The following is a 55,489-nucleotide window of genomic DNA, read 5'->3' on the forward strand; positions in this document are numbered from 1 at the left end:
CCATTTGTGCATCAAGGAAGCGAAGCGCCCAACACCCGTGCGGAGGCGATTCAGCGTACCGGGGCAGGTCGTCTGAGCTCCTTTCCTGGTGGCATGGGTCCAGCGTCGGGAACAAAGGTGTGGAGTCTGGAGGTGTTGTCTGTCTACTCCTCTTGCCAGGTATTGGCGATCCAGGATGAGGCACTGGTGTTGTGCTCCAGCAAGGATTGTACTTGAGCGACAAAGGGGCTTCTCGATTTGAGGCGTTTCTTTATTACCGATCTGGTGATGTAGCTGTGGAGCGCGTGGTGTGGCTTCAGTGACCGGCGAGCCAGGGAGAGTGTGGCAGCTTTGCGGCGAAGCTCAGCAGGGGCGATGCCTGAAAGACCTGGTAAAAATTCAGTAGGTGTAGGTTTCAGGCATCCCGATACAATACGCAAGGCGTCGTTGATGGGTTTGTCGAGCAAGTGAGTATGAGCACTACGACACCATACAGGGGCGCAGTACTCCGCGGTGGAATGGACAAGAGCCAGGGTAGTGGTGTGCAGAGTTGTTGCTGTCACACCCCAGCTCGTACCTGCCAGTCGACGAATAAGGGCAACGCGTGATGTTACTTTCTTGCGAAGTGATTTCAAGTGGTGTCGGTTCGTGAGAGTCCTGTCCAAACTAACACCAAGATAGGCTGGTGTGGGGTTAAAGGGCAGAATGTTTCCATCGATGTTGATGGTCAGCTCACGCTTTGCTTCCTTATTGTTTAGATGGAAAGCGGTCGACACCGTTTTAGATTTACTGAGCTTGAGTCTTCACTTGTGGAGATAGTCGGACATCTTAGCCATATCTTGAGTTAGGGTCCTTTTCAGTGGAGACCATTCCGAAGCGTTATGCACCATAGCCAGGTCGTCGGCATAGGCATACAGCTTAGATGTTGTTGGTGGAAGGTCATGGATGTAAACATTAAAAAGGAGTGGAGCCAGGACAGATCCCTGGGGAACACCGTTCTTGAGGCGTCTTGGCCTACTTCTTCGTCCGCGTCCGGTGGTGAGGGTAAAACTGCGGTTGTAGACAAGCTCCATAACCATTCTGACCATGTGCCGGTCGGGGAGAAGGTGAAGAAGTTTGCAGGCGAGGCCGCGGTGCCACACTGTGTCATATGCTGCAGTGAGATCAATGAATACGGCACCAGCCTTTTTCTTTTCTTCAAAACAGTCCTCTGTGTCTTGGCTCATGCGAGTGACCTGTTCTACAGTTGATCGGCCACGGCGAAAACCTGCTTGCTCTGGTGGTAAGAGTGGGTCGATGATTGGATCGACTCGGGTGTGGATGAGCTTTCGAGGATTTTATAGGGTATGCATAGGAGTGAGATAGGACGGTAGCTCCTAGCGTCATCCAGGGGCTTGATGGGCTTTGGAATGGCCATGACGTCAGCTCGTCTCCAAGTTTTGGTGTTTTTAGGTGGTGCAGGCAGGAGGAGAGGAAATCGCGCAGCCAAGATTTTAGTACCTGATAAGCCATGATCAGTTTTAGGTCAGTTAGTCCTAATTCCCCTCAGCTCCGTAGTTAAGCGCCCGATTTAAGATTGAGTGGCGCTGGTTTGGCTCTCGGGGTGTGCGCTTGAGCAACGCATTTTAGAACTGATCTCTTTTCAGCAGCATCTAGTAAATGAAATAATTTTCCGGCAGGCGGCAACAACACCTGATCAATTAGAAACTTCATTTTGCCAATCTCGGTAACTAGCCTTCAGTGGTTTAAAGCCTCTACAAGTATTCGAAATTGCCAGGAATAACCTATCCAAGACTTTGTCCGTCCGAGGATAAAGATTTGATAGGCTACTAACCAACCAATTTAAACTAGCCTACTCGGCAATAAAGTAATAGTTGTAGTAGATCATGCTCCCTACAATTAAATTAAACATTTCTACCAATAGCCTATATGAAAACCGTCAAACATGTTGTCCTAGCTCAGGGGTCACCAAACTTTTTTCTCTGAGGGCCGGATTGCTGCGAGATTAACAGCTGCGGGCCGGATGCAAATTGCGAAAAGATATACAACTATTTAGAATCTCCATTGACTTGAATTAAGCACAATAAATAGCAAAGTCAGAGGTGGAATAGCAAAGTTGTGATGAAAATCGAAAGGTTGCTGGAAAAGTTATCCCCTGCTGTGATACACTACAGGGCATCGTGCTCTTGAAAAAACATTACATCTTTACAAATTTGGCCTAGGCTGTCCCCATTTGTGGTGGCCTAATGATAAAAACAGAACACCAACATGTAGGCTGCCTGGTGGAAAAATGTGCAAATTCAACATACAACAACGAACTATAAGAACGAACAATTTTAACAAATAAGTCTCTATTAGGCCTACACAAAAAGGCAAAGCCAAAGACGGTTGCTAATGCCAAGGGAAGTAGGCTACATTTATTTTTCATAACTTTTTTTCTTAACAGTTGCAGTGCAGCTGCTTTTTCCCCAGCACGTGGCGGGCCGGATAAAATCAGTTCGCGGGCCGGTTTCGGCCCGCGGGCAGTAGTTTGGTGACCCCTGTCCTAGCTTAGTGACAAATTTTTATCTTTTTCTCGACTTTTTATTTTTAACAAATTCCATTCATTGCTCAGCACAACTTTTTTCAAATAAATCACACTTTCTAATTGCTGGTAGTAAAATTACGGTTTGCTGGAGTCTGAAATTAAAAATTAAATCTATTTTCATTGGCTTATTAAAATCACTCTTAGAAGTTAGAAACCATCATTTCAAAACTTCAAGACAACTTTCCACTTTCACTTTACTACGCTGAAGAGATCGGAAGATCGAAACACTGGCCACTGTCCGTAGTTACTTTTAATAGAGAGAGAGAGAAACCTTTTATTTTGTCTGCTGCAAAAAATAGTATACGGTACAAATATAAACCGGTACAAATATATTCAACAACAGATAATGTCTTTTTAGACATTCTTTTTGGACAATAATGTCTTTTTAGACATTACTTTTAAAGAAATAAAAAAAGAGTCAAAAGTCATGTAAATTTCATTTTGTGTGGAGCTACATGTAGAGGTTAGGATAGGCTACTGCCAGGCGCGGATTTATGGGGGGGCCCAGGGTGCCCGGGCCCCCCCGAAATTTTTGTGAAAAATTGTATGTTTCCGTATCAAATGGTTTGATATGCTTCTAAACAGCTGATATTAGTCCCTCGGCATCACAATTGATGAAAACGGTTGTTTTAATGTCTATTTTCTAGTATATCGTATATGTCGTAGTATCATTGTTCATATCTGTTTAGCTTTTTCTTTCTTTTTAATTGATTTTCAAATTTTCTGCTCCCCCCCCCGAAAAAAACTCTTAGATTCGCGCCTGACTTGTAAAAGAGATTTCTATGAACCCACTAAAGCGTAACGAAGAATGAACACTTTAGTTGCGCGTAGCAACTACTTCAGAGGAAAACTATAGAAAGCAAATTGAAAACATAATAGCGTAACATCCTGTAACCATATATACCGGTATTTTCTTACTAGGTTGGCAAAATTAGTGTTTTTTTTGGATGACTATTAATTGTGGTTTCACTAAATTTTCATAAAAATTTAGCAGTTGCAAGCTGTGTGATAGCTTTTTATGAGATAGTTTTGTGAAAGTGTAGCAGTTGCTAAGAATATTTCTGAACCTACATTGTTCAGTTTCTACATAAACCATAACTGGTTATTTTTTATCCACCAATACACTCTCTTCAAATAACCAAATACATCTATAGAAACTATAAAACAAAGATATCTAACTAGTTGATTTTGTACAGGTTGGGTCAACACATTTAAATGTGTGGTAAAATTATCTTGCAAGAATCTTTTTCAGTCAGTTTATAACAGAAGGTGTAGTTAGTTGCAAGATTTTCTGTGGAATGTTTATCACCTGTTAATCTCTATACAACTAGCGGTTATGTAATGATAATCCAATACACATGAAATGCAGTAAACAAAGCATTTGCTCAAATGTTATAGCATTTATGAAGTTGTGAAAATTAACTCTTGTGAAACACCATAACACTGATTGAATCTTTATCCTCAGACTGAGAAAGCTTCTTTGACAGCTTAATTCTGGCAGTTTTGCATACTTGTAGAGGCTTTGAGTCACTGACACATAGCCTACCTCGTACCCGGTCACTGAGTTTAACAAAGTAAAGTTTCCGCTTGTTAAAGTGTTGTTGTCTTGTATTATCCATTCACCAGATATGGTACTGTTGAACAGAGAGCACTCCTTGAAATGCGCTTCTCAAGCACACACTGTGATAATTGAACCAGTGCTGCTTGACTTGATACATTGTTATGAAAATACAAATAATGAATAATTTTTTCTTTTGTTGGAAGAGGAGAATCGTCATCAAACTGTATTGTTGCCTCCCTGATGAGGTCTGACTGCCATCATAAATCAAACTACCTTTTTTATTCCATTAACACAATGCATGCTGTTACCTAATCTTAATGGCTGTGGGTGCAACCTAATTCGTACCCTCATTTCGTACCCTGAAAAGATCGCGAGAAAAAATAGCACAAAGCCGAAGTCGCTGAACGCAACAAAGCCGAAGTTGCTAATCAGAGTGTCTGCAAAAAATTTAAAGTTAAGGTTAGGGCTAGGGTTAAGCGGAAATTCTGATTCGTGTGCTATTTTAGCTTTTTTAAATTTTTTTCTTAATTTTTTCAGGGAACGAAATGAGGGTACAAATTGTTCAGGGTACGAATTAGGTTGCATCCAATGGCTGCCATGACACAACAGAGGTATCAAAATTCCTTGATCGGTAATGTTTCAATTTTTTACTGGTTACCATAGTTGTTTGAACAAAATGAACTCTTCATATCATCTCAAATCTATGATTTTTGTTTTGCATATTTTATTTATTTCCTATAGATTGCATGGTCTGAAAAAAACTATTTATTATTAAATATCAATCCTGATAAAAAAAATAAACAAACATTGTTTAACCTAGGCCTACTTGTATTTGAAGTTCAAGTGTTACATGTTTGCAGGGTTTTAAGATTTATTGTTGTTGATGTGATTAGCCCTGAATACCAGCAGAACCAATGCACAGCATTGCAAAAATATACTTCAATGAAATGGGTTAGAAGTGATGAGTTACAAACGCATTTATTGCATTGACTCATGAATTTAAATGATTAGATTACAAGTGAATTTTAGAACTGATTTCCAAAGGACTTTGCAAGTTTTAAAATAAAGTTTTTTTTTTGAAAGAGTTCAAAATAAACGAAAACTTGTTTGTCTGAAAGTGTTTAAAATATTATTGTCAAGTCAGAAAAAATGTCATTAAAAACAAGAGGTTTGCAAGTTTACTTAATCCAACTTTAGAAAGCTTGTTGACTGAAGACTAACCCTTCTTAGAAGAAAATTGAAAGACTAAGTTTTGTCAATTGTCTTTTTTACACTTTAATTTTGTAAAATTAGATCAACTACCAGTTAACAGGGGATTCAAATGCTGAAAAAATAATAATGATGAAAATGCACATGTGTCATCTGGTGTTTAAAAAGCATTATGCAATTTGAAAAATCAAACATTTGTTTCCTAGAATCTTTGTGGAAATAATTACTAGATTCTCACAATTAATGGAAGCTCATCATAGGTTGCTGCAATGCTGCATGTCTTATAAGTTTACATGTACCTAGTGTTTTATTATTTTACCCCAGAGAATTTTCTTCAATTGTAAGTCGCAAAAACAAATAAGATTTGAGACGTATTATAACAAACAGAAGAGCTTGAAGAATCGTAAAAACATGAATATTTTAATTGGTTTGATTTAGATTGCTTTTTTTAGACATCTGTATTGTATACCTATAGATATAGCTTTTTTTTAAACATAGGTATTGTATACCTATAGGTATAGCTTTTTTTAAACATAGGTATTGTATACCTATAGATATAGCTTTTTTTAAACATAGGTAGGCTATTGTACCTATAGGTATAGCTTAAACATAGGTATTGTATACCTATCCTATAGGTATAGCTTTTTTTAAACATAGGTATTGTATGATATACCTTTTTTTAAACATAGGTATCACGACAATTCAAAGACGAAGGGTTAATGTTAGTGTTAGGGTTATTGTCTTTATCATAAATCAATTATTGTCGACTTTGAATTGACGCATAACCATTGTATTATGTCTAATCTACTGATTTATTTTGTAAAACAGTGTAAATTATTCTTTTTTGGTCCAAATGATTACAAAAGTAGCCTTGCTAATATTGAACAAATTTTGATTGTGTTGAAAAAAACATTTTCTGTTCCAGTGAACTATTATAGCCTCCCAGTACCCACTGCCCAGTGATGCACAATGAACTTTCTGAAAATAATCTTTTTTCTTACTTTACTGTTTTTTGCTATTTAACTTATTAAACAGACAATAATTTTTGTAACTTTGCTGTTTCAACAAAAATGTACCATGCTATGTTTGGTCAAAGTTTATAAACCTTGTTTAAAAATAAACATTTGACTAAAGTTAATTGTGATGACTTTACTCAAAACCAAATTTTTAACAGGGTCAGTTGAGTTTGTGCCCCCGTATTAGCAATCTAAACCCACCAGTTTTTAAAACTACTTGGAATTGAATTTTGCTTTCAAAGCGGCTATCTCAATCTATTGAATATGCCTTCAATAAAAAAAGTTACATCAATTTTATAATATAGAAAAAATAAATTATTTGTTAGATTTCATGGTAGTAGTGTGATACAAAATTAATTTCTTAACAGAAATCAACTGTATTTTGAATACAGAAATAAGTGTTTGTTTATTAACATAATTATAATATTAGGTATACCCATATAGGATAGGAAAGATTATAAATAAGATCACAAAATGTCTGCTGCCGCATGCCAAAATCAAAGCCTACAGGCTAAAGGATTTACATTAAAAGCTTATATGAAAAATTCTAAGGTAAGCATGTTTATACAAAAGTGATATCGATTACAATATAAGTAGTGAAATATATGTATAAGCTTTAGTTTCTAACAATGTGCATTGAGACAGTGGTATAATTATATTCAATGGTAGGCTACATCAATGCTACTGTTTATGATATAAAAATTGTTAGGTTCTATAAAGGAACAAAAAATGTTAATTGCATTTGTCATGCGGGTGGTTTTTAAAATAACGTACCCAACAGCACATTTGGTGACAAATATTGGTCTGCTACAAAAGGTAGTTTACAAAACTGCAATAGAAAAATCTCACAACAGAGAAACTTGACATTTCATTGCCTCTAACCATGGCTTACTTAATACAGGCCTTGCCATCGTGCGAGCTGGAGGCGAACAAAAACTCATGTCTATAACTTGCTAAACACACTTTTCAAGACTTGTTTGCCCATTTTGTTAAATCCTGCTCGATTGATACCATATCAGTAAATAATAATCAAATTTTTTTTTTAATTTAATTGATAAGTTATATGCATTCTATGTTCGATTTACAATGAATGACACATTTAAATAAAGCACATAGTGAAAGAAAAGGTGTTAAATGAAACAGTACAAGTGCACACAAGAAAACAATATTTCTTGTCCAGCATAATCTGCTATTATTAACGTTGATTTAACGTCAGTAACGCAAATACAAGCACAACACAAAAGGGCAAACAAGCCTTGAAAAGTGTGTTTAGCAAGTTATAGACATGAGTTTTTGTTCGCCTCCAGCTCGCACGATGGCAAGGCCTGTATTAAGTAAGCCATGCCTCTAACCCTCGATGAAAGGAGTTACCTTACTGTAATGATCAGATGATGATGACGAAAGGCTTTGTGCTGTGCTTTGCCTATATGCTTTGTGCATGATAACATTTCAAAAATTTTGTCAACAATGCAGTTTTTTGATTAGGACCATAGCTCACATTCGTAAGTAGCTGCTTTACAGATTGAAGTAATGTCACTTTGTCGGTTCAATCACATTTAACTGAAATTTATGTACAAGATCGTCATACTGTGGTAAACAACACTTTTTGTGTTACTTTTGTGCAGGTGGTTGGCCCTCCTTCTGCTGGTGCATTTCAAGAACGCCCCGCTAAGCCTACAGCTTTCCGAAAGTTTTATGAACGTGGTGACTTTCCTATTGCCCTTGAGCATGACACAAAAGGAAACAGAATAGCGTGGAAGGTGATTGAAAACGTTGTATGATATACAAAATTTGTCATTTGTAAAGTAAATTTCAAAGTGTTTGGATTATTGTAGTCGTATCAAATTTAAAAACTTTTACGATGCATTTTAGGCTACAGTTCTATTTTTACTTAAGACAGAGAACAACTTTTTGGATTGAATAAAGTTGTTCCAAAAATACTACAATCAACTAACACAATGACATCATAAAAAATTCGACTGTTTTTGATAAAAGTCTTTGCCTTGGTCAGAAAATAGCTTAATACATCTGAACAAAAATCAAATGACTGTGAATAATAGTTACTTTACAGTGATGTGTTTATAGTTATTTGTTCAGATGTGGCAGAACCATATCCTGGAAGAAGGGAATAGAAGAAAAGGACCTAAGAGTGAACATGGGAAAGACCAAAGTAATAATTTTGGTCCCGACGTGAACTCTCTGAGAATATCAGGAAAGCATCCTTGCTTGGTATGCCTTAGTGGAACCGGAAGAAACTCGATCTTCTGCACCAATTGCTCTTACTGGGTCCACAAGAATCGTACAGAAATAAAAGGCCCACTCAGACCGGACCAACATTACTTATGCCAATGCTGTCAGGCCACAGCAAGACCCATTGACGGGAGGCCAGTAAGCGAGGTTGAGGTTCAAGACGGCACACTTGAAGTTGTGGTTCAAGACGGGTTGAGGTTCAAGACGGGTTGAAGACGGCACACTTGACTTGGTAGCTAACTTTCGTTGCCTTGGAGATATCATGTCTTTTGGAGGGGTGTGAGCTTGCAGCCAACGCGGTGCAAGTCAGCCTGGAAAAAGTTCAGAGAACTCTTCCCTATCCTAACAAGCAAGCAACTTGCTGCTGCAATCAGAAGTTAAGTTTTCTCCAGCTATGTGAGTTATATTTTGTGGCTCTGAAACGCGGGCAACATTAGCAAGCACTATCAAGCGCCTACTAAGTAATGACAGAGCGATGGTAAGATGGACCTGCCTGGCCAAGCCTGAAGACAACATCCAATTTGAGACCCTTTTATCCAGTTTTCAAATAAAAGACATTGGTGAAGTCCTTTAATTGGACAGAATGAGATGGCTTGGTCACGTTGAGCGCAGCAATAGCTGGATCTCTCAGGTCAGATACGTCGACGTTGCAGCACAGCAGGATCAATGTAGACTAAAACTTTCTTAGACAGAACTTGTTAAGCGTGACCTATTAGCCTTAAACATGGATTCTGTCAACCCAACAGACCGCAAGGTGTGGAGAGGAAGACTTTCCTATCGACGGACAGACAGGCCAGACGGAAGACCCTCAACATGAGGATTAATTATGGCCTGTGTATTCAAAATTGGTTGATGATGATGATGTATTAGGTTGTTTTCGGACGAGGGCAGAGAGTTTTGCCGATAACGTTTGGATTTCTGATGTTATGTTATTGTGTTAGTTTATTGCAGTATTTTTTAATCAATGTTACCCAGTTGAACTAAGTGTTTGTCATCTGTCTATCAGGGGTCACCAAACTTTTTTCTCTGAGGGCCGGATTGCTGCAATATTAACAGCTGCGGGCCGGATGCAAATTGCGAAAAGATATACAACTATTTAGAATCTCCATTGACTTGAGTTGAGCACAGTAAATAACAAAGTCAGCGGTGGAAAAGCAAAGTTGTGATGAAAATCGAAAGGTTGCTGGAAAAGTTATCCCCTGCTGTGATACACAACAGGGCATCGTGATCTTGAAAAAACATTACATCTTTCCAAATTTGGCCTAGGCTGTCCCCATTTGTGGTGGCCTAATGATAAACAGCAACGCCAGTCCTTTACAAAAAGTTTGATAACTTTTTTCCTTAACCGTTGTAGTGCAGCTGTTATTTCCGCAGCACGTGGTGGGCCGGATAAAATCAGTTTGCGGGCCGTAGTTTGGTGACCCTTGATCTATGGTATTGCAGAATTACTTCTCTTCCAAAGCTATTTTGTTTTTGGTTATATTTTTTCCATACTTGAACAAAATCAATTATTCATTGGGTATATGGGTAATTTCCCAAACTGCTTGTATTGATAATTAATTAATGTTGGCAATAAATAGTAGCCTAACACTTACCACATCTTGCATTATTTATTTCTTCAGCAATGCTCAATCAATAATATGAAGAGTCGTTGGAAGTGTCCAGGCAAAGGGTTCCTACTTTTACTACCCCAAGCTTGCGATGATTGACTGGCGTTTTGTGTTCCTATTAAAACTCTCAATCTGCATTACTTGCAGTTATAAACAAATACACAACGCTTCTATTTTTGCTTGCACTTTTATGTTATTGAATGAGCATTGACAGAAAGGCCAATATACAACTATAGTATTTAGCATGCATTATTAACGTAATCCATTCTTCAGGTTGAAATCGAAAAGCTAGATTATCATCACTATCTTCCACTATTTTTTGACGGTTTGTGTGAGGTCATTCATCCTTGCGAGTTCTTTGCAAGGCAAGGTGTTCATGATATGCTGGAGCATGGAGGCTCAAAGATTTTACCTGTGATTCCACAACTCATTATTCCTATTAAAAGTAAGTTTTTTTTAGTCATTTTGTTAAAATACGAAAAAAAATACTGCGTTTGGCCTAGGGTGGCTCACACGTTTAATTAACGCATCGTATAAATCATTTAATAACAAAACTATTTAAATCTCTTTCTTTTTTAGAGTGGTACCACTTTTCGTTACACCGTAATGAGATTAAGAGTTAACGAATCACCTCATCCAAATGGCGTAAAACTTCTGAGGCTAAGATAGTTTCCATAGTCTATAGTCTACACCAGGGCTTCCCAAACTGGGGGTCGCGACCCCCGAAGGGTTCGCGTAACGAATTTCAGGGGTCGCAGAAAGTAGGCTGCACCAATTTGCACAAGGTATATACAGCATATAAACACTTCTGTGCGAGACGCCGTGACAGTTATTTACTTTATCAAGAGTCGCGCACTCAACAGGCTGCCTGTATTTTTGTAAATTTATGAGGTGAAAATGGAATCGGAGTTAAAAACTATTTTACTGCATCGTGAAGTGAGGTGGCTTTTAAAAGTCAAAGCTTTAAAATGGCTAGCCAATTAATAAAACTGAAATCGTGATTTTTCCAACAGAATAAAATTCAATATTGGTCCACCATATTCGCAATGACATCTAGCTTTTGGAATTATGCCAAATGTGAGATTTGCTTGAAAAACTGAACGAATTTAATTTGTCCCTCCTAGGAGAAAACATCAATATTTTGCATTCTAACCAAAAAATGATGCATTCATCAAAAAATTGAACATCTGGTATCCAAAATTAAAAAATGATTTATTTGAAATGTTTTCATTGAAACCGCCTTGAGACCTGCATTAACAAACACTGAGCCACGGCTGGACTTGCTTTGTGGCAGAAAGCAGTCACACCCATCACACTGAATCAATGTATTTGCTTTTTTGTTTTGTTTCCAGTAGGCTGCCCAGTGCCCATAGACTTCGTTGTGATGGTCAGAAAAAAAATAAAATAATAAAAACAAACTGAATTGAGTGCCGGTAAATTGCTTTTGGTTTTCGTTTGATCTAAGCTTTTTTAATAAATATCACAAATGTATATGTTGCACGGTTTATCATTCTAATTGTAAGGAGTCGCAAAAATGTTTAGGAGATTAAAAGGGGTCGCGAGCAAAAAAGTTTGGGAAACCTTGGTCACTTATCACACTTATCAACACTTATTGGTTTTCGTGATTTTTTTACCTATTTTGCAAAATAACCAGAAGAAAAATGCTGTTTTCAGATTTGAAACAAAATTGTGTTTTGTTTATTTGTAACTAGCTTGGTTATGAGTTCTGTTAGACTAGTCTGGAGTAATTGGCTTCGCTGAGAATAAAAACATTTATAAGCGTATCTTTTTCTCAATACATTGCATAACCTAGCCTGAGATTTCTACCTACCCACCTGAACCTAGTGCTTGTTTTATAGTTGAAAGTTACGGACTAAGTCACACCGCTATCGCATAGAAATAACAGTGATATGACTGATTGAATTTTACAAGATAACTTCAACTCTCATTATTCGTATAATCTTTTTTAATGGTAGCCTAAACTTTTCATTCCAATCAAATTATATACGTAACTTTTGAAAGAAGAATATTTCTGTTCAATTGGTGTGACTGTGCGCCCTAAATATTCTAATATACACTTATACCTACTTGACACTCTAGTGGGATCTTTTGACAGCTTTACAAGAAAAGATGTTTTGAAAATTATCACGTTTGCAGATGCTCTGAATACCAGAAGTAGGCCAGTCATCTGCACGACCTTGAAAGTTCTCCAGCACCTTGTTATTTCTGGAGAAATGGTTGGTGAAGCACTTGTGCCTTACTACCGGCAGATCCTGCCAATCTTCAACATATTCAAGAACTGGAACCGTAAGTGTGTTTTGACAGAACAATTTTTGGACTGCAAACTTTGAATCGATGTAAAAGGGATCAACTAATTTTGCGAGTTAGTTGTAGCGCGACTGGTGCTTGGGGTAGGATATTGCCACAATGCAGATCTAACATAAGGTACAATAATCAAATATCTCGACAATCCCTGGCCCCAGCTAAGCTGGGAATTCTTTTTTACAGGGCAATCACAAAACTTTATTGAAGTATCATATAATTCTGCATGTTTGATACTAGGTAGATACTAGATATAGTAGCTATAGCCATACGTGCAATCGAGTGAATGCTAGCCTATAGGGCTGATAGCTAAGAAGAACCCTTCTTCCAACAGTGGGCTATTGATGCAAAAAAGAGTTCTACCTTCTGGCCTTGGGGCTTTCAGCACAAAGCTGAACACTTGCTAGTCACTGATAACGCTTGCTCAAAGGCCAGAACAGCTGTCCGCTAGCCTAGGCTACTACGGGTTCTTACCACCAGTAGCGTTAACAGGGGGGTTTGGGAACTACTTTAAGACCCGGGCGCGGAATGATTTCAAGCGCGTATCATTTCCAAGGAGCCCGAGTACTTGAAGAAACCATTGCTTATTCTTTGGATATAGGCCTAGTGCGTTTTTCTAAGAAGTGTCTTGATTTGGTGGCTGAGGATTTTATTAGCACCGGGCCCAAATTACCTTCCCAATGACCAGTTACCACACTCTCCTTCGAATATATAAATCGAAATTTCTGCAGGCAACTCTGGTGATGGAATCGATTACAGCCAACAAAAAAGAGAGAACATTGGAGATTTGATACAAGAAACTCTGGAGGCTTTTGAGAGACATGGCGGCGAAGATGCTTTTATCAACATCAAATACATGGTCCCAACCTACGAGTCGTGTATGCTGAATTGAGACTGATATATTGCGCGTTGTTTCAGATTTTTTGTTGGCAAGTTACATTATTTTTATGTCACCAAAACAATTTTCTTGTTTTGGTGACATGAAAATATCTTGATTTTTTTTGTCTTGTGTTACTCAAATATTTTATATGCTTAAGATAAGCGTTTCCATTTGTTGTTTTTATGAATTGTTTTGTATGAAATGTAGACATTATGTTCTAGACAGCATGTTGATAGCCTACGATTTCGTACGTGCACATGATCGTGAAGATATAGGTCTATTTGTGTAAGAAATAAGCCAGCAACAAAATTTAAACCAGTTGTTTCTTGATACTGTACATGTTTTGTGCGATCGTTTACAGATGATTTTCTTGAAACAAAAACAAAAAACTTTTTTAATGGTAGCCTAGTATATAGGCTATCTGTTGTAAAAATACGTAACCTAACCAGACCAAAGTATTTTTCCTGGGGCCGATTCAAATTCCAATTTCCACATGTGTTAGCAGCCTATAATTTTGTGGAATGTTGTGACTAGCAAATCTGAATCCAGGCAACATATCTTGTGTTTTTATCATTGATCGCCATTAAACTGATATAAAGCAGGTAACTTTTGCTAACTGGGGCTTTTTTGTGGAGATAACCTGGCCTTGTCTGCCACGCGTAAGTAGCCTACATGCAGATCCATCGATGGTAGGCTACCAGAGCTTCCCAAACTTTTTTGCTCGCGACCCCTTTTAATCTCCTAAAGTTTTCCGCGACCCTTTACAGTAGACATGACAAACGGTAGCCACTTTAACAAGTCGAAATTCTGCCACTGAAATTGACTACAATGCAACCGCCAACCAATCAGAACGTGTTATAAGAGGCTACCGTCCAATTGTGACCCTTCTAACACTCATCCAGAGAGTTAATGCTTGTTTTGAATTTTATTTGGTAATTACAGAAGAAAAAGAGCAATAGCAGTGGTGAGAATCGAACACGCGTCAATGAAATGACTACTTTCTAGCCCTAACCCCTAAGCCAACCAGCTGACAAAAAATCCATCACTTAATTTGCTTTCTATGATCTTCTTTTCGCCATTTTTTACGTCATTTAAACCGTAGCTTATGATTGGTTGGCGGTTTCATTCTAGTCAATTTCAGTGGCAGAATTTCGACTTGTTAAAGTGGCTAACATGACAAACAGTGCGAAATATACATTTGTGGTATTTATTAAAAGGCTTAATTCGAAAGAAACTAGAGTAGCATCAAGCTACCGATACTCGAAACCTGCTACTTTACACCAGTGGCGTACCTATGCAAAATGGCCCCCATGGCAAAGTTTAAATGTGCGCCCTTTTTAACAATTTAAGTTGAAAATTGCATACAAGTCTTTTATGAACAAATCACGAAAAAAATAAATGTGTTATTGCCGTTTTATTACAGTAAGTTCAAAGGCAGTCACGTGAGATTGTTTCGTCGTGGAAGTTTTGTTCTGTTTGCGGAGCTAATCATTATGATAGAATGCTTCGCTTTGTGTCTTATAAATTATAATTATTTTATAATTATTTGGAATTAAAAAGGTTAACAAATAAAAGTTAAATTAAAAAATAGGCTTGGTCTATAATCATAATATACAAGCCTACATGGAAAAAATGTTTTCATAATCTTTTACGTATAGACTAGGCCTACTTAAAATTCATCTCAATAGAGCGCTGTGTTGATGCGACCTGCGGTGACCGACCTATAATAGATAGGCTACGGGTATTTTTGTCGAATAACTGTGGATAAAAATAAAACGACCCAAGTCCGGCAGATTTTTTCAAAAACTAATGTTGATTAATTTAATTTGTCGCCGACATTTGTTGGCGCGTAGAAGGGTTTTGTGACCGTTGGGTTGTATGGTAATTAAAGATTGAAGAAACTGGTAGCGAATCATTCCCAATCCCAACATTGGTGTGTTCTACTACTAATTGAGTTCTTTTTATCCGTTTGATAACTTGAGGAAGTTAGGTAAAAGTACGTACCGTATAGCCTATTCATAAAGCACAGCTTGTGAAGTTGTGAATGAACCTCAAAACTTCAGACTGCTATGTGCTAGGCAGCGCCAGCACAGCACGTAAAAATAAATCATACCTAGCCGAATTCATGATCTCAAAATTTCATATAATCATGCTTATAGGCTCAATAATACTTTAATGCTAATTTCTTCTCAGAACAGACTGAGTGCTCTGGTCAGGCCAAATTGAAGTCATACAACACATTAGATTTATAAATTCTTATAAAAATGAATAAGTAAGTTCTGGTGCTAGGCTACACTTCTAAGCTGTTTTTTTTAATCTTTATCCTCGGACTGGCAAAGCCTTGATTCGTTATTCCTGGTAGTTTCGCATACTTGTAGAGGTTCTTGACGCAGGGCCGGTTACCAAGATTGGCAGAGTGAAGTTTTCCTATTGTTGAAGTGTTGTTGCCAGGGAATTATTCCACTCACTAGATGCCGCTGAATGAAGAGCAGTCATGAAATGCGTTGCTCAAGCGGGCACAATGCCGCTTTTGCAACGACACAATTTCATTGTTCAACAATGGCTACAGTAAAAGAGAGACTCCTTTTTGATCTTTGTATTGAGCGCAAATTAAATTTTGAAGAAAGTGTAAGTCACAAATTTTAATTTTTACCAACCGATTTTTGCGCCCCTATCAATGTGGCGCCCATGGCTCGAGCCATGCCTGCCATACCCTAGGTACGCTACTGCTTTACACGTAGGGGAAGGTGGGGTAAGTTGAGCAGGTTTTTATAAAAACGCGTTTCTTGAAAATGTGTCACGCTTCAGAGAATATTTTTGTCATGGATGTATGCTCATTGGCCCTGCTTCAAAGCAAAAAAAAATTTCTTGTCACTTATACTTCACCTGATCTGAGTAGTTTTGTAAAAGTTGCTCAACTTACCCCACCCTTTTTTTCATGGGATAAGTTGAGCAACAGCATGGGGTAAGTTGAGCAATAGTGGGGTAAGTTGAGCAATAGTGGGGTAAGTTGAGCAACAATGAATTAAGGCGTTGATTGCTCACATTAATAAGAAATCAAGTCAACTTCAATTTCTTAAGTTGCAGAGTTACCGTAGTAATAATACATGTTTTTATTGCAACTGAGCCATTGATTTACCACTCAGAATATGTTTTTAGTGTTCGTATCTAGGGAGGGGAGTGGTTGCCCCAGTTTTAAATATATCACCATATAAACTATTTAAATGTTAGGCTATAGTGAGGAGTTTTTGGAAAAATCTCTTGCAGACTGATGACGTAATGCAAGAGAAGAAAAGGGGTTGCACCTGATGTTAAAGCGGCCGGAGCCGGCCATCTAGATGGTTACTTTTTACTTGCTCAGTTTCCTATGTGAATTACTTATTTCTTCGTTCTGGCATTTAATTAACGCTGTTTGACGCGTTACTACATCGTGGGAACGTATACAGTCGCTACAATACTCTCCGGCCATTACAACTTTGTTTTAGCAGTAACGTTTAATGAAAACAGAATCCATATGACAAGAACATGTCAATAACAGTCATTAGCCTCACTTCACAAATATACTCCATTATAGTATTCCATTATAGTACTCCATTATAGTATACTCCATTATAGTATTCCATTATAGTATACTCCATTATAGTATTCCATTATAGTACTCCATTATAGTATACTCCGCAGCGGCAGCAGTGGCCGAGTGGTTAGCGCGTTGGGCTCGCAGTCGAGAGCCTGCATGTTCGACTCCAGCCACCCGCACTTGCTGTTGTTTCTCTGGGCAAGAAACTTTACGATAATTGCCTCTACCCAGTGATCGATTTCGAGTAATGGGTAGTACCAAATTTAAGTCATAAGTAGAGTAGACAACCGGAAACAGACATTGCAGTCGGCTGCAGCGTGGGTCAGGTGTACGTCGGAAGGCGTACACCGATGCATAGCGCTCAAGTCCGCTTTCCCGCAGTGCAGGATAAAGATAATAAAACAAAAAAAAACTCCATTAGTATAACAACAATATATATATATATATAACAATATATATATATACAATATATATAACAACAATACAACAATATACAACAATATACTTTTTAAATAAAAAGCCTTAATTTCACCGATAGTCGGTCACACAACTTCAAGTGTAGTGTTGCCACTTAAAATTTCCATTTATCCCTAGGCTACTATCCAACTCAAACCCTACTTTAACCCTAACCCAACTGGTAACACTGTTCAAGTGTCAAGCTTCGGTCAACGATAAAGTAGGAAAAAATATATTATATTGGGGCATAACAATCGGAGAAATGCCGCAGTCACTCCCTTTTAAATATACACCTTAAGATGCAACAAACTAACATTCAGTTTAATTTTAAAGCTTAAGGGCATTCACAAGTATGGCGTTAGAATATTTCATAACATCACTTTAATTAGTTGCAGTGCAGCATACCTGCTGTTCTGTTAGTATGCCAGCTTGGAGAGACAAGTAGGCTATATCATTCCAGGGAGATCATTCTTTATTGCAAATCCGAAAGCTAAGAATCGCAGCTTTGCTAAGGATAAACCATGGAATTGATCGGAAAGTTCTTTTGTATGTTTAGCCAGATCAGCCTCATGCTTTTTAGAGAACACACGGTTGGCAGCGGAAAATTTGCCATAGCCATAAAGTGAAGTCACATTATCGGCAGCGACAGCATTCGTTCTTCTTCTTCACTCGATTCATGTAACGAGTCAGCGTCGTCCGATTAATACCATGATCAATATAGAAGTGGTATTTACGGATTTTCCATTTATAATATCATCTGCTGCACTCCTCAGCACAGCATCTTGAATGTTTCCTCAGTTTGATTTTCTTTGATATATAGCCTACGTGGCATTGTATTTAACTGACCAAGCAATCTATTTGAAAAGGTAACCTGTAGCTGTAGGCCTACATCAATTGTAGCTTTAACATGAAAAGGAAAGAAAAAAACAAGATAATTAGCTGACTTGACCTGATCAGCTGTCTTAAGTTATTTACTGGGGTAAGTTGAGCAACTGCTCAACTTACCCCAAGAGCAATTGCTCAACTTACCCCATCTCCACCATTTTTAAAAAAAGTTAATTTTTTAAAAAACTGCTAGAAAACTATATTGCATTATTGGCTACAAGCCGAGGCAGATGTAACGTCTACCTCAATTGCAAAACGAATTTCATCTATCTCTAATAATAATTCAATAAACAGAAGTTTCCGCCGCCGCCAAATATTTACTCCTAAGCACCTAAACTCAAAAAAGTGCAATTATTCCTAAACAAAGCTTCCGGTTGTTTAGATCGATACAGTGGCTTAAAAGGCATTATGGGTAAAATAACTTGGTTACGGAAAATTTCGTTTTAGCTTTTCCGTTTTCCCGGAAGTAGGGGTTGCTCAACTTACCCCATTGCTCAACTCACCCCACCTTCCCCTAACCCATTGGAAACAAAACATAGCCTAACCGAAAACACATTAATTCAGTGTGATGAGTGCGACTGCTTTCTGCTGCAAAGCAAATCTAGTCTTTGCTCAATGTTTGTTACTGCTGGTCTCAAGACGATTTCAATCTTGCCTAGTCTGGAACAGTGTTTTCTTGCGATTGTCGTCATCTTTGATAACGTTGACTCGCATAGACGCGTGAACACAAACGGCATTAGTGCAGTCACTGCTGAGTGAGATAATTAGGCCTATAGATATTCTGCTTTAGTTTAACCAGCCAAAAAGTGTGAAACTTTTTCCAGAAAATTCAAGCCGCATCGTAGAGTCAGAAAATAGATCAGCATGTTAATCCTAAGATTTGGAAGAGAGGTGCTCGGTATTTTGTTTTTGTATTACAAATAGGTTTTGGATCCAATCTAATTTGGCATTGTTTAATTCTGGAAGAAAATACTTTTAAAACTGTTTCAACAAATTTTACAAGTGGTCGATAACCACAGGCTTAAACATTTGGTTCCGCATCACTGTTAGTCAAAAACTCTACAGTAGATGAAAAGCTTTCAAATGAATCATTTTTAACTTCTTCTTTCTAGATGTTTATATTTTTAACGAACGCTTCAAGTTTTTGATTTCAATTCATTTTTTTTTGTCGGAAAACAACAGCAATGATAAAGTTACAAATAGTGAACGGAAACAAAACCAACAAAAGGAAAAGGTGGCAAAACTACAAAAGTTTAAAACGTGCAAGTAAATTAAGCACGGCCACCAAACCTAACAGTTTAAAGTAGATGAATTAGTTGGAAGAACCAGTTGGCTCCACATACCTAAAGCAACTGCTGGAGGTGAGCCAGTTGATGAAACCACGCGGGGACGACTGAACCTAACAACCAACATAAAAAAGAAAAATCAACAACACGAGCATTTAAGAATAAACAATGAACATACGGCATATTATTACATATTAAACATATTATTTACATATTAGCCTACATATACAAAATACTATGTAGGTAGCTACCGTGCATCGTTTTAAGTAAAATGGAGTGTTCGCAGCAACGACAGTGGTGTGATGTTGAATAGGAATTGATAACTGATGGGTACAGGAATTTAGATTAATTAACTTATTATTTGAGCATGATATTAAACTGATGATCATGAATGATGAAAAATGTAGTGAAGATGATATGAGAATGGTCTAGATGGCATGCGGGTGACTTCGGTATCGGAGCGGGATGGAGTTTCTTTGGAGTTTTTTTAAATGACTTTCCAACCAAACTTCTGGAGAGTGATACAGCTTCATTGTTGAAGTACAAATCTACACAACAAAGTAACAGAGAGTTATAAGGTTCTGTGAACAAGTATATTATACGTAGTTCGACTAATTAAAGGCGTATTGCATTGGTAACATATTAGCATCTAATTGCAGCCTATTGAAATTGAACAGTGTTAGGTGGTGATGGCAAATGTACGACAGTGACAGCTGTAATAAGCTAAGCAGATAGGCCTACTAGGTGTCAAACAGTAGTAGGCTACCGTACTTGAAAGATTAAATGTGCAAAAGTGGTATCTATTACACAATGGACGTATGCTAATCGGTTTGATTTTTTGTTTGCAGATGGGTTTTCAGCTTGCTGCTGAATAATGAAAAGGTTTCGATTTCAGTAATGTGTTTAGGGAGATCGTTCCAGACTTTAACTCCACTAAATTGGATGGATTGTTGGCTTAACTTTTTCGAGTAATAGGGGAGAAAAAATCGATTGCTACTTCTAGTTGATATGTGATGCAAGTTGCTGTTAAGTTGAAATAGTGAGTTAAAATTTTTAGGCAGTTGATTATGTTTCAGTTTAAACATGAATTTGCCAGTTTCGATGGTATAAAGGTTATCAATTGTGAAAAAACTGTCAACATTGTATTGTGGTTCATGCTTAGTGATCATTTTTATGAATTTGTTGCAAATTTTTTGCAGCTTGTTTACAATGGTAACATGACCATGCTTCCAAGCACTAATGCAATATCTTAGATTGCTTTCAATGAGAGAATGATAGAGAGAAATCAAATTCGCAGTGTTTAAGTAAGGTTTAATCTTGCAAATTATTTGCAATTTCAATGTAAAAACATTGGTGTTTTTTCCTTAGATGGATAAATTATAAGGTCTTTCCATTTTTCAAGCAAATCTCACAAATAGCTAATTTTGAAAGTCAGGTGTCGTTGCAGAAATGATGGACAAAGTTTGATTTTTTTTCCGTTAGAAAAACCACGACTTCATTTTTCAACGTTAATAGCATTTTTAAAGTTTTGTTTTTGAGAGCCATCTTACTTCACAATGCAGTAAAAGGGATTTAAACTGAACTCTCATTCAGGCCCGTAACTAGGGGGGCGCAGGGGGAGAGAAGCCCCCCCTTCAGTAATGTTGGCTCCCATGGAAAAATGATGTTAATTAGCTCTGTGCACTAACTTTTCAGTTTTATACCCAACTTTCTTGTGTTGTTTTATTGTAAACATTGTGTGTCTAATGGTGTGGTCGAATGTTGTGTTGAACCGGCACTACTCAAGATTTATTCGTTGCTCAAGCGCACAACCCCGATAGTCGAACCAGCGCCGCTTGATCTTGAAGCCTCTTCGTTCACGAAGTCATGCGCTAACCAACTGAGCTATCCGGGCAGACGTAATTGTACCGTGCTATTTTTACAACAGACAAAATAAAAGTTTTTTTTCTTTCTCTCTGAACGCTTTTAGGTAAACTTTCAAAGACAGTTGTTCTGCAAGAAAGAAAACTTTTATTTCGTCAGTTGCGAGAATAGTAGGGTACAATCAGAGACAATTACCGGTAGGCTACTGTTTGTTTGTTTGTTTATCTTTATCCTGCATTGCGGGAAAGCGGACTTGCATCGGTGTACGCCAGGGCCGTAGCCAGACCGCAGAGCTAGGGGGGGCCAACTTTTTGTTAGGGGGAGCCGAAAAAATTTAAATGATTTTGGCATTTTAACCTCTTAAATACCGGTAGGCCTATCCACAAAAATTGCAATATATCAGATTAGTGTTAAGCCCAACACTGGTCTCTTATTTTATTCGCTAGTTAAATCACGGCAACCATATTACAATGACCAACATAACACAGCAATTGTTGACTTATTGTATAATAGCGTTAGGCTACTTGTTATGAGCAGTAGCGTAGCCAGGAATTTTGAAAGGGGGGGGGAGGGGGTGATGGCGAGTTTCGCTTATCGTGACACCCAGCGGCGGAGGGTCTGGGGGGCCTCCCCCAGAAAATTTTGAAAAATTACTTTGAATTTGGTGCATTCTGAGAGTATTTTCAACAAAAATGTGGGTGTGAATATTCCTGTAAAATGGTGCTGTCCGGTGGCATAGCAAAAGGATAAGATCATGTTTTCTTCGGCATTTTTCGGAAATAAAGCTACAAGTCTCTATCTTTTCTTGTTGCTAATTCCAGGCTAAGATATTTGAATGTTTGGTAGCCTAATGGCAAAACTCGCTCTTTGCAGTTTCGTTTAAAGTTAAGCAAACTTTGTTTTAGAGACATAAAGAGACTGAAACCATCATTTGCAATATCGTGACGTACGTCACACGCGTGCCAAAGGGGGGGTTGCAACCCCCACAACCTCCCCCCCCCCTTGGCTATGCCACTGGTTATGAGCAAAAACTTTAACTGGCTCGAAGAAGCTAGTGCCGAGGATTTTGATATATACGATTACATTCCGCCTATACACCCGTGAGCTAGTCTATTGCAGTCGCGGATGGTTGGATGCAAACCGTCTCACAAACAAGTCTAAATCGATAGATTTCGATACAGAATGTTCAAAGGCCATAAGCACCAAGTTTGCCTGTCTTGGTTGTAACATGCTCCGTCTAGTGGGAGCGTCAACCCTAGTTAACATTGAGAATCCACACTCACAAACGGCAGTGCTAGATCCAAATGTAACAATATCTGCTGCAAGGTTGAACACTTTACAGATTAGAAAACTAGAAACAAAATTTATTTACACTGATTGAAGAGAAAAAATAAACACTGCTAAAGATTACGGGTTTATATTTTGTATGCGTTGTCTTCAAAAACCACTTGCTTTACCACTGCACATTTTGCGATTTATCACTGCACAAATTGGTTATCACTGACCCTTAGAATATGGTATCGAGAATAGCGACAGCTGATATCAAATAGCCTAATTTGTACCAGTTTGTAGGCCTGCTGGAAAACCATTCCCTCTTTGTTAGGTTATCATTCTTTCCCAAAACATTTTTATTTTGCACAGTTTCTGACAAGTTGTCTACCAACCTAACACGTGTTGGCCTTGGTTGAATTGAACATGTTGAGGTTGCCAAAGGAGGGGGTAGGGGGGGGCGAAATTGTTTAATCATCTTAGCTGTTAGGCCTAACTAAACAAAACGATTGTAGTAAATTGGGCCTAGGTTGGAGCTCTGCAACGGGAAAGATGGGCAAAATCATTACAATTGTAACTGTTGCTCGAGAATGTTGGAATTTTGTCAGGGGGGGCGAAATTTTTTTCAGGGGGGGCGAGGCCCCCCCTGGCCCCTGGCTGGCTACGGGCCTGGTGTACGCCTTCCGGTGCATCGTTGTACGCCTTCCGACATACACCTGACCCACGCTGCAGCCGACTGCAATGTCTGTTTCAGGTTGTCTACTCTACTTATGACTTAAATTTGGTACTACCCATTACTCGAAATCGACCACTGGGTAGAGGCAATTAGGGTTGCCAGATTGGGCGCTTTTACGCCCAATTGGGCTACTTTTGATTTCTCCAGGCGCCAAAAATTCGCGTTGGGCGCGTTTGTTTGGCTGGCGCCCAATTGGGCTACTTTTTTTTTAAAAATATAATATAACTTTTTATGCAAAAATTGTATCATGTTCAAGAGTTTTACCTAATTCGTAGTTATTTCATTGAGGAGCACAGCGTTTTTGGAGGCCTCGGTCAGGCAGGGTTACCAATTTGGTATGAAGATGCCAATTTTCAAAAATGTGCATGTTTAGGCTTTAATATCTGGCAATCCTGGCAACTTAACTGATCCAGATTTTCACGAAAATGCAGTGGACATCAGTTTAGTTTGTTTTTATTTCACATATTATATGTCAAACATAGCAGGGGTCTAGAAAAAGGTAGAAGCGACAAAACACGGATGCTATAACGTGCATGATGCCAAAGCAGGACAAATCAGTTATGGCATGGTCGCAACACCTTAATAAAGTTTTTACAAATTTAGAAAGATGAGAAAAAAAGGGCTGGTGATTTTTTTTTTAACAATTTATATGAGTAAAAAAAAAAAGCAAGACAAAAAGATAGTTTCTACGCTGATCGACCTTGGTGGGTTATCAAAACTGTTGATGGTCTTGAGGGGAACACTCTTGATCCGTTACCTCATCACGAAAAGCAATTAAACCATCTTTTTGTGTTTAGGTACCAGTACCGTACTTGTTTGTAGTTTAGGTTTGGTGGCCGTGCTTAAATTTACTTTCATCGATGTATCCTTTAAATTTACATCGCATGCACGTTTTAAACTTCTTTGGTTTTGCCGCCGTTTCCTTTTGCTGGTTTTATTCCCGTAAACTATTGGTAACTTTATCATTGCTGTTGTTTTCTGAAAAATAAAAATAAATTGAATTGAATAGTTATTTTAACAAACAGTTGAATTGAATAGTTATTTTAACAAACAGTTGAGTGAATGCATGGTTGCCAATCTGTCTGAAAGACATAAAGAACTGGAAAAACACTTATAATTTGGGACTGATGATCAAGCAATCAAGAAAAATTTTGTATAATGGCCTATTTCTTTGCTTGGGCTCCATTTTAGAACCCCCAAAAAAATTGGGCTACTTTTGGGCTACTTTTTGCATAAGCTTGGGCTCTTTTTTATATTAACCTCTGGCAACCCTAGAGGCAATTATCGTAAGGCATTTGGCAGCACCGCAAATGCAAATTTGTTGAAATTGCACTTGCAGCGCGTAAACAAAAAAGTGAAGGCTTTTCGATTGATTGAATCTTTAATCTCGGACTGGAAAAGCTTCTTTGAGAGCTTAATCCTGGCAGTTTTGCATAATTGTAGAGGCTTTGAATCACTGGCGCAGACTCGGTCACTGAGATTGACAGAGTGAAGTTTCCTAATGTTGAGGTGTTGTTGTCGGGGAGTTATTCCATCCATTAGATGTCACTAAATGGAGAGCAGTCCTTAACGTGTGTTGCTCAAGCGCACAGCTTGAGAGTCGAACCAGCGCCGCTTGATCTTGAAGCTTCTTCATTCACGAAGTCACGCACTAACCAACTGAGTTATCGGAGCGGCCTCTTCTAGTGAAGGAAAGATGTAGGCTACTCTGAAAGTACGGTAACATATTACATGTAGCCTACAGTATATCAAAGTTATTTTACTCCTCTGCAAAGGAAATTAGAATGTAATTTATCGAATTCATTGAGTAAAACAAAAAGATATATCCTAATTTTGTTGAGGCTATGGCAAAGTAGACCTGGGCTATTTTATGTTTTAACAATTCCGGTTTTAGATTAAATGGACTGGAAGGCAAGGACCAATCTTTGTGACCACCTTCAGACATGCTTTTAAGTGTCCTGCCAAAGACACATGCTCTTGAGCGGTGGTGAAACGGGGCCTTTCGAATGTCGTTCCAGGTCTCTCACCGCTTGGCAATGCAGCCGACTCTTCAATCATCAGACGTAAGCCTGAACACAACAAATAAAAAAAATTTTTGACTTATTTCATTAGCATAAAGCAACCTAATGTAGACAACACATACCTCATTATTTTTTTGCTAATTTCTAAATTCTTGTCATGGATTCCATTGTTGCTGCTAGTAAAGAGCTTAAATGGTCAGAGGAAGTAATGAATGTGGACAAAATAGAAGAAAAGTTTGGTTTTCCACAGGTTACTATTTTACTTGTGACATTTTACTGCAAATTGCTAGCAAACTATATTTTGAATGTGTCAGAACATAGAATAGACCATGGATTGCATTTTGTTTTTGTAGCTTGACTATTCTCACCGTATATGTTAGGCAAAGCCATAGCCTCTGAAGCTCTGATCACCTCGTCACTTGAGTATGAAGAGCTACTTTTTTTCTTTTACCGATTTTTCAAAAGCATTCAAAGGCTCACGTTGATAGCCTCATAGTTTGCTGCCTTCTGCATCAACTAGAATAGCTCATTTGTAATGTCTGCGTACGAGACTTCATGCATTATCAATTTGACCATGCTTGGAAGCACCTATTTTGAACACTTGATTTAAATTCAAAAGGGCTCATTGGATGATAGAGTTTTGCTATTGCGCTACATTTTTATTTCAGGATGTTGCAATGAGCATCAGCTAAAATGATTATTATTCCATTCTGTATTTTTTAAAGGTAGATTGTTTCTTATTCTTTTTTCAGTTGTGAAGTAAATGAAGTTTAATCGTTCAAGTTTTTCAGTTGTTTTGGAAGAGGATTGCCAAACAAAATTGTGTTCAACCTTTAAAACATACAGCTGTTTGCTTTTGTTCTCTCAGCCAAATTTTGTTTGTTGCAGTTATTTTCTGGCCTAATTTTGAGCATTGATTAATGCTATGCAATATCTGTTAATTGTGAACAAGTAGGCTTGGTGGCTACACAAACTGACAATGCTAATTTCTGAAAAAGAAATTTTAACTGTGTATTATTATAATACCATTTTAGTTTTTGTAATTGTGTCCTTTTGTTGTGTCAGTGTTCATGGTGAATACATGACCCTATGTTTCGCAAATGATGCTCTTGAGTTCATGATGTCATGCTTGAGTGACCAGGGGATATTAGACTCTGAGGTTTTGGTTGCCGTAAATGGTGACTTTGAAATCTGCCTTTTTTACAGTTTGTTGTGCAAGATACTGAAATAAATGTATGGTACCCTTTAGAATCATAATTTACGTTTTATACGGACTCATATATACATAAAACCCCCTTAAAACTTTCATTTTAAATATGTCACCCAGCATTCTATAATCATTCACTAGGATAATTGTTCCTGCACTTGAATGTCGGAGTTGGCAGTTGTGGGTGTATGATATTTAGTTGTTCTTACTAACAATGTTTAGTTACTCATACAATCATGCACTCATTAGCTAGGCTACTCATTGCACGTATGATTAGCTTAATGAATATTGTCCTTAATATTCGATAGTTTGAACACTAGTTTGAGTGAAGAATGATTACTTTTTTTGAAGACCACTAATTTCTTGGTAGTGCTTTTGAAATTAGCAACTGTTTCAGCTTTCTCAATGACTTTGCTAATGCAATATATATATAAGGTGCCGGCAGAGATGGGCGTGATCTTGATCTTGAAGATCACAAGTGATCTTGATCTTCAAGATCACTTTTTTTTTGGTGATCTTGATCTAAGATCACTTTTTTTTGTGTGATCTTGATCTTGAAGAACAATAAGATCAAGATCACTTTAAAATTGAAGTTTACTTACTAGATAGAGGCATTTTTTAGAACTCGTACTGTGCAAAGTAATTGTGGCGACTACCAACATTAAGCCACTGTTAATATGATATGTTTCCAACAAAAAATGATTTAAAGTCCACATCTAATCTGGTCAGTGCTGCCATTTCAAAATTAAAAAAGTTTTCTGTGTTGGTCATAATAAAGAAGTCAACTTCCGTGTACTTTATGATGACGTATAATAAAAAAATGATTTAACTTTGTTCACAATTTCCATGTGTGAATTTTAAAGAAATGTTTGGTTTCTTTGACCCATATTTTAGATGTTTCGAAAGTCTAGAATGGCGGTGTTAAAAAATCTGGACTCTAGCCGACTTTGGTCATCTAAAGTGGTTTATTGCAGCAAATCAACCAGACCAAGACTTGTTCAGGGTCCGAGTATGGAGCGGTTTGTCTGACCGCAAACCTCTGAACTTTTTTGATAGCAGACAACAGTATCAAGGTTGCCAGATGGGTAAATGGTGTAATAAACATTGACATAATACAGTGAAAGTTAAAAACTCCCACATGAACCGGACAAAAATGTGGTAAAAAATGGTGCAATTCAAAGTTTATTTTTATTTATTTATTATAAATAAAAAGTATAAAACTAATTGCAAACTTTGCGACTTTTTCAGTAGCCTACTATACTGTAATTAACCTCGGCCTTGGGTGTGACATTTCGATTCTACGCAAACTACGTCAACAGTTGATAGGCCTAATAGCAACAGTCACTAACTTATAACAATTCTTAGGCCAGCGATCGAGTAGTTAAAAGTTAAAGTTAGCAATACCAACTATGTACCTTTACCCAGGTTGCTTATAGTAATTATTTTTTGCAACATCATTGATCAAAAACTTTATTTTTTTTTCAAGTACACAAAAAGTGATCTTGAAAGTGATCTTGATCTTCAAGATCACGATCTTGATCTTCAAGATCACATAGTTTGGTGATCTTGATCTTCAAGATCACCTATTCTTGGTGATCTTGATCTTGATCTTCAAGATCACCAATACTGGTGATCTTGCCCATCTCTGGGTGCCGGTAATAGTAACTAACTGCTCTAGGCTGCTGCTGAGTTGGAGTCTGCCTCGCTTTCTGACCTAGTCTTGTTCTGAAACGATCCCTGGTCTATATCTAGAAAGCTAAAACCTCAATTGCTAAGGCAACAGGGATCAGTTATCAGTAGGTGTAACAGAAAATACATTTTGCACTTGCTAGTGCATCGTCAGTTCTGATAAAGGGCAGTTAAAACCTACAAGTAATGTTTTAAATAACAATACAGTGACGCAATAATGTCAAAACATGAGCATAAATATTCAAAAAGCATAAGCGACAAGCGTAATACTGAAAAAATGCTGAATGAAACCTAAACCAAGCCGGCAGTAAAGTAAATTTTTTAATTTAATTTTATAAACTGGCTTTGAATTTTTATAAATGTATTTTTCTATTGCACTAGCAAACACCCCATTTGTACCTGTAATCAGTGATGTGCGCTATACAAAAAATATTGACGCCGTCAGCGCAAACGTTCAAAAAACCATACGCCGTATGCGTCAACGTAACTAACTTGTAAAAAAAGTTGGCGGCGTTAGCGCATACACTAGCGTAAACTCATTTTGTTTGCTACTTGCTAGGTGCCAAACATTCACACGGTATAAACCACTCGAAACAAACAAGTTTTATTTTGAATTTCCACGAAGAAACACAAGCATCTGAAAGTGTTCATCTGACATTTTGCTGTTTTTTGGTTCCAATATGTCTTTGCCCATTGCAAACATTCTTTCAACTGCAGCGCTGGAAGGTATTGGCGTGTTGTAGCGAAAAAAATACATTAAAAAGTATGCGTTGACGCTATGCGCTAAAAAACCGCGAAAACTTTACGGCGTAGCCTCAAGCGCAAACTATCCAAAAAATGTGGCCGCAAGCGTTAGCGTAAACAAAAAGTCTGCGGCGTAGAATTTGCGGTGTATACGTACATCTTTGCCTGTAATAGTATAATATGTATTATAATATGTTAGATTTGTATATTTGTACAGTATGACAGCTATTTTATTTTTTCATAGATTGTGAAATCTTGTGCCAAAACATCCAGTGATTACAAACTCCCTGCCGATGAGGTTGTATTTCTGCTTTCAAAAAGAACCCCAGTTAGGTAAAAATTGATAGGAATTTTAACGTATTAGGCTAATGTTATTCGAAATTTATAGAGTATGGTACCTTTTTAATACTATAGTACTCTGTTTGTTTATAACTCAATTCACACGTTGGTAACATAGTTCTGCGGGCTGTATTTGATAAAGTATCTGACATATATTTTTAAGTGATTGAATTTTTAACAAAATGGCTAAGGCTTGATCAGTGTAAGTAAAAAATGCAGAAATTAAACTCATGTTCAACAAACCTTTTCAAAAATGTTACTGCTTTTTTTTATCAACAGTATAAATTAACTTTGATTTGTAGCATGGTTGATGATAAATTGTCAGTGATCAACATAAGTCAATGGAGAATGATATAGACCTAGATGTGAATTTAAATTTGATCTCGAGCAATGACGATTAAGAGAATGCAAGTTTTGAATTGTTTGCTGAACATAAATTTAGTTTCTGTTTTTTTAACCCTGTATTTTTTACTTCAACTGATTTATTTTGTCGACAGTACTGGTATGTAAGTCATATTTTGTTTAGTGTATTCAACGACACTACGCTAATTGATAATTATATACTTGGTAAAGCACATATTACTTATATATATAGCCTTTAACAATCCTTTATACAACTGTGAAATGTGATATTAGATTAATAGCTCAGACCATCGAAGAAGGAGAGTATGTAATGGGTAAACAACTGGAAATTTCAAGTGAATACAATGGTTTATTCAAAGTGAACAATGATTTTGAAAGAGAGCTTACTCCATTGATGGTAAATGCTGTTTTTTTTACAATTATTATATAGTTTAATAAAGTTTTGTATACGTCCTATTTTTGACAGCAAGACAGAATTTGTCAATTAGGCTATCTTCCTATTCATAGATATAACTCGCTGTTTGGTATATGTATTTGTATATTGTATGTACAACAAAACATTCTGTTTAAATAAATTTTTATGTCATAATAATTGCTACTTGACAGAACCTGTTTTAGTGCTTAATTTTCTATGTTATGTTCTAATTATAAATTGTACAGTTTTTTTGGGGGGACTGCTGCATTCTGGGTTTGAAATGCAACTGATTATATATAATATATGACACATTCTTTATTGAGAAATTGCTTCTGCTCCAGACTTTTCGTTCCATCCAAGAAGTCGCTGATGCATACCCACCTAAAGTATATCTACAAAAGCAACTGACTATCACTCCCACTGAATCTGCAGCGAAAGGTTTGATTGTTCTCGAGAAAGGAGATGAACTTACAATAATCACCAAACTGGAATCACAGCATAGTCAAGGACTAACTCCCAAGGTCTATTGAAAGTTAATTTGTTCAATCTTCTACGTGTTTTTTTTTTATCTTGATTGTATAGTTTGTTATTTGAGCTGCCAATAAACAGTAACTACGGTAAATGCATCTTTTAAACTTGCTGTCATTTTCTCTGGTGTTCCCCAGTTAGCAAAATCAGTCATTTTTCCATTGATTCAACGTCTGCAAACGTTGTATCAATGAAAAATGACTGATTTTGCTGTCTAAATACTGAATACTGCATTTCTAACCAGTAAATTCTGTTGTTTTATGTTGATCCAACACTTACCAATATTGCATTTTATAATAAAAAAGCATTCAACAACCATATACAGACCTTGAATCATAGTAAAAAAACGATAGACTATGCTAGCTGGTTGTAAGTGGTAGTGTTTAGTTTAAGGTACACTCGCCGGTGACCAGAAGTATGCTAAATTGAAACAAGAGCATGTCCTGAACCAGATCAAGTCTAATTTCAATACTTTTTATTGTTTGTAGTCAGCAAGCAAGTTATTCAATAGAGTCCTGCGATCTCAACAGAATTACTTAATGGTCAACTGCCAACGTTTGAATGAAAGCTTAAGGTTTGTGATGTGTTGGTTTTTGACAGTGAAAGTGTTGCTTACGCGGCTGTACACAATTTTTTGAAAAAACTTTCGCAACTGAAACTGAGTGACCATTTCCTTTTTCCTCATTCAACTACCAATATAGGTACGGTAGTGTCAATGTTATGCTGCAGCATCAAGATCACGTGGGCTTAGTTCTTTTGTTTTCTCAATACTTTGTTAGTAGTCCTGGTTTAATTATTAAGATGGTTCGGCCGCATAACCGAGATAGCAGAACCTTTGTATAAAGGTAGAAAGGCATCGGTTTGACACCGCTCAAGAGCACGCGGTGATGTTTTTGTCAAGACACTTAATCACGTGTTTGTGATGGACACGAAGATGGGCTTCCTTGCCCTCCCAACCACTTATGCTAAAATTCCAGCCACTGTAAATACCGAGATACGACAATGGGTTAGTATTAAGTCACAAACGTGTAGCTCGATATTTAGCAGCTCTTAATTTTTTAGACTGACTTTGAATTTTTATGAATGTATCTTTCTATTGCACTAGCGAACACCCCTTTTGTACAGGTTGCCGTATTCTGTTCAAGGATGGTTTGCCACGAGGCCCCCAACAATTATCTTTCTTACTGAAAAGAGAGGCGTAATTTCGTTGCAACAAATTATGGAGAAAGCAAACTTTCCTACCACTGTGACAGTCACCACTAATTCTTCTCGATCAGTCAAGGATGAATTCCTTTTAAGAGCTGGAATGCACCTTAAGCTTATTGGGGTATGGGTTTGTTTATTTGCTATGGATTGCATTGCTGTAACGTTGAATATATCATTGTTCAGAATTAATGCAAGACTGTGGTATAGAATAATGATGCTAATCTTGACTTGCATTTAGTCCAGAAAAGAGCGATTTCGCTCCAGTATGATGTACTACGTGCAGCTGCGCAACTGCCCGCTGCACAGACCTCCCCATGGTGTGGAGGGCATAGTTTCAATTGGTGATGACACCAGATAGTGATTAAACGAGGGTGCCTAAATACTTAGCGACAATACATACATTCTATCTAAAACATGAATTTCAATGACCCAACGACGTACCACGTCGCTTTTCACCTCTCGCATCACGTGATGTGCTCGGGCTGGGTCACTCGACAACTAAGGTTTGAAAGGGTTAAAGAAATAAACTTTAATCGATTGCTGAAAAAAAGAATTGATATGAAATTTATCACTCACCATTGCAACTACATGCTAAAGCGCATGCCCACTCGTGGAAGCTAGAAACCAAAACTGTCATTCAAACTTCTGCAATTTTGCTCTACAGCTCGAAGAGCATGATATTGTGTTGGGAGTTACCCCATCTCATCAGATCGTTGAATTTTCATCAAAAGACGTTGCTTTCAAATTACCATCTATTCTCTCAACATCATCCATGGTTGGTGCTCATGGTTAACTTTTATATATTATAGATTTAACGTATTCTATGCACATTTATTTTCTTTTATCAACTTTTTCTTTAACAAGCGCTGGCATTTTCAGCTTTCGCTTGTGGAATAGTCGAAATTTTTTGTTAAAATTATTCCACACTTATGAGAAACTACGACTGCCCTTAAAGTGCTTTGCTCACCTGAACATGACTAGGGTGAGTCATCAACCTATGGGTCGTGTTATTTCCGTGTGTTTTTTTTTCTGTAGGTATTAAGAAAGTACTTCCTTGTTTTCTAAGCCTAATGTCACCTCACGAGCAGTAAGACGCGGTTAGGTTGTTGGTGGTAGTTTTTTGGAACATACCGCTGCTACGGGTGTTCAATTTCGATTCGATTTCGATTAAGGTGATGTTCGAAATTCGTTTTTCGTATCGGACATATTCGAAATTATAGCCGCTCTATCGGCTGAACGAGGTTGAAAGTAACTCGAGTGGCGCGAAATCTGTCTTGTCACATTTTGCAAGCGAAAAAAGACTTCGACGCATGCGCATCGTCGATCACGTGACTATCACACGCTCTCGCGGGTCCAACGGCCAGTCCTGCACCAGGGATGCCAGGTTGGCATTTTTAATGCCAAATTTCACAAATTTCTCTCAAGAATGAAGATAGCTAGGTTGTGCACTAGCAGAAAGTGTAAGCTGAGCTTTGTCGCAGTTTTATCCATTTTTTTACCGAATCCATAGGCGCCTAAGCCGTGAGGGCAGGGCCGTAGCCAGACCGCAGAGCAGGGGGGTCAACTTTTTTTTAGGGGGGGGTGGGGGGCGAAAAAATTTAAATGGGCAAAATCATTATAATTGTAGCTGTTGCTCGAAAATGTTGAGATTTTGCCAGGGGGGGGGGGGGCGAAATTTTTTTCAGGGGGCGAGGCCCCCGGCTGGCTACGGGCCTGCGTGGGGACCAGGCTCCCACGCATATTTCTGTGTGGGGGCAACTTTTTATGCTGTATTAATACATAGAACAATAGATAAACTAGCGATCAGCAGCAGGAAAACACTTTTTGAATGCAAACCGCAACAGCTTCGCGATAAATAATCACTAGAACGAGTTGCGATGCTACAATCCAACAACAGACAACAAAATCTGTCATTTTTACATTGATTTAATGTCTGCAGACGTTGAATCAATGTAAAAATGACTGATTTTGCTGCCTGGGACATAGCAAAAATCTACCATTTCGTGTCGATTCAATGTTATCAGATGTTGAATACACCCAAAAACAACATAATTTGCTACGTAGACGGAGTGTGCGTTTAGCTTTATGCGCTTGAAAACATACTCAATGTCGCTTTCGAGTCGAAACCTCTGCATTGAAATGTCGCGCAATGAATCGCTCGCTGTGAAAATGAACTTGAAGTGTTTGGGATCCCAGCGACCTCGGCTCCAGCGGAGCGATCGTTTTCAAAAGCTGGCCTGACCGTCACGAAGCTGAGATCCCGACTGATGGGTGACCATGTCGCTTGTGTTCTTAAACACCAACATGGGGCTGGAGCTGTAGACGTTATTTTGTGTTCTTTTTTCGCAAATTTTTATCGCTTTTTTTCGCGTTTTCTAGCGAATTTTCATGTCGTTTCTTTCAATAAAATCACATTTTGCAGTGTGGTGAATAGTTGTGATATTCGAAATCGAAATTCGGAAATCGAAAATAAACTGAATTTCGAATTTCGAATATTCAAATAATCGAAATTGAACACCCCTAATTCCGCTGCCTTATTTATAGCCATACTAAATTTCTAAAGCCTCAGTCCATTGTCTATCTGTGGTCGTGGTCTATCTGTAGACGGACAAAAATAAGACATGGACGATTCTTTCAACAAAGCAGAAGTGAATTTATAAACATAGCTTTCACAACAATGCTATCTCATAAAAGATGCAATGTTTTATTCATACCGTTTTTGCTAACAGCCCAATTAGCAAAAGTGGTCCTTTTTTTGCATTGATTTCCCATCTGTAGATGTTGAATCAGTGTAAAAAAACGGATATTGCTTGGAGGGAAAAATTTAACTGTGGCTGTGTTATTTCGAGCACTACTATTTTAGTAAGGAATGTGAAATTTTGTGAGTTTACTTTTTCTGTTTAGAACCAATTGCATTCGATTTCAGTTAAATGACTGAGTTGGTTTAGTTTTCCCCAACGCAACATTTCAACATGGTTAGTCTCATTTCACTCGCATATAAACAATATGTGGCTTCAATATTTAACCACTTGAGGTTCTATAACATTTTTGAGTGGGTGACAGTTGAGTCAGAATAAGCTGTGTTTCTTTTTGCACTGCAGGAAAGCGATGACGAAAGAACTCAACTCAATCAATACCAAACCTATCTTTTAAGCTCGTACATGAACTCAAAAGTGCAAAATAGCCCATCAAACATAGACGAATATTGCTCGTAAGTACGACGTGCAACATACGCGCAAGCAGCAACTAAACGGTCACCTTGTGTAAATAACATTTTCCTGCTTTGCCAAGAGCGTATTATTTCTGTCTGCAGTCAATGTTTTCTTTGTCAATTGTGACGAAACTGTTGGTTTTTCTGTGTTGAGGCGTAGATCCACAGAAGTGTGGTGTTATTTTTTTTTTACAGTTGCGCATATGTGTTTGCTCCATAACCTTCTAAGAGCTGGCATCGTTTAGTTGGTGGTAGTTTTTGTTTTGCTTGTTTGGGTGGTGTTTAGCATGGTGGTGGTTTTACGAAAAAAATGGCAACTTGTTGCACTCTCCAACGGAGTAGGCTAATGCTGTACTACGGAAGAAAGAAAACCAGATCTGGTTTCGAAGTAGGCTACTTGTCAGTTGTCACTATGTTACGACCAATCTGCTTTGAGAGCAAAAGCACCAAATGGCAAATTTTAAAACTTTTAAAATCTTGATACCTAACGACCTAGGTTTTTTTTTTCGGTCATTTATCGGTCATTGACCGATTTTTTAGCAAAATGTCCGAAAAAAATATAGTCAATTCGGTCAAAATGTCCGAAAAAATACGTACGCGCTCAAATCGATTTCAGTGATTGCAAAGAAGCTTCTTGCGCCACTGTACGATTTCTTGTCAATCGGAAATACAAGACGTAGACTTAGTGTTTAAACGTTGATCCAATGTCTTATTATATGTGATAACGCAAATACAGAAGTCAGTCTTCGAAATTTGCGTGGGCAATCGGCACTTGCCGAGGTGATTGCCGACGCAGATGCGTGAATGGCGCATTAGCGTTGGCAATAAAAATGCTGAGGCCACAGGAGCGCTTGTAAGGACCAAAAGATTACAAAAAAAAATAATTTTCTTGGACTACACCAGACTCTTACTATTGCTGGATGTTTTATTTGGGTTACTTCCTACTTCGCCGGCGCTTAGACACGTGCCCAGCTGAGAGAATTGAATCTTTCATAAAAATATCATCCTATTTGCATTGATTCAACGATGGTAGACGTCAAATTAGTCTAAGCATCTACTCCTTATCGCGCCTCGCGACTTTGTGTTGCTCACAGTATCTCAATTGTGCCGAAATTATGTTAGTGTAAACGTAAACCGAGGCAATCTTTTCGCAGGGAAATTTGTTACTGGTACCTGGTTGAGCAATTAACGTTATTTTATGATAATTCAACGCCACTAGATGTCGAATTAATGTAAAACAAACGTAAATTTCTTATTGGGTACTGTTGTTACGCAATATAACCCGCCGGGAAAATTAAATCGATTTGTGTTGCCTCGAACATTGAATCAACCCAAAATTAACTTACTTTCCCCCCCGTCAGTTATATAACGTTTATTACTTAACAGCGTGCGTATCGCGTTGCTCGCTTTATCGCTAGTTTTTGGTATTATTACATCACAATAAATCAAACAGTGCGGTCGTGATAGACTACTCTAGTATATATTTTGCTTTTCGCTTTACATGTTTTAGTACAATTTTTTCGTAATAAACGTTCACATGCAATTGCCGAGGCAATTTCAACTTTTGCCGTTTGACCTTGACAATGTTTTTGCAAAAATAAAAATATGTTAATTTCGAAGACTGAAAGTAACGTTTGTCTGATCTAACTTTTCTCAGATAAAACACGACAACGTTTCTCAGCGAAACTTAATGTTGTAGCTAGTCAGGAAGTGCAAATTTTCGTTTGTATCAGCTACTTCAAAGGAAATATTTTCATCGGAAAAAATGACCGAAATAAATAAAAAATGACCGAATTTTTTCAAGTCATTTCGGACAAATGACCGAGAAGTCTCAGCGAAAAAAAAAACCCAGCTAACGACTATCCAACCCTCTTTACAACTTAGCAATTACACTCAGCCCTTTGCCAAACCGACATGTCTTGCGTCTATTCTTGGGTTAGATGGCAGTGAGTAAGTCTGAAAAATCACCAGGGTTTGTGTTGCATTTTTGGAGCTTATTTGGTTTCTGTTTACACTGTGACTACTTTCTCCATAACGAAAAGAATTTATTTTCGGTTTCATATTATGTATACTGCTTCCCTGTTTGTTAATGACGTGATATATATTGATTGTTGGTTATCTAAAGTAGCATATGTTCCTCATCTTACAGCTGTTTGCTGTAACATTATAGAAGAGTGGTTTGGTCATGGACGATCGCAGTAGGATGTTTTAAGTCGTGGTTGATATTCCCAAGAATCTAGTGTGGTTTGTGGGCAAATTAACACCTTTGTTTAGTGTTTAATTTTCTAGCGTGTAGGTTAACTGTGGAGCAATAAGCTAAAACGAAAGTTAGTTATTACCAAAATGCTTAGTCATAAAAGAGTGTGTACCTTTGTTCTGCACTCTACGTATAAAACTCAGATTTGACATTTTTTCAGCATTTAGACGTTGAATCAATGCAAAAAGGACAAATTTTGCTAGGTGTTGGAGGTGGCAGTCTGGAGGTTGGTCCAAATTTTTGTTTTTCTTTTAAACCGTAGTGTTAAACACAATAAGGTAGAAATCTTGCAGAGTAATTTTTTGTCTACTCGAAACCATATCTTAAATTGTTGCTCGATATCAAGCAGTAGCATTACACCAGGACAGAAAACGTTGCGTGTTAAGACTTGCAACACTTGCCAGACTTACGTGCTACACCCAAGGTAGTTAATGTGTAAGTTGTAATGAGTTAATGTGTAGACAATGCGCAGGCACTTAACAAGTGTTTAGGAAGGTTTCCCCTAGCACTTGTACACCAATGTCCAATGTTAGTCTACAAAAAGTTTTGGTAGATGGAACTTTGAAGTCGTCTTGACGTTCTTAACTGGTTAAAGGCGACTATGTTCGCCTCGGTAACTCAGTTGATTAAGCGCTGGACTTAGAGCACAAAAACTGCAAGATCAAACGATGTTGGTTCGGCTGTCGGGGTGTGCGCGAGGATCCGAGAATCAAGATTGCCAAACCAATGTCCCTTTGATTTTTAAAATGAAAAATATTTTCGTATTTTTGCTTTGTGAGAAATCTTGTTTGGGAGTATTTCCAATCAACAAATCAATGTTTTTTGCTTTTATTCAACGTCCGATGTTGGATAAAAGTTGAAACAAGGTAAAAAATAAAGAGCCTGGTGTGTTCGTTGGGTTGTAATTTTTTTGTAAGGGATTTTTGTCTCACAGTACCTAAAGATCAATTGTTTACTTTTGTAAATATTTTTGAACATAACAAAACTCAGCAGAGTTAGAATCATGCAAAAAAGCCTGAAACGTTGTAAGATTTCGAGTTGTGAACGAATTTGCTTGCTAAGTTCAACAATTACAGACTTGAATAATTTTTAAAACTTCAAGAATTTAGACGAGATAACAGCGTGATCATCTTTTCTTGTGTGCTTCGTCTTTAACAAAGCAACAACCAGTCAAAAAAACACACATTTCTTTGTGATGCAGTTATTTCGCTGCAGTTATTTCGGTAAAAGAAACTTGATACAGTACCACTAAAATGGATTGACTATTTCTACATATTAGTGAACCAGAAGTATCGTTTTATGCCAAGAAAAGTTTTTTTTTTGTGTAGTGCTGCTCCAAGAAAATCCTATTTACTCGCGTTTTTTGATCCACATTTTCTCAGCTTGCAAAATTTGCCTTGTTTACGTAGCTTTAACGTAGCTAAACGTTGAAACAATGTAAAAACGACAATTTTGCCGCCTAGATAAAAATCGATAAAACAAAGAACACCAGCATTTTGAGAAACAATGGCAGGATGTTGCTGTGTGTTTAAAATCTTCCTTTTTTTCACCGTTTATGTCCTGTGCCATCTATGCGATGAAAAAAAACGTGATTGATTTCGTCTGTTACGAATTGAAAGATTGTGGTAGCGTTGAGCGTATGAACTGACTGCTGAATGACTTTCACTCGAACGGTAACAACAAGCTCAGATTATTGCGTTAATCAGATGATTTGACATTCTTTGAGACAACTTCTGATGTTTGGCTTGAAATGGTGTCGTTTTTAATCGGTTGTCTTGGAATGGCAAATGTCATTATCGACTTTTATGGTCGTGTTCCATTTATGACGTGTGTGTTTGACTTGATGATTAATGTTTTGAAAATGCCCGAAAAGCTCACGCGATGTATTAGTTCATTTTTGGACTTCTTAGCCAAGTTTTGTCCAAGTATTCATTATATCCTAAAAAACGCAAGTTGCCATGTTAGTGAAATGTATTTTGTGACTTTGGTGTTTATGTTACTTGTTAAAGGTTTATGTTACCATTGTTATGCTTCCGTTTGCCGATCACAGCTTAATGTTAAATATGTTGCACCACTCAAGCTTTGCTGTGCCGTTTTTGTGTTTTCCAAATTAATCTTTCTCACTTTATATAGTTTTACCTTTCAGTCGTTTATCAGCTTTTTTAATCTATCTTTGTTTTCATTAAAAGACATATGTATTTACTGGCTGCGAATTGAAAAAAGCTCTTTTAGAACTTAACCTTGGCAGTTGCACAATGCACATACGTGCAGAGGCTTTGAACCACGGCCACAAGCCCGGTCATCGAGGTTTTTTGGTGTTTGGCTTGTAATAAAAACTCCACTTAACACGTTCACTTTATCAGATCTGTAAGATTTCACATTCCCCGCAAATTGCGAGCAACCAAGCCAGTGCCACTGAATTGCAACGCTTCCTTACGGACTCTCGTCCTCAACCCGAGCAACCAACGAAAGAGGATGAACGTAGGAGACTCAACTCGAGGACTATCAGCTGCTCAACGTCTCCACAATCCTCAACTGGATGAGAGAATCTCGGACGCTTTCCATAACAATAGAAGAGAAAATCCATCCAGACACATGAACTCAACATCCAATCCCCCCCTTCCTCCAAGGAACACCAAACTTCCAAAATCTGCTCCTTACTCCAAGAGAGAGGTTCCTTCACCACCAAAGTCGTCTTCGATTCAATCCTCCCAAGCGAATAGTGCCGCAACTCCAACGGTTGGATCGACTTGGTTCAGGTATGCACCGCCATGAGTACTTTTCACTTTAGGGAAACTGTAAATATTTTCATTGAAAAGGCTTTCGTTTCGCATCAAGCGTTGTCAACTTTACCACAAACAGCTTTTAATCAGGCTAAAAAACTATTGGCTTTGAAAACATCTCTTCTATTTGTTATTTATGTTACATTGATTTATGGACCATTATTGTTGACAAGATTTCAAAATTATTACTCCGTTCTATTAATAGTCATATGAAATAAAGTGATTTTTAATCCTATCATTTTATCAGCGAACCTACCATGGATAGCACTCGTGGCAACAAAACCACCCAACAGATTGCCTCCGCAGACGAGGAAGAAAGTATCTGGGAAACTTTTGTTCCTAAATCGAAACCACCGAATCAAAGCAATGGCGCAATTGAAACTTCAAAAGGAATTGTGCCATCTGCAGCCCCCCACTATTCCCAACAAAGTAGGTTTTAAAAGACAGGTAGCAATGAAATTTCAGTGAAACGGCATTGACCATGCGTCACTTGTCATAACATGCAATGAAACCATATTAAGGGATTTTGGTGTTGCAATTGGCTTTGTTAAGGCCTTCCACGTTCAACTGCAACAATGTTACCACGACCCTTACGAAAGGTGGAGCTGCCTGTACTGAGAAGTGCACTTGCTTAGGATCAGTAGAATGAGTTCCCCTCGTTGGACACCCGGCCTGAGGGTGTATTCTTTGATCTCCCCGAGTGTCCTGTGAGTTACGGTCTCTGGTTGTCATTCGCTTCTTAAATTTGAATTACCAGGACTCACCACCAGGAGGTTGGCAACATGAGTCCCAATCTCACTGTTTTCACATGAATGCATATCGTATAAATAATAATAGTCAAACACATTTCGCAAAAAAAAAACTTTTTGTCTAATTTTACGTGATAAAACCCATTTTTGCCCATAAAACCCGTTTTTTTTACCAAAAACCCCGTTTTTGTGCATAAAAGCTCGGTCGGGCTAGGTTTTATTAAAAAGAACCGGGTTTTTTACAACCCTGATCTCCACATGAAGAAACAATAAATTAAATGTGTAGCTACATGTTATTGAGAGGTTGCCGATCTTTTTGTTTTCACTTGTCGAACTTATATAAATCAGTTTGTATCCTTTACGGATCCTACTTTTGCTTGAGAGGCCAATCGGACAGATGTTTGTAGGGACAACCCCCTCTTTTTCTTATAATGAGATGTAAAAGTGTATTTTTTACTTTTGCAGATGGTGTTTCTATTAGTAACCACCAAGATGCTGTCTCTGGAAGACAACCACCTAATCTTGTGCCCAAAGACTACATTGTTCAACGGGATGTCTCTTTAGCTCTTCCTGCTCTTCAGGAGGAGGACCGGATGCTGAATGATGATTTATCAATACCGTCTCACAATCAGGTAGCGAAGGACTATAAGCGCTCTTGGATGGCAGAAGATATCTATTCAAATGCAGAAGATGTGGAGGACCCAACATCTACAGGTCCCGCTTTAGCACAGCAAGTTATGCTTGAAGTTAACTCGACAGCGGATGCTGACAGGACTACAAAATTAACTGATGGCCACAGTACAAAAGATGAAGAAGTAGCGGATGTTTCTTCAAATCTCGACCAAAAAAGCTCACAAACCGAAACAGGTAAGTTGATGCTTTCAGTATTGTAATCTTCTTTTTTTTGCATTCAGATTCCAACCTCATGCCTGGTGATTGAACATATAATTTTAAGTGGTTCGGAAAATATGTGAGCCAAACATCGTGTCTAAACATTTAAGTGAGTTTAATGCAAGAGTCTTGTGTGTTTTATAGACAATAAGACCAAAAATGGCTGGTCTCCACTTAGGGATGGGCAATTCAGAATAACGAATCCAGAAGGATACGGATCCTAAACTATCCGAATCCAAAATGGCAATAAAACCGGGTAATAAGATTCGGTTTAAAGCTATGCATAAGTGATGTGGAAGCTGTCAACTTGAGACAGTGAACTGAAAAAAAGTGTGGTTTACTCAGTTTTTTCTTTCCACTGACGTCATCCGCACTTACAAAACATTTTGCACGCGTTGTGCGTGCACAACGCATGCCTTCTACGTCACTCGCTCGCATGAGCAATGAAAGAAACTAAGCGCGCAAGTTTCTTCACGCTTTGTACACAAACTACACATGCACAATGCTTTTATTCAATCCACGTGCGTATGCGACTCCGCGATTGTTTGACTGGTGGCGCAACATTGAGCAGATGCCCCTGCTAAAGGAGTTGGCTCTGAAATATCTCAGCATACCTGCTGCTTTTCCAGTGCGGTCTTGATGGCAACTAAGCTGCGATCCTGTTCAGCGTTGCCAGATGGGGAAGTAGAACACCAAATTAAAAAATTCTGGTGAAATTTAGAGGTCTTTGGTGCCAAGCTTTTTGACCTTGCAACCAGACAACTTTTTGGTAAAATTTTCCCCATTCAATTTTTTTCAAGAAAGTCTTTACAATTTTTTATACTTTTTAGCAAATAATCCCAGTTCGGTGCTCGTATAAAAAACGTTTTGCAAAAGGTTTGCGCATGCGTGATGGCAGTGTCTTATGTCTTAAAAACTATTTTTATTTTCTAGGCGAAATTGCTTTATTTAGGTGTTTTAAATATCTGGTGAAATCAGGCCCGTAGCCAGACCGCAGAGCAAGGGGGGGGCCACGTTTTTTTAGGGGGGGCCGAAAAAATTTAAATGGGCAAAGTCATTATAATTGTAGCTGTTGCTCGAAAATGTTGGGATTTTTCCAGGGGGGGAGAAAATTTTTTCAGGGGGGCTAGGCCCCCCTGGCCCCCGGTTGGCTACGGGCCTGGGTGAAATTTTAGTTACTGTACTTTTTGTTGCCAAGGAACTTCCAGCATCTGGCAACACTGCTCCCGTTTGACTGGCAGTCATTTAGAATGCCTTTATGTTCTGCACTGCAACAAACATTTACTATGGTTGTGTTGCTTTTGTGTCTAAAGTTGCAAATAAACATTGCATGAAATTTTTTTGCTTTTTGCGTTGCTGAAGCCTGGAAGTTATTAGGATTCTGGATTCGATTCTGGATTCGATTTAGTATTCCGGAATAATTCTGGAATAGTGAATTATTCTGAATTGCCCATCCCTCACTCCACTTTACGGTAGCCTCTCAATCTAGCCCAGGGAAACCTTGCCAAACCCTCAAAGGAAGACGAACAAATTACTTTATCAAACTAGCAAAAGTAGCCATTTTTACATTGCCTTAACGTATTCTGACTATTGTAAAAATGCTAATATTGGTAAGTTTCAAACAATCAAGCATGCACATTTGATCAGGTACAAAACCACACGTCAATGGGGATGGATTGGAAGCTACACAGCAACTCCAGGTCTCGACCAAGTCGTATGCTTCTGTAAGTACTACAGAGGCTGTCTTAAAAACTTAGCACTAGATACTGTTTTCAAATAGATTTCAACTTGTAGAGCAAAGTTTTAGGGGTGAGTTAGATCAGTGGCGTATCCTGGTTGATTTTCGCGAGCATGCAATGGAAAGAGGGTCATGGCCAGTCTAGGGGATTTGGGGCCCTTGCCCCCCCAGAAAATTTTTACAAATTTGCATTAGGTTTTATAGCTTTTCTTGCAATCTGAGCCTTACTTATCTGATGATTGTTTGAGCTGTTTTGCAAAAATTGATGTTTAGAACGCACCATGAATCCAATGTCTTAATGTTATATCTTTATCCTGCATTGCAGGAAAGCGGACTTGAAGCGCTATGCAACGGTGTATGGCCTTCAGCATACACCCGACCCGCTTTCTTGATGATCTTTTAAACTACTGTGCTTAGGTTTCAAAGTACAATGGTACAGCTTGCAGTAGGTTTCCAGTAGGTGCTTTTTTCAACCATGGAAACTGTTTTTCCCACTCAGTATTATGTTTTTGCTGACTATCGTAAGCTGGCTTCCACTTCTTTGAAGATGCCATGTTAAACATTCAAAACCAGTTAGGCTAAAGCTTCTCCAATGCAATATAACGAATACCAGTTTAAAGTTTAAACCTGACCAGCTGAAATAGGATTAGATTACTGTCCACCCAACTGAAAGATCCCTGGTGCTCTGTGACATCGCCAATGCCGAAATCTGACTGAAAACTTTGATACAGTATGAGTATAGAGTTAAAGTAGGCCTAACCTATCTACAGTAGAAAGCCGCAAACCAAAAAAAAAGGCCAAACAAGTGCCAATCAGGAAACTAAAAAAGGCCAAGCGGCCAAACAAAAATTGTCCGCCCAAACACTTTTAAAAAGGCCAAATTTCTGACATTTGGCCGTAAAAAGTCCAATCTGGCAACCATGTCCCCAGATAGTGATTTTTGTTTTGCATGCAATTTCAAATCTGCATGCCTTGGTCGCATTTGCGCCACAGTGTTGGTAAAACAGCGGCAAATAGGCAAATTATATTATCAACGCATACTGAGCTCTCTTCAGCATGCAGGGCTGCCAGGGTCAGCAAATTTGCCAAATTTTGAAAACGAACAATTGTTTCGAATATTGAAATTAAGAGAGCGAGGAGGTTTTGCTATTAATATTTTCAATTTCTACGCCTAAATTCGTTGTTCCTGAAAGATTTCTGATTTCATCAGAATTCTGCATGCCTTACATGCATGGAGAATACGCCACTGACTTAGATAGAGATTGAAATAACTTTCTGTTTTAATAAAGGCAGATTAGGGAATAACATGAAGTAATGTACGTAATTTCACCTAAATTTAGCAAGTTTGTCTGCCGCATTAATTGTGAAACAATGCATTATTACTTAATAGAAACATCGCAGACAGCAAAATCCGTCATTTGTACATTGATTCATCGTCTGTAGACGTTAAGTCAATGTAAAATGACGAATTTGCTGTCCTGAATCCCGGCTTGCAAAGTTAGCTTTTTTACTTTTTTTCAACGTTTGGCAACGTTGAAACAGCATAAGAAATGGCAAATTTTGCCAGCTGGAGTCAACTCTCATGTGACCAATAACAGTATTCATTGAAGTTCATTGTGCTATCGCTGAAATTCTCACACAAAGACCAAAGGTCGAGTGACGGTAGAGCTAAAATCAACTGCCTGTGACAACACAAGGCCAAACAAGATGTCTGCCACAATGGAAACCAGGAAGAAGAGTTAAAAATAAGCTGATGTTTTTATAAAAATAAAGACTTTATCTTGGTTGTTGTCATATTGTGTCGGCTAATAATAAGTTGTTTTTTACACCGCCGGCCGTTAAAGCGATGTAAAAAGACGACTTCTTCATTAAAATCAATTCTTGTTTCAGCCCCCTAAGCTCTGGACCCCCCCTGATGACGTATGTTCGTTCACCGTGGACGAAACAAAAGCTTCTCTGAGGTAACTTCCACACATTCAATTGCCAATGACGTTGTGTATCTTTGCACAGACCTATTATTATAAACCTTCAGTTTCGTGTTATTATTGTGACCACCAACGTTACTTTGATATAGTGGTGCTTTGTTGTTTTTTTGTTACATAATTCTTTATTTTTTATTGCGTTTTTCGGTGTGTGTTTTGATGTTTTCCTCCCCATCAATTTTGATCAAGGATGTTTTTAATAATTGTGTTTTTTCTCATCTTTATAATAATAATGCTTGTTTTCATATAGCGCTGTACCCATCGCGGAGTGCACTACTTCTCGGCTCTTTACAAAGTAAACAGTGTGAATGCAGCCTTATAGAGGCGCAGCCGAGTACATGATTTTCATAAATCTATAGGAGTTAATTGTGGAAGGAAGTGGCGTCGTACTAGAAAGACAATAAGCTTGCATTCGCCTGTCGCAATGGGCTACGTCAGCAAAATATAGAACTATACTTTGTGAACACTGCTGCACATCTTTTGTGAAATCATAATACTAGTTTAGTGACGTCGTCGTACGAAACCTTGAGCTGGTGTCACTTGTCAGACCTTGCGACCAATGTGCTGCACGCACTTCTGGCAGGGTTGTATTGGGTAGCTATCCTGGTGAGATAAGTTTTTCATAAAAAAACGGTTTCGTTTAAAAAAAAAAAGGCTACAATAGATCTACAAAACTGGTGTTGCCAGATGAAGAATTCTGCTCCAATTTGAGAAAACGTCAAAACTGTTCAAGAAAAAACTTATGCCAAGACACACCTGTGACCAAACAAAGTTTTTTCTCAAAACTTTTAAAAGTTTTAGTTTCAACAACTAATTAAATACTCCAAATTTTGGTTGTTCATCGGGATTGTTATCTTTTTTAGCATTAGTTTTGTTGCATACATTATTGCATTATTGCTTACATTATTGCTACAAAAGAAAAAAAACAATCAAATTTTTGTTACATTTAGCAGGCTTAACAACCAGTCACTCACTGCCTGGGAACATGATTATTCACATGAATCTACTGTATATTGCATAAATAATAAAATCAACGTATAACCTACAACTACAACTTAAACTAATGAACAAATTCCGCAAAAAATATTTCTTTCAGCTATTTTTACGTGATAAAAATCATTTTTGCCCATAAAACCCAGGTTTTTTGCCAAAAAGCCCGTTTTTGCCCAAAAAAACGGGCGGACTGGGTTTTATTTAAAAAAAAAACAGGTTTTTTAGAACCCTGACTACCGGTTACTGCATCTTCACACATTCTTAAAAAGATGTGAAGATAATTCTTGATTAACAGCTGAAGCCCCTTATTTTTAAAGAAGACATTTTTGGTGGCGGTATGCGCTCTTTGGCAACTTGTATACACCAACAACCTTATTGTGCCATAACGCAGAGTCTGTATAGTATAAGGCAGGGTTACTCAACTAATGTTAACTCAACTCAACTACTCTAACTCAACTATTGTTAACAAAGGTCCAATTTGACAAGTTGAATATTTTTAGCGATCCGGTGAATAAGTAATTTAACACGCAACCACGAAAGTTAAACTATCCGCACCAAACCACATTTTTTAGGTAAAACGTAACTCGGCTTGGTAACTCGGCTTTTTTAACTCTTTTTTAACTTAACTCGGCTTTGGTAACTCTTGGTAACTCGGTTTTTTTTTCACAACCAACTTAAGCCGGGGGTCGAACCAGGGTCGCATGATGTTCATGCGTTAATTTATTGATACAATTTGAAGAACATTCCTTAACTTTTCAGATACATCGGTTTAAGTGAAGATGTTGTGACAATGTTTGGGAACGAACGGATAGACGGATCAATGCTTTCGGAACTAACGGATGCGATGCTGGAGGAGGATTTCCATCTCAGCAAACTTTATCGTTTAAAAATAAAGCGCTTCATCCAAGGCTGGCGACCAAAGCTACCACTGTCGAAAGGCACTTCGTTGGCTTAATTTGAAGATATTTAACTGCAAAACATTTCCAGTGTATTGTGTTGCTGAAAAAGCATTGCGTGGTTGAACGTTGTAACAGAACTAATTTAAAAGTGCTTTCTATGATATTGCCTTGTATATTTTTCTACCCAGCTATCATGTCCTTCGATTTTGCATTGATTCAAAGTCAGCAGATGTTCAAAAAGAACTGACTTTGTTCGCTGGAGCAGTGTCGGATCCTGGGATAGAGGCAATCGCCCCTCCCAAAACACAGAAAAGTAACTTTCTTCATGGTGTATTTGGAAAGTCGGATTAACGTACTTGTTGGATCCGCTTTCGTGGAATTCGTGTAAAATTTTTAAAAGTGTTTTATTGACCATTGCTTTCCAGTCGTATACTGTTTAAAAAGTGCATTGAAGAAGAATTTGTTGGATTCTTAAGAGTATTTTTTCCGAATTTTTGCGTGTTATTTATACAAAGTTAAGCAAAACCATTCACCAATCATGCAACCGCATAAGTTCATTTAATGTTATTGTCATGAAAGCATCCAGAGATGATTAATCTATGCCATGTTTATTTTGTGAAAGATGTCAGTTGCTACACTCATGACAAAGCAATTTTGATACAGTACCAGTGGAATATAGCTGCTTTAGTTAGTTACATCTCATCAGTGGTCTGATTTTTGTTTGTGGAAACACTATTTTGTGGATTTAAATGATCCATAGAACTTTCATTACCGTATTTTTCTTTTTCCATTTTGCTTCAAAGAAGGCAAATCTCGAATCCTAGAAGTCAAATCCAACTCTTCATCGCGAAACATCGGGATCAACCTGTTGTCTGTAGCGGCTCCTCCGCTTCTCTCTATCGTTGACATCTTCAATTTTTAAGATTCCTTTTTCAGATCATCCTTCTCTGTGTCTTCCCATGTTTTCTTTGGTTCTCCTTTTCTCACTTTTCTCATCCTTATATATTTTGTAATTCATGAAAAGTTGTTTAGAAGATATTTCGGAGACTTTCGGATGTTTTCGGATACTCCAAAATGTCTTCTATTTTAGAGAAAGTCTTCTGCTGTGCAGTGTTTCTCCCTTCCCGAGCATTTCTTCGTTTTTTCCTTCTTCACTGTGTTTTCTCCCCCTTAAAAATCTTTCTCTTCGTATAACAAAATTTCCTTTGCCGCAGAATAATGTATTCAACATTCTGGTCAGAGTGGAACCACTTCTATAACTTTCTGCACTTAATGATTCGTAAATTTTTTCAATTTCGTTACAACGTTTTTGCAATGTGATGCTCAGTTTCGTTAAATCTACGCAAAAAGATCTAAACGCACTTTAGTCATGTTGTACATATGTCAATGTTTCCGTAATTTATTTTTATTTTTCTTAATTTTTTTCATCGTTTGTTCTTCCGGGTTGCAGTGTCGTACACGTACTAGTATGTTCTTGTTTTATTATCTATTTAATTAGCTTGTGAATTTTGTCTTTTGAAGACTCTAATTCGCTTTCTGTTCTTTGTTATGAAACTGTTCAAGTTACGATTTATGGATAATTCAATGCTCTTTCATATCTGGAGGTTTTGTCCGGTGTTGCGTGCAGCTTTCCTGGAACGCCACATGAGGGTGGTAAAAAGTGAGATTAGTAGCATGGTCTTCATCATATCGGTGCTGATTCCAAAGTTCTATGCTGTCAGAAACCCCTGTGTACGAATCAGCCTACGAGCCTCCACTACTGGTTTATTTTAGAAACACGAAATTTTTTTTTCGAAAGTTTCTGAGCTGCATTATATCCTCGGTAGTTTCGCTGTTTAATTTGAATTCGCGAGTGGCGGAGCACATTTCGTTTAAATCTTTGTCGTTTTTTGTCATTTTATTTGATGAAATATGATTCTAATTTGTTTTGAACAGATCGTTCTGATGTCTTTTAGTTGTTATTTTGCAATGTGTGCAATAGAAGTGAAACGTCATTGGATTCCTATTTCATGAACGAGGTTGTGAAAGTTGTTTCTATACAATTTATTGAACGTTTGGTGAGGAAAATCAGGGTCCTGACGTAATGGAAAGTGAAGCTTTGCTGAACAGCATTTCGGTGATGATGAAACTGATAAAAGATCATAGTTTTGGAACAAATCACTTAACCTATTCATGTTGATTATCAGACATAACACAAAATTTGAAGAACTTGATGTTTTAAGAGCAAGACAGAATATGCTATTCTCGTTGGGCTACCATAGCCAATGGTGAATGCCTCGCAATTTTAAATCTTACTTGTTGCACCTTCGTTGCAGTTAAAAAGTTGTTTACGAAGAATTAGCGGTCCGTGGCCCAAAAAAATTCACAAATAGTGGTCCGTGGCCCAAAAAAGTTTGGGAAACCCTGACTTAAACTATTCATGCTTATTATCAGACATTTGAAGAATCTCCTGGTTTAAGAGCAAGACAGAATATGTTATTCTCGTTGGGCAACCATGGCCAATGGTGAATGCCTCGCAACTCTCTTTTTCAACGTTCGCAATTCGCAATATATGACCCACTGAAAAGCTGCGGAGGATTGTGTCTTTTTTAGTTTATGCCCAATCAGTAGGCTGCTATCTTCCCCCCAGAAATCCACTATTGGGCTCTTTTTTTCAGTGATGTCGCCTAAAATATTTTGCAATGGTGCTTCTCAAAGTATGGGCCTATTCAAAAGTGAGAAAAGAAATCATTAGGTTTAAATTGCAAACTTTTTTAATACAAGAAAACCACAATTTTTAGCAGACTCTCGCATTGGCAACAGTAGTAACGCACTTGGTGGAATGCTCTCATTTCAGATTGTTTAATGTTTTTTTTTGGCTATTCCAACTAAAAAAAATATTTTATATATTGCTGCAGAACCTTGATATTCACTAGTTTAAATCACGCAAGACCCTCTTTACAGCTTCCAATACCCTGGTTAGATCGCACATCTCTGTTTAAGGACCCACCCATATTCTTATTTACAGTACAGTAGTTAGTGCAGCGTTTTTCGGCAATTTCAAATAAAAAAATTGTGGCAATACTGCTACAAAAACTCTATATTTTATAGCTGAGGCTGCATCCATCGGTTTTGCATGGTTGATCATCGCTTGGAATGACTATTTTAAATCAGCGAAACCAGTAAGTAAATCCATGCTATTTTGTTAAAGTTTACAGAAGAAATAATCCTACTCTTGCTTTCTTAGAAAATGTGACTCATGATTGATAGCATAAGACTTGTCTGAAATAAAATGCTCGTGAAACAATGAAGATGTTCGATAATGGCATCCAGAAGCGTTGACAGGGATTATCCAGCGTATACTTTTGCATTGGAGGTGATTTTTTAATTAAAAAAACTTTTTTGGAGGGGGGCTCTCATTCGGAAAGAAACTCCACGTCACCAAATTTTTTGTAACTACCTTCTTGAAGTGAACTGTTTTGCATTCAAGCCAGCGTCTTACAGACTACATTTTTTTTGTCAAGACAAACACTGCGTCATTTTTCCCCAGTTTTTGTGGAACAACAAACTGGTAGGCTATAAAAAAAACACACGATTGACAAGAAAAGGAGAAAGCCTTCGCTCAGCACTGGGCTACCACAGACTGAAAATGATAAAAAAATTATAGTTTAAGTCCATCGCACTTTGCATTGTTATGTAATCATCGACAGAGTTCCAACAGGTTGTGGAGTCAGTCTGATGTTTTTGATCCAAATTTTCAATCTATGGTTTGAAAAACATTTTAGACATCTTTATTAAAAAGTTAACCTACTAGTAAATTTCGGAGGGGGCGAGACGGTGCTCACACGGCCCTGTAGAGGAGGCTTTCTTTTTACGTTTTATATGTTCAAAGTGCGATAGTTTTTGTTTAAAGTAGACTACAGTAATAAATTGCATTCGACATTTAAACTTTCATAGAGAGGTTCGATTGATGCTTTAATCTAAAGACATTGCCTGCTAATCGAACTATTACAGTTTTTACTTGTTCTTTTAGACCTACCATCATGCTTTTCATATTCACATAGCCTATCTAATAATTCAATCCAACGATACAGTGACACACGCAAAGACTGTGAGAGTTTACATTTCCCCAACAAATAGCCTCTGCTGCCTTGGTCAGACTATAAAGTTGCATTAAGCTACTTTTGATAAAAAAATGTCAAGATTAGGTATGTCGAATGCTCCCCTCCCCCAATAAGAAAATTCTGGGTATGCCACTGAACGTCCCATATTACGCGTGCATGGTTCATTGGGTTGAGTGAGCTTACTACGTCGTATTCGTAAAACAATATATGTTCGACGTCGAGTGTTAGCCTAGGCCATATCATAGATATCCCTGGGCCACATCATTTGTTTTTTCAATACAAAATCTATCCAAACGAGTGGCTGCAATCTAAAAAATATTCGTCAGTGCAAGCTGAGTATGGTAGGCTAATCTTCAGTGACGATCGGTGAGGGAAGCAAGGAAAGCAGTGCTTACCTGAGCAAAAACTATGCAAAATATAATGACTGAATTCTAGGTTTAACTTCTTATTATTTTTATCACATCTATTTTAACTTGAAAATTACTGTGTTCGTGACTAGAATTACTCGTAACGCTTGTGAGTAGTCTAAGTCCTCACCAAACCGCATGTCTTGCCTATAAATGCCAATTAACGCAAACGCTCCTGTCAGAAACAATTCCTGAGGCTCCAGGGAAATCAACTTTCCAAGTTGCTTTCCCCACGTACAAAAACGTCAAAAAACGTCTTCGTTTTATCCACTCGCTTTGCAAAACGTCACCAGCTGCTTAGCCAATCAGATGTATTATGGTTAGAGTCAGGGGCGCCGGAAGCGGGGGGGCAGGGGGGGCAAATGCTCCCCCTGCCCTCAAATTTTCTGCAGATGGAGGGGCAGGGGGGGCAATGGTGCCCTTTTAAAGTCTTTTTTTTAAATATATTTTTTGTTTGTCGATCCAGGTTTACACCTGGTGGTTGAAGATTCCCTGTGATTTATATTAAGTGGACGGAAAGGCAAGGAAGCCAATCTTCGTGTCCACCTTCAGGCATGCCTTTAAGTGTCCTGCCAAAGACACAGCCGCATGCTCTTGAGCGGTGCTGAACCGGCGCCCTTTCGATTGCCGTTCCAGGACTCTCACCACTCGGCTATGCAGCCGACGTTTAAAGTCATGTAAGCAACTGCACATTTTGCAATATAACAATTTCTGCTATTCGCTTTTAGCCTAATTATAATCTTTCATTTTTGCCTCAAAATAATATTTACAGCACAAAATGTTGCAACACGGTACAGGCCATAAAACTCGTTTTTTTTTCGGCAGCCATCGTGGCCTACCGGGAGCTCCTTCTCGGCGGCCAAATCTGCGTGCTTGGAGGCCAAAATAAAAATAACGATAGCACAAGTGAATAGAATTAAACTTGCAACAATGCTAAAATGATCACTTAGCGTTGTTGAAGTCTGGGCCTGGGCGACGTCCTACAAGAGAATCGTTGCACCACGCAATACTGCTTTATCGGGATTGTAATCCAGTAGGCTACTATTCAAACGGTCTGCAATGTGGCTGATTTTATAGAAGTTCGCCACTCCCCTAGAATTCTTTTTAGCAACGAAAAACAACGTTCGACATGTGTTGACGATGACGGCAAGGTAATAATTAATAAAATAAGTATTTCAATGATTAAAACATTACTTGTAAGCTTTAACTGCCTTTTATCAGAACTGACGATGCACTAGCAAGTGCGAAATATTTTTTCTGTTTCATCTACTGACATCTGATCCCTGTTGCCTTAGCAATTGAGGTTTTAGCTATTTCAATGATGTACATTACTAAAAGAAGCATATAATTTTTGCAAAATATGATCAAAAAATGTTTTCCCCATTGATGTCAAATAGCTTAGTTCTCCTTTTTAACAACGGTTCAATGTCCGACAACATCGAATCGACATAAAAACGACAATATTGCCAGCCGATGTAAATTAGCACTTCGGATTAAGACTTTGTTAAAATAAATGTCGGGAGTTACAAACAAGACTTACAGCGCTGGCGATCGCAGATGGATATATTCCATCAATAACAAATATTCCCCGCACAATGCAACAGTGGCGATTATGACGCGCTAACCTAATTTTGCGTCACTCTTTGATACTGCATATTTTCGACAGTTAATCCACGATCATTCTATTGCGAAGTTAAATAATTGGCTAGAAGAGATCGGCGGCCAAACTTCGCCGATTGAGGAGGTAGCACCGGCGGTTCATTCAACCACTACTTAGCGGCCATGGCCACAGGCTGCTTTAAGGCTTGACAGTAGGTTACATCATTATAACATAGGATGGTGCCCTTCTTTGTATACCGGATTATCATTATCGCTATATTTTATCTTGAAACTTGAAAAAAAAATTGGCCTTTTACTAAACAAAAGTGCCCTTTTTTCGTAATCTTGCCCCCCCAGTCAAAAATCGTTCCGGCGCCCCTGGTTAGAGTTGCTTTCCCAGTAATGTCAATGCGTACAATGGTTAGACTATCTTGTCATACGCACAGAATGGTCTCTCGTCACGGTACACAGCACAGCATCATAAAGGCGAAAAGATTGTTGCTGTTTTTTGATGTCTCCTCGCCATGTACTTTAGCCTACTAGCTTTCATAGTCATGCCTTTGCCCTTTTTACAGCGTTGATATAACGTTACTTCGCCAATGAACGTTCAGGTGCGGATGCAATATTTAGTTCGTTAAGCTTCTATACGCAGGAGGCAAACTTATCCAGCTTTTTGTACAAATTGCTTGCGGTTGTAATGTTTAGGCCTAAGTGTTAGTTTTTGTAGTGTAGGCCTAACTGAATATCTGAGAATGAACATTCATGACGAATTAAATATTTAGACAACTATTATTCCATGTCTAACACTGGATTTTGGTCCTGCAACGTTAAAATTAAGATTGTTCATGACTTCTAAACATTAAATGGATGTATCATCACGACATAGGCGAAGCACAATTTTACAGATTTTTATTTTGTTTTGGAAATGCTCTCAGAGCGCACCAAATTGGAAGTGTTTTTCAAAAATTCCTGGGAAGCCCCCCGCTGGAAGTGTTGCCTTCGCCCGACGGTAACGCCCTTCGTGCCTACTACCTTGCTGCAGCATATTTCCAAGTTGCTTTCCCAACGGTTTAAGCCACCGAACGTCACTGCTAATCTTACACGATATGACTGATTGGTTATTTGCAAATGGGCGTTCTTCAAAGGTTTAGTTTTTTCCGCGCTTTTGAAAGTTGATTACAAGATTTTTACTTTCCAGGTCAGTCATTTCGTTCGTACAGTGTTTTTCCACCTCTTTGTTCTTACTGCCTTTTAACGGTGTTATTTTGTTTATTGACTTCGTAGGCTATTGAGGCCCTCGGGTTAATTTACAAGTGTTCATTTGGCCCTCAGAGCAATTTGAGTTTAAGATCCTTGTAATAGTCACGTAAGCCGTGACATGGGATTACTGGGCTTTTAACTTAAATTTCGAAATGGAAGTAGACCTACTGTAATTTGTCAGATTCAACTGTCAGTCCATTCTAGGAGAATGGACTGACAGTTGGCCTACAATTTCGGGTGTTGTGGTACAATTTTCTGGTGTTAGATTTTTTCTAACACATCACGTTTTTGAGATATGATAATAAAAATACCTTCTTTTTGCCAAAAGTGGAAGATTTGGCGTACCGTTTACCACCAACCTATGCAGTGCCATAGTGAAAGGTTAGTGTTAGACAGGCCAAAATAGCTTAAATAAGGTTACTGGACAGTGGACAAGCATTGCGATAAGCCTTCTTAAATCTTTGTTATTTCATGCAAAACATTGACAGGGGGGGGGGGGTCAATTATACTTTTAGCTTGATATTATTGTTTTGTTAATAATGTTGTTTCCAAAACAAATTAGTATCAAAATTGTAGTTTGTAGATGTATTTCAGCTATTTATGCACTCCATGGCCTGGA

At 38.0% G+C, this 55,489-nt stretch overlaps 2 protein-coding genes across 2 annotated transcripts; both read left to right on the forward strand.

The window, feature by feature from the left end:
• Nucleotides 1–6,748: 6,748 nt before the first annotated feature.
• Nucleotides 6,749–14,020, forward strand: LOC145767151 (parkin coregulated gene protein-like). Its single transcript, XM_082578914.1, has 5 exons — nucleotides 6,749–6,904; nucleotides 7,978–8,112; nucleotides 10,486–10,657; nucleotides 12,370–12,519; nucleotides 13,266–14,020. Exons 1-5 carry the CDS (start codon nucleotides 6,827–6,829, stop codon nucleotides 13,424–13,426), a joined length of 696 nt encoding a protein of 231 aa, XP_082435040.1. The 5' UTR covers nucleotides 6,749–6,826; the 3' UTR covers nucleotides 13,427–14,020.
• Nucleotides 14,021–25,603: 11,583 nt separating this feature from the next.
• Nucleotides 25,604–49,500, forward strand: LOC145766934 (GRB2-associated and regulator of MAPK protein 1-like). The gene is made up of 14 exons (XM_082578642.1): nucleotides 25,604–25,757; nucleotides 29,392–29,480; nucleotides 30,123–30,246; nucleotides 30,606–30,785; nucleotides 31,281–31,366; nucleotides 31,918–32,119; nucleotides 32,663–32,773; nucleotides 35,100–35,209; nucleotides 39,830–40,225; nucleotides 40,497–40,678; nucleotides 41,464–41,865; nucleotides 43,537–43,613; nucleotides 45,518–45,588; nucleotides 47,362–49,500. The coding sequence occupies exons 1-14, from the start codon at nucleotides 25,665–25,667 to the stop codon at nucleotides 47,555–47,557; spliced, it is 2,319 nt and encodes a 772-aa protein (XP_082434768.1). The 5' UTR covers nucleotides 25,604–25,664; the 3' UTR covers nucleotides 47,558–49,500.
• Nucleotides 49,501–55,489: the final 5,989 nt, after the last annotated feature.

This window comes from Aplidium turbinatum, chromosome 3, assembly GCF_918807975.1.
Source record: "Aplidium turbinatum chromosome 3, kaAplTurb1.1, whole genome shotgun sequence".
In the NCBI taxonomy this organism is placed as follows: domain Eukaryota; kingdom Metazoa; phylum Chordata; class Ascidiacea; order Aplousobranchia; family Polyclinidae; genus Aplidium; species Aplidium turbinatum.

Coding starts and splice junctions, on each gene's coding strand:
- LOC145767151 (XM_082578914.1), top strand. CDS start 6,827: ATGTCTGCTGCCGCATGCCAAAATCAAAGCCTACAGGCTAAAGGATTT. Junction 10,658..12,369: donor ACTCATTATTCCTATTAAAA/GTAAGTTTTTTT, acceptor TCACGTTTGCAG/ATGCTCTGAATACCAGAAGT. Junction 12,520..13,265: donor CATATTCAAGAACTGGAACC/GTAAGTGTGTTT, acceptor AAATTTCTGCAG/GCAACTCTGGTGATGGAATC.
- LOC145766934 (XM_082578642.1), top strand. CDS start 25,665: ATGGATTCCATTGTTGCTGCTAGTAAAGAGCTTAAATGGTCAGAGGAA. Junction 29,481..30,122: donor TCAAAAAGAACCCCAGTTAG/GTAAAAATTGAT, acceptor ATGTGATATTAG/ATTAATAGCTCAGACCATCG. Junction 43,614..45,517: donor CGACCAAGTCGTATGCTTCT/GTAAGTACTACA, acceptor TTCTTGTTTCAG/CCCCCTAAGCTCTGGACCCC.